Source organism: Heterodontus francisci, chromosome 40, assembly GCF_036365525.1.
Source record: "Heterodontus francisci isolate sHetFra1 chromosome 40, sHetFra1.hap1, whole genome shotgun sequence".
Lineage (NCBI taxonomy): Eukaryota > Metazoa > Chordata > Chondrichthyes > Heterodontiformes > Heterodontidae > Heterodontus > Heterodontus francisci.
In genome coordinates, this window is record NC_090410.1 from 210,859 (window position 1) to 282,947 (window position 72,089).

Consider the following 72,089-nt stretch of genomic DNA (forward strand, 5'->3'; position numbering starts at 1 on the left):
GCACGGAATACTTTATTCTGGAACATTATTCGATGGAAACCACCTCCCAGAGAAATGATGCATTCAGTAAGGCTCCTGCATGTATCCGTAGTTTTACGACATACCTACACGATATATAGAAACTGTATAAGTGACTGTTCATCATTGTATCTCAATCCAAACATTCTATGTAGCGGTATTTTAACACAGTTTGAATTCTGATTGTGATTTTTCCATAGAATTTGCTGCACGTAAACAGGCCATTTGGTCAGAATATGGGTATGGTAGCCTACTGCTGAAAGTAACCCAGAATGCCTGGACTAATGATTGGAAATTGTCAGTTCAAATCCCACCGTAACCACAGGGGAGTTCAAAATTCTGTTAATTAAATACATTTTGAATTGTCAGCAATAGTGACTATGATTGTCACAAAAAAAACCATCTGGTTCACTCATGCCCTTTCGACAAGAAAGTCTACCGTTCTTACTCAGTCTGGTCTCTCTGTGACTCCAGAACCAAAGCTATGTGATTGACTCTTCAATGTCTTCTGAATTAGCCTCACAAACCTCTCAGCTGTATTCAGGAAGTTGGCTCGCCACCAGCTTCTCGAGGGCACTTCGGGATGGGTAATAAATACTGGCCTTGCCAGTGATGCTCAATGAATGATATTTTAAAATAACAATCCATGCCAGTATTTATGCTCCACATGAGCCTCCTCCCACCCTTCTTCATCCAATCACCCTTCTTCATCCAATCCTGTCAGCATAGCTTTCTTTTCTTTTCCACTGCTAATATGATAATGAGTTCTACATTTTCACCATTCCCCAGGTAAAGGAGTTTCTCTTGAATTCCTTATTGGATTTATTGGTTACTATCTTATAGTGATAGCCCCAAGTCCTGGTTTCCCCCAATGAGTGGTTTGTACATGATTTACATTAACCTGCTGTTAGTGTCATGTGGAGCACAATTTTCATCAAATCATCCAATATTTTTGCACTTTATTTTAATGTCAGCTGTGGCTCAGTTGATCACGCTCTCACAGCCGGAGGTTGTGGTGATGTTAAACCCCGACACAAAAAGATTCCTCAGACATATCAAGTCCAATTTCCTGAGGGAAATGGAGAACCCACAGCCACGGGATCGGTACAAGACTACCACTTGTTACAACGTACGGCGCAACAACTCAACAGATAAATAGGGTAGTGAGAAACCATTTTGAAAAGTTAAAAGGGGATGTTAGCTCACTGAGCCAATATAGTATATCAGCTTTTAAAAGAGGCAAAAACCTAAAAGACCTATTGGTCACTGGCAGCGTAAAGGCACAAGCTGTACCAAATTGCGGTGACAGACAATGTGGAACATATAAACACCTAAAGGTCTTAAAAATCTTGCAAAACGAGAACACAGGAAAAACCGCTTTAATAAAGCAAAGAATTACATGCGAGCAACAAAATGTAGTCTATGCAATTCGATATAAACAGTGCCACATTTTATATATCGGGGAAACAGGGAACACTAAGAATTAGATTTACTGGACACCTTAGTTCCATCCGGACAGGGAAGGAAGACAATGAGATAACCAAACATTTTATGCAACATGGAATTCAGTCCCCGGAAATCATGGGGCTTGAAACTAACTTGAATTGGACACCGATACAAAGGAAAAGGAAAGAGAGATGGTGGATCTTAACATTACAAACCCAGTTACCAAAGGGTCTGAACCAAATGTAGGACAGCAAACATTTTTTTTTTAGATTAGAGATACAGCACTGAAACAGGCCCTTCGGCCCACCGAGTCTGTGCCGAACATCAACCACCCATTTATACTAATCCTACACTAATCCCATATTCCTACCAAACATCCCTTCCTGTCCCTATATTTCCCTACCACCTACCTACACTAGTGACAATTTATAATAGCCAATTTACCTATCAACCTGCAAGTCTTTTGGCTTGTGGGAGGAAACCGGAGCACCCGGAGAAAACCCACGCAGACACAGGGAGAACTTGCAAACTCCACACAGGCAGTACCTGGAATCGAACCCGGGTCCCTGGAGCTGTGAGGCTGCGGTGCTAACCACTGCGCCACTGTGCCGCCCCAACTTAATTTCTTCACCCATACTTAAAACGTAACACATCCAAAACAATGCTGAACTCCACATACCCCTAATCCATGGGAACACAGCACACCATCCACAACCATCACGGACAATAACACCAGCCTTAGAAGTAACCCATCTACCCAAAGAAAACTGGTGCACCGGGGAACCCAATTAAACAATATTAATAATCTAAAACCCAAAAGTCCAAATGGACTAGGCCGAAAATGACAAAAGTCATAATCAGTTACACATACTATGGCAGAACCCTAGACAAGCCCCTGTTGCCCAAATACCCTAATGCTAACCTAGAACTTAATGTAACCAAACCCTGAGGCTGGCCCGGATTCCTGACCCGCGTCTGCGACCGTGACTGGCCCGCTGTGACGCTCGCTGCCTAGACCCAGCCCTAACCTTAACGCCCCCGAACCCTAAACCCAAAGACCTAAACTTAAGGCCTAGGCCCAAGGCCCCGACCCCAGCCCTAACCCCAGTCCCCACAACACTCATGTAACCCCCGCCCCAGACCCATCCAGGACCCTAAAATCTAACCCCAAAACCAACGGCCCGATCCCAGCCCCAACCCTTGCCCAACCCCCCATATCAATGTAACTCCTACCCCTGGATCAAGACCCAACCCTAAGGCTTAAGTCCAAAGCCTAACACCCCGACCACAGCTCTAACTCCAACACGTAACCCCAGCCCTAACCCCAACGCCTAACCCCCCCAATTCGTAGCCTAAAACCCCCCCAGCCCAAAACCCTAAACCCAAGCTAAGCCTAATCCTAACCGACCAAACTTCCCCCCCCCCCCCCCCCCACCTATTCCTAACCTACCCAAAACACCCCCACCCAGATGCGGACCCTGACCGAACCTCTGAATCTGCTTGATGGCCCCCGCCCTAAAATCCAAACTTTGTCCAGCCCTTAGACACGACTGATCCTTCAGTTAGATATACTCATTGCAAAATTAATAGCACATGCTATCCATTGCAATCCCAATGATAATCCGAGCTGGAAAGGCAAGCGGACATGGATGGACACGAACTTAAGACGTGAGCCGAATAAAAATGGCAGCTGCTCGTGAAATTAAACTCAAGAAATGAGTATATAAACACAAGAGGGGAGGCTTTCCCACCCCTACTGCCCATTCACCCTACCCTAACTTTAAAGTGACACGCCTTCTGTTGTGCCTGGTCCAAGTGCTGCCATAACGCAGTTCCCCTGATGAAGCTATAGTTGATAGCGAAACGTTGGGAAGCATCCGTAGTCCCAGTTGGCAAGGCAAGCGGACAGACACCAACTTAAGGCGTGGGCCAAATATAAGTGGCAGCTGCTAGTGAAATTAATCAAGAATTGAGTATATAAACACAAACCTGCCCAATTACCTAACCCTTGGACCCCAACCCAAAAGATTCCTAACCGTCTCTCTGGATCATACAAATTTGTTTACTATCGTAGATGGTCCAGACTCTCACCTGTCTCTTGACGGCAGCTATCAGAGGAGGGCGTTGGGATAAGGCTCCAGTCAGCATCTCCAAGCCCCGGCTCAGCTGAAGTTCACTTTCAATAGCATTGTGCAGCCGAACAATTCCCACGTACTCTTGCCAGCACTCTGCTGGGATTTGACTAATCGTGTTACTATTTCTATACAAACGATTAGACACCCTGTTACTTTAGGATCCAGGGTTCCACTGTGACCAGTCTTTTCGACCCATAGAATCCTTTGTATCCATGCCACCACTTCATGAGAGGACGGGTTTGCTGGCTTATCAAGGTTAATGAATCCTGACCTTATATAGTCAGCAATTTCCCTCGAGAGGTGAACAGCCATTCGGAACTGACTCAAACCAACTTAAAAGTGACACGCCTTCCGTTGTGCCTGGTCCAAGTGCTGCCAGAACACAGTTCCCCTGATGAAGCTGTACTTGACAGCAAAACGTTGGGAAGCATCCGTAATCCTAGTTGGCAAGGCAAGCGGATAGACACCAACTCAAGGCGTGGGCAAATAAAAGTGGCAGCTGCTAGTGAAATTAATCAAGAAATGACTATATAAACACAAGAGGGGAGGCTTTCCCACCCCTACTGCCCTTTCACCCTAACCCCTAACCCCCCAATCCTAAGCCTAAACCCCTCCCCCAGCCAAGCTAAGCCCTAATAGACCAAACTTCCCCCCTTCCCCACCTATTCCTAACCTACCCAAAACACCCCCACCCCAAATGCAGACCCTGACCTAACCTCTGAATCTTCTTGATGGCCCCCACCCTAAAATCCAAACTTTGTCCAGCCCTTAGGCACAACTGATCCTTCAATTCGATATACTCATTGCAAAATTAATAGCACATGCTATTCATTGCAATCCCACGGATAATCCGAGCTGGAAAGGCAAGCGGACATGGATGGACACTAACTTAAGGCATGAGCCGAATAAAAGTGGCAGCTGCTAGTGAAATTAAACTCAAGAAATGAGTATATAAACTCAAGAGGGGAGGCTTTCCCACCCCTACTGCCCGTTCTCCCTCACCCTGTTACTGCTTTTCCACTCTTTCCCCCCGCCCCCATATCCCTTGATCCCATTAGCCTCGAGAACTATATCTAATTCTTTCTTGAATACATTTAATGCTTTGGCCTCAACTGCTTTCCATGATAGAGAATTCCACAGGTTCACCACTCTCTAGTGGAAGAAATCTCATCTCAATCTTAAATGGCTTACCCCTTATCCTTAGACTGTGACCCCCTGGTCCTGGACTCACCCACCATCACAAACATCTTTCCTGCATCTAATCTGTCCACAGTCCTGTTAGAATTCTCTAGGTTTCTGAGATCCCCTCTCATTCTTCTAAACTCTAGAAAATACAAGCCTAATCGGCCCAATCTCTCTTCATCCAAGAGTCCAGGAAATCAGTCTGGTGAACCTGCGCTGCACTCCCTCCATAGCAAGAACATCCTTCCTCAGATAACAAGACCAAAACTGCACAGTACTCCAGATGTGGTCTCACCAAGGCCTTGTATTATAGCAAGACATCCTTGCTCCTGTACCCAAATCCTCTTGCTATGAAGGCCAACATACCATTTTCTTTCTCAACTACCTACCTGCTGCACCTGCATGCTTACTTTCAGCAACTGGTGCACAAGGACATCCAGGTCTCACTGCACCTTCCCCAATCTGTCACCATTCTAATAATCTGCCTTTCTGTTTTTGCCAAAGTGGATAACCTCATTTATCCACATTATACTGCATCTGCTATGTATTTGCCCACTCACTCAACCTATCCAAATCACACTGGAGCTTCTCTTCATCCTCCTCACAGCTCTCTCCCACCCAGTTTTGGGTCATCTGCAAACTTGGATACATTTAAACAGGGGACCTAGCACTGATCCCTGTGGTACCTCACTAGTCACTGCCTGCCACTTGGAAAAAGACCCATTTATTCCTACTGTTTGTCTGCCAGCCAACCAGTTCTCTATCCATGTCAGTACCTTACCCCCAATCCCTGTGCTTTAATTTTGGACACTAATCTCTTGTGGGACCTTATTGAAAGCCTTCTGAAAATCCAAATACACCACATCCACTGGTTTTCCCTCATCTATTCAACTACTTAAAATCCTCAAAAAATTCCTTTAGATTTGTCAAGCATGATTTCCCTTTCGTAAATCCATATGGACTTCGTTTGATCATGTCATTGTTTTCCAAGTTCTCTATTACATCTTTTATAATGGACTCAAACATTTTCCCAACTGATGTCAGGCTAACCTGTCTACAATTCACTGTTTTCTAATACATAGAACATACTATGATACTTGAGATTCTATGCTGTGTAGTTTAATATCGTGCAATTGAGCGAATACTTGATTATACTAACTAATTGAATCATCAGATCATACAACTGAAGTCTGGATCACAGCCTCCATACAATGTTTTTCCTTGACCAGGTAGGCTGTGTTAAGCACACTGGCAACTAAGTACCAATTCTAATTAACAGGAATTATGGGCAATTACAAAAGGCTTAGAAAATTATAGCAACTACAGTCCAAACTTTAATAGTTGTAGTGCTAGAGGTTAAACAAGCACAAAGCTTAACTGTACCTATTCTGAACAAAACAAGCATTCCAACACTGGCACAAGTACCATTACAAAGATATAGATTTACACTGCGATTGGAACTCATAGCGTAGTTGCTGACATAGCTTACTCGCCACAAATACATTATAAAAGCACATACTTGACCACAAATGCTTTTCTGTAATGGCTTGGCCATGTGAGCCGCATGGAAGATGGCAGGATCCCCAAAGACACATTGTACAGCGAGCTCGCCACTGGTATCAGACCCACCGGCCGTCCATGTCTCCGTTATAAAGACGTCTGCAAACGTGACATGAAATCGTGTGACATTGATCACAAGTCGTGGGAGTCAGTTGCCAGCATTCGCCAGAGCTGGCGGGCAGCCATAAAGACAGGGCTAAATTGTGGCGAGTCGAAGAGACTTAGTAGTTGGCAGGAAAAAAGACAGAGGCGCAAGGGGAGAGCCAACTGTGCAACAGCCCCAACAAACAAATTTCTCTGCAGCACCTGTGGAAGAGCCTGTCACTCCAGAATTGGCCTTTATAGCCACTCCAGGCGCTGCTTCACAAACCACTGACCACCTCCAGGCGCTTATCCATTGTCTCTCGAGATAAGGAGGCCCAAAAGAAAGAAGAAGAAATCAGAAAATCTGTTTATACAACGTAGCCCCAGATAAAGAGACGGTTCTGATTTTTTTTTAATCAGAAAACTCACCCTGCGCAACAAAACCGCAGTTACATGGCGACTACTCCTGTTTGTACAAAAAACTTAAAATTTAATTTCTAAATTGGAAGTCACAATTTGCCAATGTGGAAGTGAGCAGAAAGGCATGGCACTATGCTTAATGGGAAATATAGACAAGTTAGGAATAGTAGCTTTGCTAAGCTTTGATTTTAAGTGGCAGAAACCACAATGAAATAGTTAAAAGTAAAAGCAGAGAGTGTGAGATTGTAAAGACTAGCAGACACTGGTAATTGCAAGGACATCGGTTCTTTTATGGCCTGATTGTGTGACTCCCTGTGGTTTGAAACAAATGGACTCCTGTGAAACATGCTGTCCATCCCTGTGTGAGTGATGATAAGGAATATAGGGCCCCTCGTATATGATACGACTACTGCTTGGTGTTACTGCAGGCTGCAACTTGATAAAGATAACAGGATCACAGGACTCATGACAATTGTGGGAAGCAAAACCAGAATGTTGTTTCTCATACCTCTGCTTTTGCTAATTATCTTGCTTGTCTGTTTTCTTTTATCTTGCTGATGCAAAACAATATTATGTTAGTAACAAGTATGTATTGAGAATAGAGGGTATTGTTAACCTCAGTAACAAGTGTACTCCACATTATCACCTGGTTGAAATTTAAATTGTACTGCACTGATTGGTTAAACAAGGGGGTGTAGCATGAATCTTAATATATAAACAGTAGTATCTATCACGAACAACACTTACTCTGGTGGACCACACAGACTGTGGGTGGAGTCAGTGTCGTTGTATTAGAGTAAGTCAGCCGGCTAAATGCACAAATAAAGTAATTGATTTTACCTACACATCCGACTCGGTATATTTACTGAACCAGACTGAAGGAAAAAAGAACTCAGATTTACACCATCATGTACTTATCCATGTCAGACTAAAAAAGTTGCAGTTCAAGTCCTGTGACAAGTATTGAATAGAAAATTCAGAATTAAATAGAACTATGATCCATTAGACAAAATAGCACATACATTTCCCCAACCTTGTTATCGGATAAGTGTCACAAGCTAATGTTTTCCGAAATCATATGCCCCCATAAAATGTACCATCAGGTACTTAAAGGCTTTTATAGTCAGACATAACTTTTCTATCGCATCCTTATCGAATTCAATATTCTAGTCATTAATCGCGCTATACCGACACAATACTGAAAAAAAGCAGGTCAGCTTCAATCACTTGTAAAAATTAGACAAACCTGAGCCACGGAAAAGCTACAGGAATATTATTAATTGGAAAAAAAAAGTGCGCAATGGCCCAGCAAAGCAATCACTTCATTAAAGTCACCTGGAACAGGTGGATCCGAAACAAATCACCACATCAGTGATAAATCAAAGATAGAACATTCAGCCTCAACCTTACCCGCCATGTCACCTCAACAAAACGCAGTGTAAAACCATCACTAGATATTTGATGATAAAATGACTTCAGTCTCTGGAAATGTATAAACTGGAGATTTGTTTTTACTCAGTTTCAATATTACTTTTGCATTTTAGTTCGTCTCACAATCAACAGCCAGAAAATCCAGTCAATAAGAAACAGCAAATCACCGAGTTTCTGCCGCAGATCCCGCTTTCTCACTCACTTCAATCACAGAACTCCCCGGGCACGAGACTCTCTCTCTTCCCGCTTTAAAAGTCCCGCGACCTGTCAATCATCCCGCCCCACCCACCGGAACTGATGTCACCGCCGGCACGTCAGAACAAAACTTTTGTATCGTTATATCTTATTGATCTAAGAACAAAATAACATCAACACCGTCTGTTTATAATAGAGAGAATATTGACATCATATCTGAGAATATTTCACAGCTCCAATATCTGATTGGCGGAAAGACAGATCGCACCATCCCGCCCCCTACGGGGATGCCTGGAACTGTCATTACATTGGTTATATTACATTCAATAGTTTAATGTGAAACGAATAGTGTAATTAATGTAATGTAATGTTACATTGCACAATTATGCTTATCAATTTAAGGTGGTTACTTTTATTGTGTATAATTTGAATAATTGATGAGTTACTCCAATTTTGCATAAAACCAAGTAATTTTATCAATATAATGTGCTTAATCTTAGTTCCCCTTGTAATGTGATGCATCTTTGTTAATTTAATTTGTTTCTTTATTTAATTCAAGGTGATTTAACTATTTTATAACTGTTATTAACTGACTCAAGTATTTAATTTAATTTAATGATGTAATTGTATTCATATTGATTTAATGTTATTTGTTAATTTTCAGTTAAATTATATTAACTTGGTGATATAATATTATTTATTAATTGGATGTTGAGTATATTAATTTAATGTGATTTACCTTCCAGGAGAGCTCCGGAGAGGAGCAGACCTGCGGGAAGAAGATGGAGTGAGGAGCGGATAAATAGAGCCCAAGGATCATGACCTAGAACACTTACCCTCCGAGAGAGCAGCGGAGAGGAGCAGACCTGCGGGAAGAACACGGAGCAAGGAGCGGATAAATAGAGCCCGAGGATCGTGGCCTAGAGCACTTACCCTCCAGGATAGCAGCAGAAAGGAGTCCATGCATGCCTGAGTTTGAAAAAAAAGTGAGCAGTGACATCACAAGAAAGTTGCAAGGTGATTGGTTGGTGAGTAACTGCTGTTAGGGAATAACTCTAAATAGCTGAGTTTGTACACTAATGTTAGGGTGTGTGTCTGTGTAAATCGCTTAATAATATGGAAGAAGTGGTATTTTTTGAGTAAGGTTTATTTTAACTATTGAACTGTATTGATTTTTAGTAGGGCTATTCAGTAATAGTAAGGTTTTATTAATACTTCTATGCTGTTGTATTACTGATAAGGATTTTTTTTAGCTATAGCAACGTGTCAACTAATAAACAAAGGAATGGCAGGGTTGCTTCAACCTCGAGAATGCAGCTCTTGTGCTATGTGGGAGCTCCAGGATGCTTCCCGTATCCTGGAGAACCATTTGTGCAGGAAGTGTTGTCAATTGAAGCAGCTTAAGCTCCGGGTTTTGGAACTAGAGCAGCAGCTGGCAGCGGTGCATTCATGAGGATGAGAGCTACATGGATAGCATGTTTATAGATGTGGTCACCCCACAACTGAAGAGAATGCAGGGAAAGAGGAAATGGGTGACCACCAGACAGTCAAAAAGAATCAGACAGGTAGTGCAGGAGACCCCTGAGCGCATCTCACTCTCCAACAGGTATTCAGTTCTGAATACTGAGGAAAGTGATGCTTCACCTGGGGAGTGCAGCCAGAGCCAAGTCCATGGCACCATGGGTGGCTGAGCTGCACAATGGGCTACAGGGAAGACTGGAAGAGTCATTGTGATAGGTGATTCAAGAGTCAAGAGAACAGACAGGCTTTTCTGTGGCTGTGGATGTGAATCCAGGATGGTGTGTTGCTTCCCTGGTGCCAGGGTCAAGGATGTCATTGAGCGGCTGCAGAGCATCCTGAAGCAAAAGGCAGCAGTTGTCGACCCAACGACATAGGTAGAAAGAGGGAGGTCTTGCGGTCAAAATTTAGGGAGCTGGGTAAGACGTTAGCAAGCAGGACCTCAAAAGTACTAATCTCTGTATTAGTCCCAGTGCCACGCGCAGGTGAGTATAGAAATAGAAGGATAAGACAGATGAATGCGTGGCTGGAAAGACGGTGCAGGAGGGAGGGCTTCAGACTCCTGGGACATTGCCACCGGCTCTGGGGGAGATGGGACCTGTACAGACTGGACGGGTTGCACCTGAACAGAGCCAGAACTGAATTCCTTGTGGCATGTTTTGCTAGTGCTGTTGGGGAGGGTTTAAACTAGTTTGGCAGTGGTATGGGGACATGAGGGAAGACTCAGCTGGGACAAAATCAGAAATTAAAATGGAAGACAGAGGAAACGAGGGTTTAAAAAAAATAAGAGTTTGGCAGTTCTCAAGGGTATCTATTTCAATGCAAGGAGTATAGCAAATAAAGCAGATGAGCTGAGGGCACAGATCGACACATGGCAGTATGATATCATAGCTATTGCAGACACATGGCTTAAGGAGGGACAGGAATGACAGCTCAGCATTCCTGGTTACAGGGTTTTCAAACGCGATAGGGAGGGGGATGCAAAAGGAGGGGGAATGGCAATTTTGATGAAGGAAACTGTTACAGCTGTGAGGAGGGATGATATGTTGGAAGGTTCATCAAATGAGGCCTTATGGATTGAGCTCAGGAGCAAAAAAGGGGCAATCACATGCTGGGCGTGTACTATAGACCCCCAAATAGTCAGAGAGAGATCGAAGAGCAGATATGTAAGCAAATATGAGATGTGCAGGAACAATAGGACAGTAATAGTAGCGGATTTTAACTACCCCAATATTAACTTGAATAGTTTTAATGTGACAGGAATTGACAAAGCAGAATTCTTGAGGTGCATTCAGGAGAATTGTTGTGCCCAGTATGTAGCAAGTCCAACAAGAGAGGACGCAGTTTTAGACCTAGTTGTAGGAAATGAAGATGGGCAGGTGGAGGGAGTGGCATTGGGAGAGCATTTTGGTGGTAGTGATCATAATTTAGTCAGTTTTAACATTATTATGGAAAAGGACAGAGATAGAAAGGAATTAGAGTTCTCAATTGGGGCAAGGCCAATTTTACTAAACTGAGGAGTGATTTAGCGAAAGTGGACTGGAAACAGCTACTTGATGGTAAATCAGTGTCAGAGCAGTGGGAGGCATTCAACAGGGAGATTCAAGGGGTTCCGCGTAAACATGTTCCCACAAAGAAAAAAGGTGAAGCAGCCAAATCTAGAGCCTCATGGATGTCAAGGAGCTTGCAGGGTAAGATAAGTCACTACCGGAAAGCTTGTGTCCGACAGTGAGAACTCAATACTACAGAAAGCTGAGAGGAGTATGGAAAGTGGAGGGGTGAAATCAATAAGGAAATTAGGGAAGCAAAGAGAGGGCATGAAAGAATATTGGCAAACAAAATCAAGGTGAACACAAAGATGTTTTATCAATACATTAGGAGTAAGAGGATAACTAAGGAGAGAGTAGGGCCCATAAAAGACCAAAAAGGTCCTTAAAAGTTGATAAATCACCAGGACCAGATGAAATGTATCCTAGGCTGTTAAAATAAGCAAGAGAGAAAATAGCAGAGGGTCTGACCATCAGTTTCCAGTCCTCACTGGATACAGATATGGTGCCAAAGGATTGGAGAATTGCTAACGTTGTCCTCTGTTTAAAAAGGGAGCAAAGGATAGACCAAATATTTACAGGCCAGTCAGTCTAACCTCAGTAGTGGGCAAATTATTGGAATCTATTCTGGGAGACAGGATAAACTGTCACTTAGAAAGGTACAGGTTAATCTGGGATAGTCAGCATGGATTTGTTAAGGGAAGATCTTGTTTGACCAACTTGATCAAATTTTTTGAAGTAACAAGTAAGATAGATGAAGGTAGTATAGTTCATGTGGTCTACATGGATTTTAGCAAGGCTTTTGACAAGGTCCCACATGGCAGACTGGTGAAAATAATAAAATCCCATGGGATCCAGGGAAATGCAACAAGGTGGATACAAAATTGGCTCAGTGGCTGGAAACTAAGGGTAATTGTTGACGGATGTTTTAGCGACTGGAGGGCTGTTTCCGGTGGCGTTCCGCAGGGCTCAGTACTGGGTCCCTGCTTTGTTGTGCTATAAACGGTTTGGATGTAAATGTAGGGGGCATGATCAAGACGTTTGCAAACGACACAAAGATTGGCCGTGTGGTAGATAACGAGGGGGATAGCTGTAGGCTGCAGGAAGATATTGATGGTCTGGTCAGCTGGACAGAAAAGTGGCAAATGGAATTCAACCCCGCGAAGTGTGAGGTGATGCATTTGGGGAGGTCAACCAAGGCAAAGGAACACGCGATAAATGGGAAAATACTAAGAAGTGTAGAGGAAATGAGGGACGTTGGAGTGAATGTCCACAGATCGCTGAATTTGGCAGGACAGGTCAATCAGGAGGTTAAGAAGGCATATGGAATCCTTTCCTTTATTAGCCGAGGTATAGAATATAAGAGCAGGGAGGTTATGCTGGAACTGTATAACTCATTGGTTAGGCCACAACTTGAGTACTGTGTCACCTCATTACAGAAAGGATGTAATTGCACTGGAGAGGGTATTGAGGAGATTTATGAGGATGTTGCCAGGACTGGAAAATTGCAGCTATGAGGAAAGATTGGATCAGCTGGGGTTGTTCTCCTTGGAACAGAGAAGGCTGAGGGGAGATCTGATTGAAATGTACAAAATTTTGAGTGGCCTGGATAGAGTGGAGGTGAAGGATCTATTCACCTTCGCAGAGAGGTTGTTGACGAGGGGGCATAGATTTAAAGTGATTGGTATAACAATTAGAGGGGTGATGAGGAAAACCTTTTTCACCCAGAGGGTGGTGATAAAGAAGAAAGGACAAAGAACAGTACAGCCCAGGAACAGGCCATTCGGCCCTGCAAGCCTGCGCTGATCTTGATGCCTGTCTAAACTAAAACCTTCTGCACTTCCGGGGTCCGTATCCCTGTATTCCCACCCTATTCATGTATTTGTCAAGATGCCTCTTAAACGTCGCTATCGTACCTGCTTCCACCACCTCCCCCGGTAGCATGTTCCAGGCACTCACCACCCTCTGTGTAAAAAAAAAAACTTGCCTTGCACATCCTCTCTAAACTTTGCCCCTCACACCTTAAACCTATGACCCCTAATAACTGACTCTTCCACCCTGGGAAAAAGCTTCTGACTATCCACTCTGTCCATGCCACTCACAACTTTGTAAACCTCTAACATGTCGCCCCTCCACCTCCGTCGTTCCAGTGAAAAAAATCCGAGTTTATCCAACCTCTCCTCATAGCTAATGCCCTCCAGACCAGGCAATATCCTGGTAAACCTCTACTGTACCCTCTCCAAAGCCTCCACATCCTTCTGGTAGTGTGGCGACCAGAATTGTATGCAATATTCCAAGTGTGGCCTAACTAAAGTTCTGTACAGCTGCAGCATGACTTGCCAATTTATATACTCTATGCCCCGACCGATGAAGGCAAGCATGCCGTATGCCTTCTTGACTACCTTATCCACCTGTGTTGCCACTTTCAGTGATCTGTGGACCTGTGCGCCCAGATCTCTCTGCCTGTCAATACTCCTAAGGGTTCTGCCATTTACTGTATACCTCCCACCTGTATTAGACCTTCCAAAATGCATTACCTCACATTTGTCCGGATTAAACCCCACCTGCCATTTCTCCGCCCAAGTCTCCAACCGATCTATATCCTGCTGTAACCTCTGACAATCCTCATCACTATCCGCAACTCCACCAACCTTTGTGTCGTCTGCAAACTTACGAATCAGACCAGCTACATTTTTCTCCAAATCATTTATATATACTACAAACAGCAAAGGTCCCAGCACTGATCCCTGTGGAACACCACTAGTCACAGCCCTCCATTCAGAAAAGCACCCTTGCACTGCTACCCTCTGTCTTCTATAACAGAGCCAGTTCTGTATCCATCTTGCCAGCTCACCTCTGATCCCATGTGACTTCACCTTTTGTCTGCCATGAGGGACCTTGTCAAAGGCTTTACTGAAGTCCATGTAGACAACATCCACTGCCCTTCCTTCATCAATCATCTTCATCACTTCCTCAAAAAACTCGATCAAGTTAATGAGACACGACCTCCCCTTCACAAAACCATGCTGCCTCTCGCTAATAAGTTCATTTGTTTCCAAATGGGAGTAAATCCTGTCCAGAAGAATCGTCTCTAATAATTTCCCTACCACTGATGTAAGGCTCACCGGTCTATTATTTCCTGGATTATTCTTGCTACCCTTCTTAAACAAAGGAACAACATTGGCTATTCTCTAGTCCTCTGGGACCTCACCTGTAGCCAATGAGAATACAAAGATTTCTGTCAAGGCCCCAGCAATTTCCTCCCTTGCCTCCCTCAGTATTCTGGGGTAGATCCCATCAGGCCCTGGGGACTTATCTACCTTAATGTTTTTCAAGACACCCAACACCTCCTCCTTTTTGATAACAACATGACCCAGACTACTTACACTCCCTTCCCGAGACTCACCATCCACCAAGTCCTTCTCTTTGGTGAATACTGATGCAAAGTATTCATTTAGTACCTCGCCCATTTCCTTTGGATCCATGCATAGATTCCCTCCTCTGTCCTTGAGTGGGCCAACCCTTTCCCTGGCTACCCTCTTGCTCTTTATATATGTATAAAAAGCCTTGGGATTCTCCTTAACCCTGTTTGCCAATGACTTTTCATGACCCCTTTTAGCCCTCCTGACTCCTTGCTTAAGTTCCTTCCTACTTTCTTTATATTCCTCAAGGGCTTGTCTTTTCCCAGCCTTCTAGCCCTTACAAATGCTTCCTTTTTCTTTTTAACTAGGCTCACAATATCCCTCGTTATCCAAGGTTCCTGAAACTTGCCAAACTTATCCTTCATCCTCACAGGAACATGCCGGTCCTGGATTCTAATCTGCTGACGTTTGAAAGACTCCCACATGTCCGATGTTGATTTACCCTCAAACAGCCGCCCCCAATCTCAATTCTTTCAGTTCCTGCCTAATATTGTTATAATTAGCCTTCCCCCAATTTAGCACCTTCACCCGAGGACTACTCTTATCCTTATCCACAAGTACCTTAAAACTTACGGAATTATGGTCACTGTTCCCAAAATGCTCCCCTACTGAAACTTCGACCACCTGGCCGGGCTCATTCCCCAATACCAGGTCCAGTACGGCCCCTTCCCTAGTTGGACTATCTACATATTGTGTCAAGAAGCCCTCCTGGATGCTCCTTACAAATTCTGTCCCTAGTGGCACTAGCAAACCTCGCAGCCAGGATATTTGTACCCCCACAGTTTCGATGCAACCCGTCTTTCTTGTGCAGGTCCCATCTGTCCCAGAAGAGAGCCCAATGGTCCAGATATCTGAAACCCTCCCTTCTACACCTGCTGTTTAGCCACATGTTTAGCTGCACTATCTTCCTATTTCTAGCCTCACTGGCACGTGGCACAGGGAGTAATCCCGAGATTACAACCCTAGAAGTCCTGTTTTTTAACTTACTACCTAACTCCCTGAACTCCCCCTGCAGGACCTCGTCACTCTTCCTGCCTATGTCATTAGTACCAATGTGTAGCAGAACCTCTGGCTGTTCACCCTCCCCCTTCAGAATGCCCCCTGTCCGTTCAGAGACATCGTTGACCCTGGCACCAGGGAGGCGACATACCATCCTGGAGTCTCTTTCACGTCCACAGAAGCGCCTATCTGTGCCCCTGACTATAGAGTCCCCTATAACTATTGCTCTTCTGCGCTTTGTCCCTCCCTGCTGAACAACAAAGCCAGCCGTGGTGCCACTGCTCTGGCTGCTGCTGTTGTTTTCCCCGATAGGCCATCCCCCCCAACAGTATCCAAAACAGTATACTTGTTAGAGAGGGGGAGAGCCACAGGGCATTCCTGCACTGACTGCCTGCCCCTTCTAGTGGTCACCATCTATCTGCCTGCACCTTGGGTGTAACCACTTCTCTAAAACTCCTGTCTTGATGGTTTCCGCCACCTGCATGCTCCTAAGTGCATCCAATTGCTGCTCCAACTGGTCCATGTGGTCTGTGAGGAGCTGCAATTGGGTACACTTCCTGCAGATGTAGTTGTCCGGAATGCTGGAAGCGTCACAGACCTCCCACATCTCCTGGAATATTTCCCCTTCTCCCTTATCCAGGGGTCACTGCACAGTGATCACAAGCAGGAACCCTTTTTGATTTCCCCCCTCTCTTCTCGCTCTCTTTTTCTCTGAAGTCACTGGATAGTGATCAGGAACAGGAACCCGGGCTGATTTCCCCCTCTCTGTAACTCAGTCGTCACTGGACAGTGATCAGGAGCAGGAATCCTGGCTGATTTACCCTTCTCTCTAACCCAGGGGACACCGGGCATTGGTCAGGAGCAGAATCCCTGACTGGTTTCCCCGTCTCTCTACCCAGTGGTCACTGGACAGTGATCAGGAGCAGGAACCCTGGAATATTTCCCTTCTCTCTAACCCAGGATTCACTGGATAATAATAAGGAGTTGAAACCCTGGCTCATTTCCCCCTCTGTCTTCTCTCTCTCTCTAACCCAGGGGTCACTGGACAGTGATCAGAAGCAGGAACCCTGGCTGATTTACCCTTCTGTCTAACCCAGGGGTCACTGGGCAATGGTCAGGAGCAGGAACCCTGGCTGATTTCCCCCTCCCTCATATCTCTCTCTCTATCTCCGATGTCACTGGACAGTGATCAGGAGCACGAACCCTGGCTGATTTCCCCTTCTCTCTACCCAATGGTCACTGGACAGTGATTAGGAGCAGGAGCTCTGGCTGATTTCCCCTTCTCTCTAACCCAGTGGTCACTGGACAGTGATCAGGAGCAGGAACCCTGGCTGACTCCACTAGCTATCAAACCGAGCAGAAGGGAATTTTCTGGTGAAAGAATTGATGGCATTTTTACAATTAAATCAACAGTATGTCCTTTTCGACACAAATCACATTTATTGAGAGATTGAGTCCAGACTGCTTCAGCATCAATTGTTGGCTTCCCGTTTATATAATTACACCTCAAGCTGCTGTCTCAGAGCAGGCTAGCAGCAAAGACATGCATTCAATTAATTTATCAATAACATTCTCTTCGTCATCCGATTAATTTAGGAACATTAAGAACAGGAGGAGGCCATTTACCTCCTCAAGCCTGTTCTGCCATTCAGTTAGATTGTGGCTGATCTGTATCTTAAATTCAGTTATCTGTCTTGGTTCTGTAACCCTTACCCAACAAAATTCTACCAATCTCCATTGTGCAATTTTGAATTATTCCCATCCTCAACAGTTTTTTTGGGAAAGAGAATTCCAAATTTTCAGTACCCTTTTTGTGAAGAACTGCTTCCTGATTACACTCCTGAATGGCCTGGCTCTAATTTAAGATTAAATTCTTGAGTCCCCACCTGAGGAATGAGTTTCTTTTCATTTACCCTCTCGAATCCTTTTATCATTTTAAATACATCAATTAGAATCTTCTAAACTCAAGAGAATATAAGCAAAGACTACGCAACCTGTTCTCATAATTTAACCCTTGAAGCCCTGGTATAATTCTGGTAAATCTGTTTTCCAACCCCTCAAAAGACCATATATCTTTCCTGTACTCCAGATAGGGTTTGACGAAGGCTCTCTATAACTGGAGCATAACTTCCTACTTTTGTTATCCAGCCCCCTCGAGATAAAAGCCAACATTCCATCGGCTTTTTGATAGCTTTTTGAACCCGTCCACCAACTTTTAATGATTTGTGTCCGAAATCTCTTTGGTCCTCCACAGTTCAACAGCAACAACGTGTGTAAATACAGCACCTTTAACGTAATAATATGTCCCAAGGTGCTTCAAGCGGCATAACAAAACTGACACTGAGCTACATAAGGAGATATAAGGGCAGATGACCAAAAGCTTGGTCAAAGAGGTAGGTTTTAAGGAGTGTCTTAAAGGAGGAAAGTGAGGTAGAGAGGCAAACAGGTGTAGGGAGGGGAATTCCAGAGTTTGGGACCTTGGCAGCTGAAGGCACGGCTGTCAATGATGGAATGATTAAAATCAGAGATGCTCACAAGGTCAGGATTAGATGAGTGCAGAGATCTTGGAGGGTTGTGGGACTGGAGGAGATTACAGAAGTAGAGAGGTGAGAGGCCATGGAGGGATTTGAAAACAAGAATGAGAATTTTAAAATCAAGGTGTTGCCCAGGAGCCGATGTTGGTCACTAAAATAAAAGCAAAATACTGCGGATGCTGGAAATCTGAAATAAAAACAAGAAATGCTGGAATCACTCAGCAGGTCTGGCAACATCTGTGGAAAGAGAAGCAGAGTTAACGTTTCGGGTCAGTAACCCTTCTTCGGAACTGATGTTGGTCAGTGAGCACAGGGGTGATGGGCGAATGGAATTTAGCACGAGTTAGGGCGTGGGCAGCAGAATTTTTGATGATCTCAAATTTACGGAGGGTAGAATGTGGGAGGCCGGCTAGGAGTGTGTTAAAATAGTCAAGTCTTGAGGTAACAAGGGCACGGATGAGGGTTTCAGCAGCAGGTGAGCTGAGGCAAGGGTGGAGACGGGCAATGTTAGAGGTGGAAATAGGTGATCTTAGTGACCGCACGGATATCTGGTCAGAAGCTCATCTCGAGGTTAAATATGACACCAAGGCTGCAAACAGTCTGGTTTAGCCTCAAACAGTTACCAGGGAGAGGCATGGAGTCGGTCGCTAGGGAACGGAATTTGTAGCAGGGACCGAAAACAATGGCTTCAGTCTTCCCAACATTTAATTGGATGAAATTTCTGCTTATTCAGATGTCAGACAAGTAGTCTTATTTAGAGACAGTGGGAGAGTTGAGAGAGGTGGAGGTGAGTGTTGTCAGCATACATGTGAAAACTAATGCCGTCCTTTCGGATGATGTCACTGAGGGGCAGAATGTGGATGACAAATAGGAAGGGACAAGGAAAGATCTTTGGGGGACACCAGAGGTAATGGTATGGGAGCAGGAAGAGAAGCCATTGCAAATGATTCTCTGGCTATAATTAAGTAGATACGAATAGAACCAAGTGAGAGCAGTCCCACCCAGCTGGATGACAGTGGAGAGACTCATGAACAAGATGAGCTCGGAAAGGACATGAGGGGAGATGGGAGAGAAACTAGAGAAAGATACAAGTTCAGGGCTAAGGCAGGAGGGATCTTTAGAGGAGTTTTGGCCTAGTGGGGTAGGGGAAGGGAGGGTTGCAGCAGAGGCATCCGATCGATGATCCCAATCTTAGTGACAAAGAATTCCATGAGCTCCTCACACTAAGTTAGGGAGGACATAAAGTAATGTTGATGGGAGCAGAAAATTGCAAAGGGAAATAAATGTATAAATATGATGAAAAGTTGAGGCCCCAGAAAAGATTATTGGGAAACATTACTTGTCACATTCCATAAATCTGAGTATTTATTTATTTAGAGATACGGCACTGAAGCAGGCCCTTCGGCCCACCGAGTCTGTGCTGACCAACAACCACCCATTTATACTAATCCTACATTAATTCCATATTCTCTACCACAACCCCACCATTCTCCTACCACTTACCTACACCACCACTAACCCTAACCCTAACCCTAACCCTAACCCTAACCCTAACCCTAACCCTAACTCTCCTATCCTTTTTAAATAGTGGAGTTCCATTGGCAATTATCTGATCCTGGATCAACTCCTGAATCGAGAGAGTTCTGGAAGGTCACAATTTCCACATCGACAATTTCCTCACCTACTTGTTTGAATACCCTGGGGTGGAAACCATCAGGTTCTGGAGATTTGATCTTTAGTCTCATTATTTTCTCCATCACCATGTTTTTACTCCTATTGACTCGGTTAATTTCTCCCCTTGATTTATTTTTAGTTTTCCTGGTATCCCTGACACTTTATCCTCATCCTACACTGTGAAGACCAATATAAAATAAGTATTTAATAAGTCTGCTGTTACAGCCAGGTGAGGAGGAATCACAGGGCTCCCTTCTTGTCCTTCTTCTTTGACTGAAGTCGGTTTTAATCCTTTTTAAATAGTGGATATACTTATCATTTCAGTGAGTGTTTCACCTTTTACTTTTGTGATCATAAAAGAACCAATTGGACAGGTTTTCTTAAGTTTAAACAAGAAAAAGGTGAGTTTATTATACTTAACAATCTAAATCCAATCTAAATAAAAATAATAAAATTATACTACAAATTCATGCACACAGACACGAGAATCACACACACAAAAATAGATGACAGAGTGATGAGGAATAGATTTATGGTTGGATTAAAGTTCAGAACAAATAAAAATTAATAAACAGTCTGGGGTCGGGTGATTCCGTTGTCTTCTGGATGAAGTTGTGTCCTTGAAGTCTTTGGCTTGATAGCTGTCCTTGGAGACAATTGAGCAGCGGTTGTCCTTCCTTGGGTCTTTGTCTTGGATCTAGCAACTGGCAGCTAGGCTTCGCATGCTTCACCAGGCCTTCTGGAAAGAGAGAGAGAGAGAGAGAGAGAGAGGGGGTGGGGGTGGTGTGGGGGCAGGAAGCGAGGAGCGTGGAACAATTGGCCGAGGGGAGTGGGGGGAGCAGTGGCGAAGTCTGGAGCGAGTGGCTAAGGGGGGATAGCGGCCAGTGAGGCAGGAGAGAGTAGCTGAGTGGCGGAAAGCGGGCGAGGGGAACGAATAGCTGATGATTTTTTCCCACGCATGCGCCAATTAGTCCTGGCAAGACGTAGGCTGCACATGTGCAGCATCTCACTGAGAGAAGGAGACTGTTTGCACATGTGCGCAGCTTGGAGTGCTCTGAGAATGTTGGCGGGCCACTGCGTTGTCAGGAGTCACTTTGTCAGTGTTCTCACCTGTAGGGGTTCACCCTATCAATGTTAATGTGGATGGCTCTGAATGTCTTGCTAATGAAAGCAATCTCCGGCAGTTCAATCAATAGAGCAAGCCATTGTTTGGGTACAGATTGATCAGACATGTGTCTCTGCTTTGATGCCTTGGAATGTGAAAAGTATTTAAATTCAAATGGTGACGGCCATTTTTAGCTGTGGCCAAGTCTTTGTAAAAGTTATCTGTAATATTCCAGCTTTCCTTTGTTCAAGTTTAATATAAGTTTCCAACTGAAAAATTAATATTCCTCATTTTGTATAGCATATTTTCTTGTCACTGCCATTTCCTGATTTATTTATTTATTTTGTTGAGAGATACAGCACTGAAACAGGCCCTTCAACCCACCAAGTCTGTGCCAACCAACAACCACCCATTTATACTTCTTCTCTTCTTTGGCCTCCTTGTCTCGAGAGACAATGGGTAAGCGTCTGGAGATGGTCAGTGGTTTGTGGAGCAGCGCCTGGAGTGGCTACAAAGGCCAATATTAGAGTGACAGACTCTTCCACAGGTATTGCAGAAAAAATTGTTTGTCGGGGCTGTTACACAGTTGGCTCGCCCCTTGCGCTTCTGTCTTTTTTCCTGCCAACTGCTGAGTCTCTTCGACTCGCCACACTTTAGCCCCGCCTTTATGGCTGCCCGCCAGCTCTGGCGATCGCTGGCAACTGACTCCCACGACTTGTGATCAATGTCACAGGACTTCATGTCGTGTTTGCAGACGTCTTTAAAGCGGAGACATGGACGGCCGGTGGGTCTGATACCAGTGGCGAGCTCGCTGTACAATGTGTCTTTGGGGATCCTGCCATCTTCCATGCGGCTCATGTGGCCAAGCCATCTCAAGCGCCGCTGACTCAGTAGTGTGTATAAGCTGGGGATGTTGGCCGCCTCGAGGACTTCTGTGTTTAAGATACGGTCCTGCCACCTGATGCCAAAGATTCTCCGGAGGCAGCGAAGATGGAATGAATTGAGACGTCGCTCTTGGCTGACATATGTTGTCCAGGCCTCGCTGCCATAGAGCAAGGTACTGAGGACACAGGCTTGATACACTCAGACTTTTGTGTTCCTTGTCAGTGCGCCATTTTCCCACACTCTCTTGGCCAGTCTGGACATAGCAGTGGAAGCCTTTCCCATGCGCTTGTTGATTTCTGCATCGAGAGACAGGTTACTGGTGATAGTTGAGCCTGGAGATTTGGGTGTTCAGGTCCATTGTTCCCTGAAGGTGGCAACGTAGGTCAATAGAGTGGTTAAGAAGGCAAACGGCATGCTTTCCTTCATCGGACGGGGTATTGAGTACAAGGGTTGGCAGGTCATGTTACAGTTGTATAAGACTTTGGTTCGGCCACATTTGGAATACTGTGTGCAGTTCTGGTCGCCACATTACCAAAAGGATGTAGATGCTTTGGAGAGGGTGCAGAGGAGGTTCACCAGGATGTTGCCTGGTATGGAGGGCGCTAGCTATGAAGAGAGGTTGAGTAGATTAGGATTATTTTCATTAGAAAGACGGAGGTTGAGGGGGGACCTGATTGAGGTGGACAAAATCATGAGAGGTATAGACAGGGTGGATAGCAAGAAGCTTTTTCCCAGAGTTGGGGATTCAATTACTAGGGGTCACGAGTTCAAAGTGAGAGGGGAAAAGTTTAGGGAGGATATGCGTGGAAAGTTCTTTCCGCAGAGGGTGGTGGGTGCCTGGAACGCGTTGCCAGCGGAGGTGGTAGACGCGGGCACGATAGCATCTTTTAAGATGTATCTAGACAGATACATGAATGGGCAGGAAGCAAAGAGATACAGACCCTTAGAAAATAGGCGACATGTTTAGATAGAGGATCTGGATCGGCGCAGGCTTGGAGGGCCGAAGGGCCTGTTCCTGTGCTGTAATTTTCTTTGTTCTAGGTAGATGAACTCTTGAACCACTTCCAGAGCATGGTCGCCGATATTGGTGGATGGAGCATTTCTGACGTCCTGTCCCATGATGTTCATTTTCTTGAGGCTGATGGTTAGGCCAAATTCGTTGCAGGCAGCCGCAAACCTGTCGATGAAACTCTGCAGACACTCTTCAGTGTGAAATGTTAAAGCAGCATCGTCAGCAAAGAGGAGTTCCCTGATGAGGACTTTCCGTACTTTGGTCTTCGCTCTTAGACGGGCAAGGTTGAACAACCTGCCCCCTGATCTTGTGTGGAGGAAAATTCCTTCTTCTGAAGACTTGAACGCATGTGAGAGCAGCAGGGAGAAGAAGATCCCAAACAGTGTGGGTGTGAGAACACAGCCCTGTTTCACGCCACTCAGGATAGGAAAGGGGTCTGATGAGGTGCCGCTATGCTGAATTGTGCCTTTCATATTGTCATGGAATGAGGTGATGATACTTAGTAGCTTTGGTGGACATCGGATCTTTTCTAGTAGTCTGAAGAGACTACGTCTGCTGACGAGGTCAAAGGCTTTGGTGAGATCAATGAAAGCAACGTAAAGGGGCATCTGTTGTTCGCGGCATTTGACCTCTGCTCCATTTATACTAATCCTACATTAATCCCATATTCCTACCACATCCCCACAATTCCCCTACCACCTACCTACACTAGGGGCAATTTATAATGGCCAATTTACCTATCAACCTGCAAGTCTTTGGCTGTGGGAGGAAACCGGAGCACCCAGCGGAAACCCACACAGTCACAGGGAGAACTTTCAAACTTCGCACAGGCAGTACCCAGAACCGGACCCGGGGTATTGGAGCTGTGAGGTTGCGGTGCTAACCACTGCGCCACTGTGTCCTTTCTAAATACAACATCAGCTGTGGCTGTCTTTAAGGGGCCCACAGTACTCTCAGTCACCCATATTCTCTTAATATGTTTGTTGTCCTAGATATCCCTCACAAGTTTTTACTCATATTACCTTTTTGCAACTCTCGCTACTTTCTCTGCCTTGATTTTCTGTTCTTTATATTTCTCCCAGTCTGCGGGAGCTCTTTTAATTACACAGGTAGAGTTCTTGCCCTTTAGGGGTGTAGTGTTGTCGTGTTTGAAATAACAATTGCTTTGTGTAGTCTAGTCGCTGCTGTAGAACACATGCTAGCAAAGTAAAAGAGAAACTAAAACAAACAGGATAAAAGTGAAGCCTTTATGTGCAGCTGTTGCAGTCTTTGTCTCATGACCTATAGAAAACTTGGCTACACCTCACTCAAGTCCCAAGGACATTACAAGAGATTTGTACAAGTCATGTATTCTGTCAAAAACACCTCATACTGTTCATCTGTAGTTTTATCCATTAATATTTCTGCCCCATCAACTGTGGTCAATTTCTGCCTCATCCCAAAGTCGGAATTATCTAAATTTGAAATTTTAGTTTGTGGCTCAGCCTCTCCATCTCAAAGTTAATAGTCACTGTTTGCTGATGTTCACTGACTGTCAGATTGTTCAGTCTCATTACTCATCATAAAATTGAAGATGAAAACAAAATACTGTGGCGCTGGAAAACTGAAATAAAAATAGACAGTGCTGGAAATACTCAGCAGGTCTGGCAGCAGCTGTGGAGGGAGAAACAGAGTTAACATGATGTAAGGTCACAGACCTGAAATGTTAACTCTGTTTCTCTCCAGTAAATCTAAGATGGTTTGTTCTCTTGTTTCAAGAACATATTGTTTCTGAAAGTGGCCATGAATACCTTCGCGAAATTTGCTGCCTTTGGAACTCGAGTTGTTTCCTTTTCCCAGATTTTTGCAGTAATTTTTCAGTGTCCTGTCACTTTAAGAAGTGCTGCCAGATCAGGGGAGCTGTGTCTTTAAAAAGCTGCAAAACTTTGCTGCTGGTGCAAAGTGCACTGGGAATAAGGAAGAGGTTTGAATGGCACCAAATCTGACCAATCAAGTAATAGCTTGAATGACAGGGACAACTTCAAGCCAATCAAATGAGGGCAAAGGGGTGGGAATTAAATACACCCAAAGTTTGCTGAACTTGTTTGAAGGCAAGGTTTGAGGAAGTTAGATAAGTAGCTCCAATTGGAGCAGTTTGTGGGGATGGTGTAAAGATGGCAAATTCAGTGCAACCTGGAGAAATTATACATCTGAATGTGGGAGGAAAGAGGTGGGTGAACAACACAGGCGAGTAACAATGTGCTGTACTAATTCTGTGAGTATTGTTGGGCATTACAAGCCGCTGTAATATCAGGCTGTCACTAGTGTGGATTCTGAGTGGGGTGTCTGCAGTTATTTAAATGTCAGTTGCTTCTAAACATTTGTGTTTAGGAGCCTGTTCTTTCCGTTTGCTGATAAACAGCAGAGTTTGTGGTTTTGCTTTGACTGAGTTCTGGTGCTGGGATTCTGCTGGAGGAAGTTACATTTCGCGCTGTTTCTCAGCAAACCACGAAAATGGCAAAAGAAAGACTTGCGTTTCAATAGCACCTTTCACAACCTCAGGGCATCCCAAAGTGCTTTATAGCTAATCAATTATCTTTAAAGTCTAGTCACTGTTGTGATGTTTCCTGCAATGTACACACAGCAAGATCCCACAAATTTATCACAAGTGTGATAAATGACCAGTTAATCTGCTTTAGTAATGATGGTTGAGGGCTGGATTTCCCTCTCTAAGCCTCACTGTCTTGCTGTTTTTCTCTCCTCCTTTGCGAAACTCTTTTAAAAGCTACCTCTGACCAAGCTTTTGATTATCTGCCCTAATATCTCCTTACACGGCTTGGTGTGATAGTTGATTTATAATGCCCCTGTGAAGTGCTTTGGGATCTTCTATTCTGTTAAGATGCTTTATAATTGTAAGTTGTGTGATAATAATTGGCCAGGATGCCAGGAAGACACCCCCACCACTCTTCCTTGATATAGTGCCATTGAAATTTGACATTCACCTACAGGGGCAACTAGTGCCTCCATTTAACATCTCATCCCAAAGATGGCACTTTTGACAGTGCAGCACTCCCTACCCCACCTCCCCAGATGATAAATTATGCTGACTCTGGCCCTCTGCTGTTTCATCCAAGTGGCCATTTTCCATCTGTGACCCCAGATGGTGATTGCCAGCAGGCTGTTCAACCACAGAAAGCATCGTCTCCAAGATCCTAATCCTCATTCAACCCCTACCTAGTTTTTTTTATTTGTTCATGGGATGTGGGTGTCGCTGGTCAGGCCAGCATTTATTGCCCATCCCTAATAGCCCTCGAGAAGGTGGTGTTGAGCTGCCTTCTTGAACCGCTGCAGTCCATGTGTGGTAGGTGCACCGACAGTACTGTTAGGAAGGGGGTTCCAGGATTTTGATCCAGCGACAGTGAAGGAATGGCGATATAGTTCCAAGTGAGGATGGTGTGTGAGGCTTGGAGGGGAACTTGCAGGTGGTGGTGTTCCCACGTATCTGCTACCCTTGTCCTTCTCGGTGGTAGAGGTCGTGGGTTTGGAAGGTGCTGTTGAAGGAGGTTTGGCGAGTTGCTGCAGTGCATCTTGTAGATGGTATACACTGCAGCCACTGTGCGTCAGTGGGGAAGGGAGTGAATGTTGAAGTTGATGGATGGGGTGCCAATCAATTGGACTGCTTTGTCCTGGATGGTGTCGAGCTTCTTGAGTGTTGTTGGAGCTGCACCCATCTAGTCTCAAAAACAGGGCTCATTGGGTTGTGAGCAAGAGCAGGAATACAAAGGTAAAATACTGCAGCTGTTGGAAATCTGAAATACAAACAGAAAATGCTGGAAATACTTGGCAGGACTGGCAGCTTCTGTGGCGAGAGAAACAGAGTTAATTTGTTGTGAAGGGGGAGGACTCCTGGCCAAAGAAGTGAGCGCACAGGTGAAGGTGGTGAAGAGCAGCTCAGTGTTGTGTCGAACTCTCAATTCAGAGTTTCAGGTCTGTGACCTTTCATCAGAACTGCACAATGTTAGAGATGGAACAGGTCTTAATGAGTAAAGAGGCAGGGAAAAAGGAGGAAAGGACAAGAGAGAAGGTCTGTGATAGGGTGGAGGCAGGAGAGATTAAATAACAAAAGAGATGATGGTGTAAAGTGAAAGATGAAACAGTCAAGAAATATCAGATGCATTTGGAGGACGTCTAAGTGTGAAAATGCAAAACCATTACAAGCAACTGCCGTCTGAAAAATTGAGAGCAGAGGTTACTGTCTGAAATTGTTGAACTCTATGTTGAATCCTAAGGCTGTCAGGTGCCTGATCGAAAGGTGAGGTGCTATTCCTCAAGCTTGTGCTGAGCTTTGCTGGAACACAGTAGGAAGCAGAGGCCAGAGAGTGGGGCAGGGATTTAAAACAACAGGCAACTGGAAACTTGGGGTCAAGCTTGTGAATTGAATGGAGGTGTTTTGCAAAGCAGTCACCCAATCTGCATTGGAGAGGCCAAATGTAAAGGAGACTGCATTGTGAGCAGTGAATACAGCATAATAAATCGGAAAAAGTACAAGTAAACAGCTGTTTCACTCGGGAAGGGTAGTTGGGCCCTTGGATGGTGAGGAGGTAAAAGGGCAGGTGTTGCATCTCCTGCACTTGCATGGAAAGGTGCTGTGGGAAGGAGAGTGGGTGTTAGTGGGTAGATGGAAGAGTGACTGGATATCCTGGTGGGGGATGGAGGTGTAGAGGGACTCGATGTATTGTTGAAAAGAGACTGTTCAGGCCAGGAGACTATTAGTGGCTGAGGGTGCAAAAGAATTGCAGATGGAGCTGAGAAGCGACTGGACAAGGAGCGATTAAAACAGTCGAGATGAAAAAAAAATCAGTTCCCTAGGTAGAGGTTATTTCGCCAGACAACACCAGCACCCTTGTTAGCAGGTTTAATGACCATGATGGTGTTGAAGCTGAGAGAATGCAGTTAAGCAAGTTCAGAGGGAGATAGATTCGAGTGAGTGAGGGGAGCTGAGAAATTGAGATAAAAGCAAAATACTACGGATGCTGGAAATCTGAAATAAAAACTAGAAATGCTGGAAATACTCAGCAGGTCTGGCAGCATCTGTGAAGAGAGAAGCAGAGTTAACGTTTCGGGTCAGTGACCCTTCTTCGGAACTCAGAGAAATTGAGATGGCTGATATCATGCTGACAGTTCTCAATAAAAAGGGACCTAGACAGGGTAAGAGGCCAGAGGGAGGGGGAAGGAAAAGTCTGAAGGAGAGAAAGGATTTGTTGTGAAGGGGGGGGACTCCTGACCAAAGAAGTGAGCGCAGAGGTGTAGGTGGTGAAGAGCAGCTCAGTGTTGTGTCGAGCTCTCAGAGGGGACAGTGAAAACACCACAAGCGATGAGATTGGAAGGAGAAATGGCGTCAGACAAAAGTGAAGGGGAAGAAAAAGCCAGAGGGAGGTTGGTACCATGAGTTGTTGAAGCTTGCGATCTTTCACACCTGAAAGAAAGAAAAGTTTTTTGTTAAAGCACCAGACGAGACAAAGGATGAAATGAAACTGCAGACCAGGACAGCTTTGAGAGAGAGTGAGTCAGTGCTGCTGAAGAGAAAGGTCGCGGGTGTATATGCAGTGGCACTTGGCGTTGAGAGTGAATCTCAGGTTGCCGCGAGAGCAGTGGTAGAAGGAATGCTGAATAGTTTGGAGATGTCTGTAATTGTGGATGGATCTGAAAAGTGAAGGGTGGAATTTCAGTTGGAATCTACATGGAATAATTCTGAACTGGAGATAGTTGCTGAGGAAGGGGATGTGGCTTTGAATGCGAGTTAGAGTGAAGTGAGCAGGAATCCTCTCCAGTGGGCACTGTGGTCCCTTCTTCTCCTGGGCTGAGAACAGCACAACAGTCCTGGGATCTTCCGACTCTGTGTGTTTGCAGTCTTCTTTTGTTGGCTGTTTGTCACCTGGATCTGAGGAAGGGGAAATTAAGCTTCAATCCACAATCCCAATGATTTGCTTCTACCTCGATCATTCAAGAGTTCCTCAGGGTAGTGTCCTAGGCCCAACCATCTTCAGCTGCTTCATCAATGACCTAACTTCAATCATAAGGTCAGAAGTGGGGACGTTTGCTGATGATTGCACAATGTTCAGTACCATTTGCGACTCCTCAAATACTGAGCAGTCCGTGTAGAAATGCAGCAAGACCTGGACAATATCCAGGCTTGGACTGATAAGTGGCAAGTAACATTCGCGCCACACAAGTGCCAGGCAATGACCATCTCCAACAAGAGAGAATCTAACCATCTCCCCTTGACATTCAATGGCATTACCATCGTTCAATCCCCCACTATCAACATCCTAGGGGCTACCATTGACCAGAAAATGAACTGGAGTAGCCATATAAATACCGTGGCTACAAGAGCAGGTCAGAGGCTAGGAATCCTGCGGCGAGTAACTCACCTCCTGACTCCCCAAAGCCTGTCCACTATCTACAAGGCACAAGTCAGGAGTGTGATGGAATACTCTCCACTTGCCTGGATGGGCGCAGCTCCAACAACACTCAAGAAGCTCGACACCATCCAGGACAAAGCAGCCTGCTTGATTGGCACCCCATCCACAAACATTCACTCCCTCTACCACCGACGCACTGTGGCAGCAGTGTGTACCATCTACAAGATGCACTGCAGCAACACACCAAGGCTCCTTAGACAGCACCTTCCAAACCCGAAACCTCTACCACCTCGCAGGACAAGAGCAGCAAATACATGGGAACATCACCACCTGCAAGTTCCCCTCCAAGTCACACACCATTCTGACTTGGAACTATATTGCCGTTCCTTCACTGTCATTGGGTCAAAATCCTGGAACTCCCTTTCTAACAGCACTGTGAGTGTACCTACCCCACATGGACTGCAGCGGTTCAAGAAGGCAGCTCATCACCACCTTCTCAAAGGCAATTAGGGATGGGCAATAAATGCTGGCCTGGCCAGTGATGCCCATATCCCATGAATGAATAAAAAAAAAAACAGCTCGTTAGAATCCTCTAGGTCCCTAAAATATAATAACCTAAAAAGAAACAGTGGCACCAATTGATCAGAATTTGCAGGCTTTCGAGGGTTAAATTGTGAAGGTCTGTGACCTCCAGGGCACAATTTTGGACACCTGGGCTAGTTGGAGATGGGGAGAGTGTGTTGCATACAGACCCCTACCCTTAGCCTGGTTCAGAGGTTGTTGCATGCAGACCCCTGCTCCACCCCCCCCCCCACCCCCCACTTGGTCTGGGCCGGCGAGTGCTGGATGCAGTGTTTGACTTTTTTTTTCTGTGTTGTTCCCTTGAATACTTTCTTTAGGTTCAGTTCCTCACGACAGACTCTCACCTGGATCCCCGACTCATTTTTCTCGAGGTAAGACACTCTTGCTGGTCTAAACTGTGATTTATGGCATCACATTTGCAGTTTCTGAGATAGAAACCGAGCTCCAAGACAGGATTTCCTGATATTGGTGATTTATTTTGACAATTGTGTCAAAATCTTGCGATGTGGAGAATTTTACTGACCCTGGTTTGCAGTAAATTTTTATCAGCAGCAAAGCAAGTCTTGGAGCACAGGCCCCACCCTACCCAGGATTCCTTTGTGGGTTAAGGTGAGGAGTGTGTGGGCTGTGCGAGACACTCGGTGGTCTCCAGCTGAACCTGCATTATTGATCTGAACCCATTGTGTTTGTTGTGTTTCAGCTTGTTGAGTGGAAGAATCTCCACTCTGAAGGATGAAACAGGAGCAGTGAGTAAAACCCACAACACGTTTTTCATCAATACTTGGTTAATATTGATTCGGAAATATCTATCGATGGCACAGAATAGGCTGAGCCTCCTCCCCAGCAATCACCAACTTCATTCTCTATTATTCGCTTTAGATTTTTATCGATCGGGATCCGACTGTCTTTACCTCCATCTTGAATTTTCTCCGCACTAAGGAACTGGATGCCAGGTATGTCCACAACAGTTGACAAAGTCACTGTTTGCAGAAAGGGTTAAAAGCTTGAGGACCACAGCTTATCATCTGTTTTCCTGGGTAGCAGCGTCACTGCATTAATGACGTGTGAGTGGAAGTTAAACAGTAGCGAGTGCCCCCTTTATTAAGAGCACAACCAATAAACTAACTTCAACAGTCATTTTAAAGGAAATTTAACAAATCAAATTCTGGTTGTTGATGAAGCCCGCCATCCCCTGGTGCCCACTGGCTGCAGAAGGCCTCAAGCATAAAGGCAATACTGCAAGCTCCATCTCCAGGGACACCCAGGCACATGCATAGCCTTGGAAGGGAGGCAGGCACTCAGGCCAAACAACCCTCTCAACCTCCTGCTGCCTGGACATGTTGATGGCCACTTTGGCCAGGCCCAGGAGGTTCCCCAATCTGCCTGCTCTGGGTATAGCTGGTGTCCACAGAAAGTGGCAGTGCAGAGGGACTGTTTGGGGGAGTGTAGAGGGAGCTTTACTCTGTATATAACCCCATGCTGTACCTGTCCTGGGAGTGTTTGATGGGGACAGTGTCAAGGGAGCTTTACTCTGTGTACCTCACCTGTGTCCTGGGGTTGAGCAGAGTAAGAAGGGAGGAGATGTTCCATTTTCTGAACTAACAAACACCTTGTCAATAACAGCACACACTTTCTTCAGCCTTGAGTATTGTGGACAGTTTTAAGAAGGAGGTTTTGGTGATAATTGGCAGGCAGAGGGGTAGCAATCATTTGGCACCATGTTGATGGTGGTTTATTGCTATCTTTATATCACTGTAAGAAGCTGTGGGATTCTCTGGAATTGAAGGATTGAATTTATTTTTCCCCCAGCGATATCAACATTGCAACCCTTCGGCATGAAGCAGAGTTCTATGGAATTTCCCCGCTGGGTGAGTGAAGAATATTGTGGCTTAGTATACAAGCGGAATAACACAATTAACATTCTCATTCACCCCTAATTCTGTAACCCATATTCCAAAATCCCAAAATAATTCCGGATGCTGGCACCTGAATCCTGCCAGATCCTGAAATCTCTCTTCCCAATTGTCTTGGATTCTTGTAACCTCTTTTCAACTTCCTCCTTGCACCCTTAGGATCCTTTCCAATACTCTTAACCCGTTAAAGCCATCCTGCCAATTCCTTGCTTCCTCCAACCTCATGATCCTTTGTGCGTTAAGGTGAGGTGTGGGGGTTGTGCAAGATACACTCAAATCCAAGACCTCCTTGTCCACATCTTCCACATGCAGGGCAAGATCCCACAAACAGCAATAAATTAAAGATTCAGTTAATCTGTTTCAGAATTTTGGCTGAGGGATAAATATTGGCCAGTGCTCCGGAGACAGCTTCCCTGCTCTTCAGGCGACCAGGTTGCAAGTGGGGCCTCAATTAAATGTCTCATCCAAAAGACTCACCTTGGTGCTCCCTCACTGCTGCACAGTGAGTGCAGTATGAATTATCGGTTCAAGTCTCACTGACTCTCAGACTCTGAGGTGAGTGAACTACCACTGAAACTGACTGACAGAGATACAAATATATAATGGCACACAAATGCCAGACAATAACTGTCATCTAGAGTGTCAAACCACCTCCCCTTGATTTTCAGTGGCCTCACCAAATTCCCCACCAGTAACATTCTGGGGATTGCCATTAACCAAAATCTCAATGGGTTCGATCACATCAGTGCTGTGGATACAAGAGCATCTCAGAGACTGTGTCCTGCATTGTACTTACTGCTTTAACATCGCATGGAACCATTTTGCTCCCCCCACTTTCCCCCCCCCCCCCCACCCCCGGCAGTGCCCACAAGCTGACACTGTGGCAGAGTTTCACATTTTGTTTCCTCCTTTTCCTAGTTCGCCGCCTGGAGCTGTGTGAGGACTTGGAACGCTCATCTTGTGGGAACGTCCTGTTTCATGGCTACCTGCCTCCTCCGGGTAAGTAGCGGGGTGGGTAGCCGGTGTAATGGGGTGGGCAGTGAGGATCCATCACGAGCTCTGGTTTCTCGACCTTTTGATTCTGATGTGTTTTGTGTCCTCAGTGATCCCGACAATGAGGCAGAATCGACACAGCCTTGCTGGGCCACAGTTTGTGGGGTCTCGGCAGGAGGCCACAGATCGTATCCCCGTGCGAAGGAGTAATACCATGCCACCCAACCTGGGCAATGCTGGGATTCTCGGGAAGCTCCTGGAGCAACGAGGGAATGGTTTGTACAATGTTGCCGCTAAATTGTTGAATTCTCCGTATCAGAAGTCAGTCAATGGTTTTTCAGTTCACCTTCCCCTAGTGTTGGTCCTGAGGCACACAGGCCAAGAAAGCCCAGTTTTGATCCCTGGTCCATTGTGACTGTTGATTTCAGCTAATGTAGCCGGACCAGGTTCTGGAATTGGGCTCAGCACCCTGAATTCTGGGGATCAGAAACTAGGCCAGGATTCCTCCTGTGATGACCATCTGATATCGTTTGGAAATTGTGGAAACATGTGGGGTGGGGTTGGTGAGGATTGGGGTCCGGCACTGCTATAATGACCTGCATGGTTAAATACCCAGAAGCCATTTGTAGTCCAACCTTGAGGGTAAAGAAACATCAACTCTGCAAAGCACCAGAAGCTACCTCCAGGAGCGGCCATCCCTCTGGGAGAAGAGTGCATAAAATGGAGATGAAGTATGACTGAAAGTACTGGTGCATGCTTTCTTTTTATTTATTCATTCTTGAGACATGGGTGTCACTGGGAAGGCCGACATTATTGCCTGTCCTCTTGAACCGCTGCAGTCCTTGGCGAGTAGGTACACCCACAGTGCTGTTAGGAAGGGAGTTCCAGGATTTTGATCCAGAGACAGTGAAGGAACGGTGATATAGTTCCAAGTCAGGATGGTGTGTGGCTTGGAGGGCAACTTGCAGGTGGTGGTGTTCCCATGCATCTGCTGCGCTTGTCCTTCTACGTGGTGGAAGTTGTGGGTATTGGAAGGTGCTATCGAAGGCTTTGGTGAGTTGCTGCAGTGCATCTTGTAGTTGATACACACTGCTGCCACTGTGCATCGGTGATGAAGGTGGCAGATGGGGGCTATTCCAGTCAGAGGGCATTAAAATTGGGTTTGAGTCTTTGGGGAGCACTGGTAACGTAGCCTGCTCAGGGCTTGCCCAGTGGTTGCCCAGAAGCACTGTGGCCAGTTGAAATTCTCTCACATCTGATGAGATGGAGATGGGTTGAGCTTAGCACAGGCCAGTGATGGGAGCAGAAGTTCTCCCAGTCTGTGGATCAGCTGCTCACATCCCTAAATCAACATTTAGGGGGGGGTTGCTTTGTTGAGTTGACAGGACCGTAATGAATCTGTCTTGGGATTACGAGGAACGTTTGGTCAGTGAAAAATGTGGGTATTCGGTGGGTCTGTAAAGCTGGATAGTGAGTTCACTTGTGTGACCCAACTGCTTCCCTCTCCTTACGTAGGGTCGACGGCCCATCCTGGAATGGTACGGATTGTTCGAGGACATCACAACTGGATTGCGGTGGCTTATACACACTTTGTGGTGTGTTACAGGTGAGTGTGTAAAACCCAAACATAATGTCACTTCACCCCTATTTCCTGATTCACCTCATCTTTCCTCCTCCCTTTTTTGACAGCCTGTCCCACTCCCAGGGCCAGAGCCTGGGACTGTGCATCCAAGGACAGGAGTTTATAGACATTCATTTCTCTTATTGGTCCCTCACCTGATTGCTCTGTTTCTCCTCTCACACAGGCTGAAGGAGGCGTCTGGCTGGCAGCAGGTGTTCTCCAGCCCCCGTCTAGACTGGGTCATCGAGCGCGTGGCACTCAATGCCAAGGTCATGGGCAGTTCCCTGGGGGACAATGAGAAGATGGTGGCTGTAGCTTCTTGCAGTGAGATTATCCTGTGGGCCATTCATGAAGGTGGCAGTGGGAATGAGATCGGTATGATGGCTTTGCTCTAATTTGATGCTTCACAAGGAAAGAGGATTTGAAATGGGTTCTGGTATCCTGTGTGTTACTGTCTGTGCCAACTCAGTTACAGTTACCCGCACCCAACCCAACTGGAAAACCATCAGCAGAACTCCATCCGGTCTGATACTGAGCCAGACACAGCAGCTCGAGTCGCCACTTTTGATCCCTGTCCAGCCACTCCTGTTGACAGGGTTCCATGGGCACTTGGTGAAGGGAGGGTCCAATTAGCCTCATTGACTGTCAACAAGCAGTCATTGTTTAAGCTCACAAGTGAACAATGGTGATTTGGGACCCGTGCCCCAGTGAGAGTTGGTGCCCCTGGGACATGAACCTTCAGCCTTCTGTAAAAATGTTTTTTGTTTATTCTATTGTGTTCACACTTCACCTGAACTGTAAAATAGCAAACACAAGAAAGCAGAGACAATACTGGAAATACTCAGCAGGTCAGGCAGCTTCTATGCAGAGAGAAACAGAGTTAATGTTTCACATTGATGACCTTTCGTCAGGCAATGAAAGTTGCCGATATCCTGTGTTCTGGTTTGTGGCCTAACTCTCTTTCCTCCACACAGGAATCTTTAACCTCGGTGTCCCAGTGGAATCTTTGTTCTTTGTGGGTAATCAGCTGATCGCAACAAGCCACACCGGCAAAGTGGGAGTGTGGAATGCAGTCACCAAACACTGGCAGGTAGAACCCCTCCAAGTCTCGCTCCATCAGTCTTCCCTTCGCTGCTCAGTCCTTCTTCTCTCACTCTTGGTTTCTCCCACAGATTCAGGATGTAGTTCCAATAAACAGTTATGACACAGCCGGTTCCTTACTCATCCTGGGGTGTAATAATGGATCCATTTACTACATCGGTAAGTGTGTTAACTCGACCCAGCTCCAGGTCTCTGTGTGACTCCCTCCAGGCTTCCCTCCTGTATGTGAAATGGTTGATCTTTCAGAGATCCAGCAACACCAGAGAATTGTGTTGTGTGGGGTAGGGGCTGAAAAACAGCTACTGAGTGTCTACGTCTTCTCCATGGAAATGCAGCAGTGAGAGGCAGCCTCTTCAGGGAGGAGAGCGCGAAGAAAAGCAGCATCTCCTCCTTCAACACCAGTGTCTGAGGGGGAAGGAGGTGCTGTTTTTCATTTCTGTTGTAGGTCAACATTTTAATGTAACTAGATCAAGTAATTAGTTAAGACTAAAAACTATAGGCCAAGTATAAAGAGAGCAGGAGCTTGATCAGCAGCTGGTGTCACTGTGGTGCATCTGTGAGACTGACCTACATGGATAGCACGTTTCTGGATGTGGTCACTCTGCAGCTTAAAGGTAAGCAGGTAGAGATAGAATGGGTGACTGCCAGGTAGTCGAGAAAGACCAGGCAGATAGTGCAGGAGTCCCCTATGCAACTTGCTCTCCAACTGGTATTCAGTTCTGAACACTAGTGAGAGTGATGCTTCCTCTGGGGAGTGCAGCCAGAGCCAAGTCTACAGCACCACAGGTGCCTCAGCTGTATAGGAGGGAAGAGGAAGATTGCAAAAGCAATAGTGATAGGGGATTTGATATTTAGGGAACATACAGGTGTTTCTGTGGCAGCAGATATGACTCTAGGATGGTAAGTTGCCTCCCTGTTGCCAGGGTCAAGGATGTCACTGAACGGCTGCAGAACATTGTGGGGGGAGGGTGAACAGCCAGAATTCATGGTCCATATCGGTACCAATGACATAAGGAGAAAGAGGGATGAGATCCTGCAGGCAGATTTTAGGGAGATAGGAAAGAAATTTAAAAAGTAGGACCTCAAAGGTAGTAATTGCTGGAGTGCTGCTGGTGCCATGTGCTGCTTCTTACAGAAATAGGAAGATAAAGCTGCTGAATGAATAGCTGGAGAGATGTGCAAAGGCTTTGCATTCCTCGGGCATTGGGAGCAGTTTTGGGGGAGGTGAGACTTGTACAAGCTGGATGGGTTGTACCTCAACAGGATTGAGACCAATATTGTGGTGGGGAGATTTGCTCATGCTGTTGGAGAGGGTTTACCTCGTTTGGCAGGGGGGTGGGAACCTGAGTGTAGTTTCAGAAGAAAAAGAAACAAAACTTGAAATGGAAGGCAGAAATTTAGTAAGGCGGCATGGAGGCCCGTAGAGATAAAGGCTACAAAAAAGAGCCGTTCAGTGATTTATTTTTGTTGTTGTCATGCTTTGTTTTATAATGCTCATGTGAAATGCTTTCAGAATGTTTTATTGTGGTAAAGGTGCTGTATAAATATAAGTTGTTGATTAATGGTATATCATTAAATGCAAGGAGTCAGGTGAATAAAGATAGATAAGCTGAGGGCACAGATACACACTTGGAAATAAGTGAGAAAAAGGAGGGTGAGTTGCAATATTAGTTAAAGAAACAATCACAGCTGTGAAGAAGATATGATAGACACATAATCAAATGAGGCAATTTTCGTTGAACTGAGGAACAAAAAAGGGGCAATCACACTGCTGGGAGTGTCCTGTGGACTCCCAAACAGCCAGAGGGAGATAGAAGAGCAGATATGTAGGCAAATCTCTGAGAAGTACAGAAACAATGAGGCAGTAATAGTGGGGAATTTCAACTACCCTAATAATAACTGGGATAAAATCAGTGTTAAAGGTATAGAGGGGAGCAGAATTCTTAAAAATGCACTCGGGAGAAATTTTTTAGCCAGTACATAGCAAACCGCGTAAGAGAGGGGACAGTTCAGTATCACGTTTTCGGGAATGAAGCTGGACAGGTGGAAGGGGTATTAGTGCAAGAGTATTTTGGTGGAGTGATCATAATTCAATTTAGTATAAGGATGGAAAAGGATAAAGATAGACCAAGAGTAAAAGTTTTAAATTGAGGAAAGGCCAGTCTTACTAAGTTGGGATGTGATTTAGCAATAATAAACTGGAAACCATGTCAGAGCAGTGAGAGGTATTCAAGGAAAAGATAGAGAGGGTTCAGAACAAATATGTTCTCTAAGAAAAGAGGGTGGGACTCCCAAATCTGGATGTGAAAGACGGAAAGCTCAATACTGTAAATGCCTAGAGGAGTATAGGAAATGCAGCAGTGAAATTAAAAAGGAAATTAGGGAAGCTAAGAGAAACCGTGGCAAATTATTGGCAAGTAAAATCAAGGAAAACCCAAAAATGTTTTTTTTTTTAAATATATAGAAGAGATGGAGGGTAATGAAGGAGAGTCAGGCTGATTAGAGACCAAAAAGGTAACCTGTGTGTGGAGGCGGAAGACATTGGCATTGTTCTTTAATACTTTGTGTCTGTCTTTGCAGAAGAGGGGGACGATGCAGATATTATTCTGGAGAAGGAGTGTGAAATTAGATGGGATGAACGTAGTGAGAGGAAATATTGAGGGGTTTAGCATCTTTGAAAGTAGATAAATTGACTGGATGAAATGTATCCCAGGCTGTTGAGAGAAGTAAGGGAGGAAATAGTGGAGGTTCTGACCAATTTTTAAAACCTCTCTCGCTACAGGTTTGGTACTGGGGGGCTGCTATTGGACTATTCCTTAAAAAAGGAGGAAGGCATAGACCGAGTAATTACAGGCCAGTTGGCCTAACCTCAGTGGTGGGCAAATTATCAGAAAAAAATTCTGATGGACAGTCTAAATCATCATTTAGAAATACACATTAATCAAGGAGAGTCAGCATGGATTTGTTGAGGAAAAATCTTGTCTGACTAACTTGAATGAAATTTTTGATCAGGTAACAAGGAAGGTCAGTTGAGGGTAGTGCAGTGGATGTGGTCTACATGGATTTTAGCAAGGCTTTTGACAAGGTCCCACATGACAGACTGGTCAAAAAAGTAAAAGTAAAAAAGACGATGGGATCCAAGGCAAAGTGGCAAGTTGGATCCAAAATTAGCTCAGAAGCAGGAAGCAAAAGTCAGGTCGTCAGGTGTTTTTGTGACTGAGGCCGTTTCCACTGGAGTTCCGCAGGGCTTAGTACTGGGTCCTTCATTCATGTTATGTATCTATGATTTAGACTTAAATGTAGAGAGCATGATTAAGAAGTTTGCAGATGCAAAAATTGACTGTGGTTAATGGTTAGGAAGAAAGCTGTAGACTGCTGGAATATATCAAGAACAAAGAACAGCACAGGAAGAGGCCATTCAGCCCTCCAAGCCTGCGCCGATCTTGATGCCTGCCTAAACTAACACCACCTGCACTTCCGGGGCCCATATGCCTATTCATATATTTGTCAAGATGTCTCTTAAACGTCGCTGTCGTATCTGCTTCCACCACCTCCCCTGGCAGCAAGTTCCAGGCACTCACCACCCTCTGTGTAAAAAAAAAAAACAACTTGCCTCGCACATCCCCTCTAAACTTTGCCCCACGCACCTTATATCAATAGACTGAACAAGGTGGAAGAAAAATGGCAAATGGAATTCAATCCGGAGAAGTGTGAGGTAATGCATTTGGGGAGGGCAAACAAGGCAAGAGAATACACAAATCATAGGATACGAAGAAGTGTGGAGGAACAAAGGGACCTTGGAGTGCACGTCCACAGATTACTAAAGGTAGCAGGACAAGTAGATAAAGTGGTTAAGAAGGCAAACGGGATACTTTATTAGCTGAGGTGCAGTAGGGAGTTTATACTAGAACTCCATTTAAAACACTAGTTAGGCCACAGCTAGCATATTGTGTACAGTTCTTGTCAGTACATTACAGAAAAGATGTGAGCGTACTAGAGAGGGTACAGAAGAGATTAATGAGGATGTTGGCAGGAATGGAGAATTTTACCTAATAAGGAAAGATTGGAGAGGCTCAGGTTATTTTCTTTGGAACAGAGGAGGCTGAGGGGAGATTAAAGCAAGGTGTATAAAATTATGAGGGGCCTAGATGGTGGATAGGAAGGACCTTTTCCCTTTAGAGAGGTCAATGACTGGGGACACTGATTTTAAAGTAATTGGCAGAAGAGTTAGAGGGGAGCTTGGGTGAAAAAAATTCTGAGTGGTGGCAAGTTTTTTACACAGAGGGTGGTGAGTGCCTGGAACTTGCTGCCAGGGGAGGTGGTGGAAGCAGATACGACAGCGACGTTTAAGAGACATCTTGACAAATATATGAATAGGAAGGGAATAGAGGGATATGGGCCCCGGAAGTGCAGAAGGTGTTAGTTTAGACAGGCATCAAGATCGGTGTAGGCTTGGAGGGCCGAATGGCCTGTTCCTGTGCTGTTCTTTGTTCTTTGTCTGAAACTCACTGCCTGAAAAGGTGGTAGAGGCAGAAACCCTCATCATATTTAAAAATACTTGGATTTGCAGTTGAAGTGCCATAACTGCAGGGATTAGGCTGGATGGGTCGTTTGGCTGGCATTGGCATGATGGGCCAAATGGCCGTCTCCTTGCTGTAAATTTTCTATGAAAGGGATCCAGTGACGATCTCTCCTTCAATGTTTTGGCATTCTCAAATTGGAGTGATGTTTGTTTTGCAGATGTACAGAAGTTTCCCCTGCGAATGAAGGACAATGACTTGCTTGTTACAGAGCTTTACTGTGATCCCTATGAAGATGCAATAACAGCCCTTAGTGTCTATCTAACCCCAAAAACCAGTGAGTAATGATCTGTCCTGCTGTTCAATGCTATTTTACAATGACTCAATCTCCCATTTTAACTTGAAAGTGTCTGCTTGGTTCATTGGTAGAACCCCATGCCAGCACAGCCTGACCAAAGGAATGCTGAGCAGTCGGAGGTGCTTTTCTTAACTAAAACCCTGCCTGCCAAATCCAAATGTCACTGTTCAAAGAGCAGAGATTCTTCGAGTCCAGACCAACACTTCCAATAATCCATCTTTGTTTGAGGGGTTTTTCTGTGTGCAAAAAGCCTTGCCAAGTTTTCTGAGATGACTGATTGATTTACAATATAATTCAATGTGAGATTTCTGAGTGAATTGATTATTTTGTCTAATTGCAAATTGCTGTCTTTAAATTGAGGTATTTTTCTCAAGTGGATGCTGTTATTGCAGTAAGTCAGTTCACCAGCTGGTGGCAGTGTTGACCAGCGATCAGGAACAAGGTGCCGATAAATAGAATCCGGAGATGCCTCACTGTCGAAAATAGCAACGAATCACAAACCAGTCATTTCCAACACCTTCAGGTCACCTGAAGAGATCATTGAGATGATAAAAGATCAACATCCTGGGGGTTACCATTGATCAGCCTTATAAATGCTGTGGCTACAAGAGCAGGTCAGAGGCTGGGAATTCTATTGCGCGTAACTCCCATCCTGGCTCCCACAGCCTGTCCACCATCTCCAAGGCACAAGTCAGGAGTGTGATGGAATACTCTCCACTTGCCTGGATGGGTGCAGCTCCAACAACGCTCAGGAAGGGCGACACCATCCAGGACAAAGCAGTCCACTTGATTGACACCCCATCCACCACCTTCAACATTCATTCCCTCCCTCACTGACGCACAGCGGCAGCAGTGTGAACCATCTACAAGATGCACTGCAGCAACTCACCAAGGCTCCTTCGACAGCACCTTCCAAACCCGTGACCTCTACCAACTAGAAGGACAAGGGCAGAAAATACATGGGAACACCACCACCTGCAAGTTCCCCTCCAAGTCATACGCAATCCTGACTTGGAAATATATCGCCGTTCCTTCACTGTCACTGGGCCAAAATCCTGGAACTCCCTCCCCAACAGCACTGTTGGTGTACCTACACCCCAAGGCAACGGTTCAAGAAGGCAGCTCACCACCACCTTCTTGAGGACAATTAGAGATGGGCAATAAATGCTGGCATAGCCAGCGACGCCCACATCCCATGAAACAAATTTTAAAAAAAAACCCAACAAATTAGATAACCCAGAGGGACAGGAGAAAAAGTTTGTGTTTTTAAGCCAGTGTTTTTCTTTTGTTCATGGGATGTGGGCGTCACTGGCCAGGCCAGCATTTATTGCCCATCCCTAATTGCCCTTGAGAAGGTGGTGGTGAGCTGCCTTCTTGAACCGCTGCAGTCCATGTGGGGTAGGTACACCCACAGTGCTGTTAGGAAGGGAGTTCCAGGATTTTGACCCAGCGACAGTGAAGGAACGGCGATATAGTTCCAGGTCGGGATGGTGGCTTGGAGGGGAACTTGCAGATGATGGTGTTCTCATGTATTTGCTGCCCTTGTCCTTCTAGGTGGTAGAGGTCGCGGGTTTGGGGGTTGCTGTCGAGGGAGGCTTGGTGGGTTGCTGCAGTGCATCTTGTGGATGGTGCGCACTGCTGCCACTGTGCGTCGGTGGTGGAGGGAGTGAATGGCACCCCATCCACAAACAATCAAGTGGGCTGCTTTGTCCTGGATGGTGTTGAGCTTCTTGGGTGTTGTTGGAGCTGCACCCATCCGGACAAGTGGAGAGTATTCCATCACACTCCTGACTTGCATAAGAAACAAGAGCCAGGAGTAGGCCATTTGGCCCCTCGAGCCTGTTCCGCCATTCAGTAAGATCATAGCTGATTGGATTGTGGTCTTAACTCCACTTTCCTGCCTGATCCCATAACCCTCGACTCCCTGGTAGATCAAAAATCTGTGTAACTCAGCCTTGAATATATTCAATGACCCAGCCTCCATTGCTCTCTGGGGAAGAGAATTCCACAGATTAACCACTCTCTGAGAAGAAATTCCTCCTCAACCCCGTCTTAAATGGGAAACCCCTTATTCTGAAACAATGTCCCCCCCCCCCCCCCCCCCCTCCCAGTTCTAGATTTCCGTCACGAGGGGAAACATCCGAAGAAGGGTCGCTGACCCGAAACGTTAACTCTGCTTCTCTTTCCACAGATGCTGCCAGACCTGCTGAGTGATTCCAGCATTTCTTGTTTTTGTTTCAGATTTCCAGCATCCGCAGTATTTTGCTTTTATTATCCTCTCAATATCTACCTTGTTAAGCCTCTCATTCTTCTAACCTCCAGTGAGTATAGGCCCAGTCTGCTCAACCTTTCCTCATAAGACAACCCCTTCATCCCAGGAATTAGCCTAGTGAACCTTCTCTGAATTGCCTCCAATGCAAGTATATCTCTCCTGAACACAGTACTCCTAGATGCAGTCTCACCAACGCCCTGTACAGTTGTAGCAAAACTTCCCTCCTTTTATATTCCAACCCCTTGCAATAAATGCCAACATTCCATTTGCCTTGCTAATTTCTTGCTGTACCTGCATGCTAACCTTCGGGATTCATGTACAGGGACACCCAGATCCCTCTGTACTGCAGAGTGTATTTTTGCCTTGTAGATGGTGGACAGGCTTTGGGATGTCAGGAGGTGTGTTACTCGCTGCAGTGTTCCCGGCCTCTGACCTGCCCATGTAGTCACAGCCCTTGTGGCTGGTCCAGTTAGGTTTCTGGTCAGTGGTAACCCCCGGATGTTGATAGTGGGGGATTCAGCGACAGTAATACCATAGAATGTCAAGGGGAGATGGTCATTGCCTGGCACTTGTATGGTGTGAATGTTATTTGCCACTTATTATCCCAAGTCTGAATGTTTACAAAGGTTTACAAAGTTATGAGCGGCATGGACAGAGTGGATAGTCAGAAGCTTTTTCCCAGGGTGGAAGTCAGTTACTAGGGGACATAGGTTTAAGGTGAGAGGGGCAAAGTTTAGAGGGGATGTGCGAGACAAGTTCTTTACACAGAGGGTGGTGAGTGCCTGGAACTTGCTGCCGGGGGAGGTGGTGGAAGCAGGTACGATAGCGACGTTTAAGAGGCATCTTGACAAATACATGAATAGGATGGGAATAGAGGGATATGGTCCCCGGAAGTGCAGAAGGTGTTAGTTTCGGCAGGCATCCAGATCGGCGCAGTCTTGGAGGGCCGAATGGCCTGTTCCTGTGCTGTACTGTTCTTTGTTCTTTGTTGTCCTGCTTTTCCTGCATATGGACATGGGCTGCTTCAGTATCTGAGGAGTTGTGAATGGTGCTGAACATTGTGCAATCATCAGTGAACATTCCCACTTCTGACCTTACGATGGAGGGAAGGCCATTGATGAAGCAGCTGAAGATGGTTGGGCCAAGGACACTACCCTGAGGAACTCCTGCAGTGATGTCCTGGGGCTGAGATGATTGACCTCCAACAACCACAACCATCTTCCTTTTTGCTAGGTATGACCCTCATTGTTGGGTAGATACCAGCGTTGTAGCTGTACTGGAACAGCTTGGCTGAGGGCACGGCTAGTTCTGAAGCACAGTGTTCAGCATTACAGTCGGAATGTTGTCGGGGCTCATAGTCTTTGCTGTTAAGTTTACAGCTTGCATACACAGTTTACATATGCAGTTTAAGTGTAAGTATAGTTTAATTGTATCAATTGGGTGTTAATTGTATTCAGGTAGTGGGTATTATTAGGGGACTCTCCTGTTTGAGCAGACTGAAAGAGGGGTTATTGGTTGAAGGTGCACAATATGTAATGTGTGTCACTGTAAATAAATACCTTGTAAATGTAAATTAGGCTCCAGAGTTCTGTCCTTCAGCCTTGCTACTGGAATTGAAACAGTCAGAGCTTCAGTAATGTTTTTGCCATCGTTTCAAACAGGCGACAGTGGGAACTGGATCGAGATTGCGTATGGGACAAGTTCCGGAATGGTCCGTGTAATTGTGCAGCATCCAGAGACAGTGGGATCTGGTCCACAGCTCTTTCAAACATTTAGTGTTCATCGGAGCCCAATAACAAAGATCACACTGTCCGAGAAAAACCTCATCTCGGGTAGGAAGCCATTATTAAACTTCTTGCCACCATTTCATCGGTTACTCCTCTTTCTCCTGTCAGCCCAACTTGGCACTCATGTATATTCTGTGGCCTCACTCCGTCCCTGGCCTTCACTGCAGGAAGGGGGAGGGAGGACTCTGAGTCTGGGGAGAGATGGTGAGTCTCAGGAGACTGTTGGGTTCAGAGCCGGATACATGGTGTGTACAGCCAGTCGTCTCCTCCCCAGTCTATGGCTGTAGGGGCAGAAATTAGTCTATTTCTGCTCTCGAGTGCTGTCCAGTCACCCAGCACCCGCCCAACTGTGTAATACATTTGTCTGCATGTCACTGCCAATGGGATTAGGCTCAGCTGTGAAGCCTTTTAAGGTGAATAGTATGGGGCTTGTGAGGCATGTGGCCACTTCAACCAAATGGCATTCGGCACTTCCAGGAGATGTTGTGACTTTTTCCTTGTTCAGTCTGTGCAGATAATAATCACGTGCGGACATGGACTGTGACTAGATTCCGCGGGATGATTTCTACACAGCCTGGATCAACTCCACTAGCATCGTTTAAAATCCTTGCTCTGGAAGACTTGGATGGACACGGAGGATGCTCAGTCGGATTGGAGATTGGTAAGAGGTAGTAAGCCTGTTATGTGTGTAACTGACACACTATTGCAGGGATTGGATTCTCTAATTTACCAGCATGTGCGTGCACGTGTGTACCTCTGTTTCTGTTTCTCAGATGCGTCTACGACAGGTAGATTGGTGAGACCGAGGTCAGGTAGGTTTTTCCTCCTTTGTTGGTTCCCTCACCAGCTGCTGCAGGACCAGTCTGGCAGCAATGTCCTTCAGGACTCTGCCAGCTCGGTCAGTACTGAGTCACTCTTGGTGATGGACGTTGAAGTCCCCCACCCAGAGTACATTCTGTGCCCTTGTTACTCTCAGTGCTTCTTCCAAGTGGTGTTCAATATGGAGGAGTACTGATTCATCTGCTGAAGGGGGGTGATAGGTGGTGATCAGCAGGAAGTTTCTTTGACCATGTTTGACCTGATGCCATGATGCTTTTTCATGGGGTTTCGAGTTAATGTTGAGGACTCCCAGGCAACTCCCTCCTGACTGTATACCATTGTGTCACCACCTCTGGTGAGTCTTTCCTGCTGGTGGGACAGGACATACCCAGGGATGGTGATGGAGAAATCTGGGACATTGTCTGTAAGGTATGACTTGGTGAGTATTACTATGTCATTCTGTTGCTTGACTAGTGTGTTTTAAAAAATCATTTCATGGGATGTGGGCGTCGCTGGCCAGGCCAGCATTTATTGCCCATCCCTAATTGCCCATGAGAAGGTGGTGGTGAGCTGCCTTCTTGAACCGCTGCAGTCCATGTGAGGTAGGTACACCAACGGTACTGTTAGGAAGGGAGTTCCAGGATTTTGACCCAGCGACAGTGAAGGAACGGTGATATAGTTCCAAGTGAGGATGGTGTATGGCTTGGAGGAGAACTTGCAGGTGATGGTGTTCCCATGCATTTCCTGTCCTTGTCCTTCTAGGTGGTAGAGGTCATGGGTTTGGAAGGTGCTGTCGAAGGAGCCTTGGTGCATTGCTGCAGTGCATCTTATCGATGGTACACACTGCTGCCACTGTGCGTCGGTGGTGGAGGGAGTGAATGTTTGTGGATGGGATGCCAATCAAGTGGGCTGCTTTGTCCTGGATGGTGTTGAGCTTCTTGAGTGTTGTTGGAGCTGCACCCATCCAGGCAAGTGGAGAGTATTCCATCACACTCCTGACTTGTGCCTTGTAGATGATGGACAGGCTTTGGGGTGTCAGGAGGTGAGTTGCTCCCCGTGGGATTCCTAGCCTCTGACCTGCTCTTGTAGCTACGGTTTTTATATGGCTACTCCAGTTCAGTTTCTGGTCAATGGTAGTCCCCAGGATGATAGTGGGGGATTGAGTGATTGTAATGCCATTGAATGCCAAGGGGAGATGGTTCGATTCTCTCGTTTGAGATGGTAATTGCCTGTGGGACAGCTCTCCCAACTTTGCAACAAGTCGTCCGATGTTAGTAAGGAGGACTTTGCAGGGTCGACAAGACTGGGTTTGCTGTTGGTGTTTCCAGTGCCAGGTCGATGCCGGGTGGTCCATCCGGTTTTATTATTCTTCAACTTGTCTGTAGCGGTTTGATACAACTGAGTGGCTTGCTAGGCCATTTCAGAGGGTCATTTAAGAGTCCACAACATTGCTGTGGGTCTGGAGACACTTGTAGGCCAGACCATGTAAGGACAGCAGATTTCCTTCCCGAAAGGACATAAGTGAACCAGATGGGTTTTTACAATAATCCTGTAGTTTCATGTGTCTCTGATTTGCCACCCTGTGTCTCTTACAGGCCCGTTTGGAGAGAGAGACGATGATCAGGTGTTCATCCAGAAAGTTGTTCCTGACACAAATCAGGTCTTTGTGCGTCTATCCTCAACGGGCAAGAGGTAATGGAGCACTCTGAACCCCAAAGCTGTCCCAGTTTCTCACTGTGGATTTTGTGGATAGCACAGGGAAGGTCAAATACTTTCCAAAGCTTGGTCAAGCCGTAGGTTCTAAGAAGCATTTTAAAGGAGGAGAGAGGCAGAGAGGTTTAAAGGAGGGAATTCTAGAGCTTAGGACCCAGGCAGCTGAAGGCAAGGCCGCTAGTGGGGGAGCGATTAAAATCTGGATGCAGAGGAGTGCAGCTATCTTTTTTTATTCATTTCATGGGATGTGGGTGTCACTGGCCAGGCCAGCATTTATTGCCCATCCCTAATTGCCCTTGAGAAGGTGGGGGTGAGCTGCCTTCTTGAACCGCTGCAGTCCATGTGAGGTTGACTGCGTAGCGGTTAGGTACAACTGAGTGTCTTGCTAGGCCATTTCAGAGGGCATGTAAGATTTAACCACATTGCTGTGGGTCTGGAGTCACATGTTGGCCAGACCGGGTAAGGACGGCAGATTTCCTTCCCTAAAGGACATTAGTGAACCAGATGGGTTTTTACAACAATCGACAATGGTCTCATGGCCATCAATAGACTAACTTTTAATTCCAGATTTATTAATTAAATTCAAATTCCACCTTCTGCTGTGGTGGGATTCGAACCCAGTCTCCAGAGCAATACCCTGGGTCTCTGGGTTACTAGTCCAGTGATAATACCACTACGCCACTGCCTCCCTCTATCTCGGAGGGTTGTAGGGCAGGAGGAGGTTACAGAGATAGGGAGGGGTGAGGCCATGGAGTGATTTGAAAACCAGGATGAGAATTTTAAAATTGAGGTGATATTTAACTGGGAGCCAGTGTAGGTCAGTGAGCACAGTGGGTAATGGGTGAACAGGACTCCGTGTGAGTTAGGACACGGGCTGCAGGGTTTTGGATGGACCTCCTGTTTATGGAGAGTAGAAGGTGGGAGGTTGCCAGGAGAGCATTGGAATTACCTAATCTGGAAATAACACCGGAATGGAGGATGATTTTGACAGCAGGTGAGCTGAGACGGGTCAAGTTGAGCACCACATGTCAGAGTAATCTAATTTAGACTTGCAGAAACTTCAGATCTTTACATATGATCCCAACACAACAAGCAGGGAAGTGTTGGGAGGTTGTATGAGCAAGCGGGTGTACAATCTAATGCAGCACCAAGGGAGTGCTGCACAGCAAGAGTTCCCTCCTTTCAGATGAGACGTTAAACTGAGATCCCCTCTGCCCTCTCAGGTGGACATAAAATATCCCATGAAACTTTCGAAGAAGAGCAGCAGAGTTCTCCCCGGTGACCTGGCCAATCTTTATCCGTCAATCAACATTGCAAAAACAGATTATCTGGTCATTATCACGTTGGTATTTGTGGGATCTTTCTGTGCACAATTTGGCTGTTGTGTTTCCTACATTACAATAGTGACTATACTTTAAAAAGTGCTTCATTGGCTGTAAAGCACTTTGGGATTGCCCTGACGTTCTGAAAGGCGCCAGATAAATGCAATTCTTTCTTTCTTCACAAGAAGAGAAGCCATTAGCCACCCAGTGGACCAGTCGTTTAACCAGTAGGACTGGCTGCAAAGTGAGGTCAGGTTCAGGCCCCGCAACCCCCTGGTTGAATATCCTGTCGTCACCAGACTGAACAATTGGGTAAGATTCAGGAGGATCTTAGCAGAAATTGACATCAGTAGATGTGGGGCAAATCCCTTTCAAATTACAGAGCAAGATCGTACCTTTTAAGGCCCTTTCTGTCGTGCCCTAACCCCCCCACCCCCATCTTGTTCACCCACAGGATCAGCGAGATTCACTCAGTGGACGGCACTGCAATCACCGCTTTCACTGTACACGAGTGTGAGGGCTCAAGCCGGATCAGTTCCCGTGCGCGACGGTACCTGTTCACTGGACACACTGATGGCAGCATCCAGATGTGGGACCTCACCACAGCAATGGAGGCGACTGGCAAGGCAGCAAACAGAGGTCAGGACGAGTAGGGGTCGAGTGCAAAGCAGCTTGTGGGGGAGGCGAGGGCGGTGAGGCCAGAGATCACTGGGTGCCTATCTGGGAACTGGGGGTTAAAGGATAGTTACAGCCCCTCAATTCCTGTTACACTCCAAGCACAAGAAACCACCATGCCCTCGGCTCCACCCTTGGCCCCCGCTCACCGCCTCGCCTGTGTAATGGTGGCAGTGAGTGGTGCAGAATGTTCCATGTTTGGTCCTTGCTCTGATGGTTTGTTACAATTGGCCTGCTCATCATGAGCTATGGGTGGGACCATTCAGCTAATACTTTGTTGCCCCACACTGCTTTGTTTGTGAGGACAAGATTGAGCTTGTGATCTGATGCCTACTGCAGTCAGTTAGCTGACACTTGGCTCATAGGAGGAATGGTAGAATTGGGGCAGAAGGGGGAATTTGGAACGGGGAAAGAAGATCCTTTTTTAATCCTTTTAGTTTTGTTTTTAATGTTCTCAGACTCTGCTGGCCCCACCGAGCAGGAGCTCCTACAACAGCTGGAACAGTGCGATCTGGCACTGACACGAACACCAGATGCGAGTCGTCCAGAATCGCTGGCCCATCCGATCATGCTGCGGGTATCATCATCTAGGTAATTCCTGGGTCATTAAGTTAATTGATGAAATATAAAGAATGACCTTGCAGTGTAGACAGCTACTGAACCTCTGGGACCAGAATTCAGACCCAGGCCCGAATGAAACCGTAAACATCAATGCATCCGATGCTGTATGGGATGAGTTTGGCCATTCGCAGTCTAGCCAGAATGCCATCTCTGTCTAATTCTTGGGCACAGGTCAAGTTTGATTCTGGCACCAAGTTGATCATCTCACTCAAGATGCCAGTAGAATCAGGGAATAAGCTACTTTTATAACCAGAATATTAGAAGCAAAGTGTTACAGGAAGTAAGTGTGATATAAGTGCATGACCTACACCAGACTTGGTATTGCTCAGGCACTAGTGGATGCACAGTATTTTCATGTTCAGATGAAGACTGTTTTGTTGCAATTCTTTTCTTTTTGTTGAAACAGCCAGTTTCAAATGGTCGATGGATCCTGTGAGAGGCTGATGCGGAGTGGGACACCAGGCACTTGGAGAGACAGTTCCACAGTGGTCAGACAGCGGGAACGATTTCCCAGTTTGTGCAGTCTACAGTCACACATTGCCAGTCGAACCTCATTGGATAAAAATGATATTCCCAGTGGAAGCCCTTGGCTGGTGAGATTACACCAATCATCTCTCCGGGCAGAAAGTCCGAGTGGTGAAAATAGCACCAGTGACAGTGAGGGTAGGGCAGGGCACCGGGGAGGCTTTGTGGAGCGTTGCCAGGAGTTGGCACGTTGCTCTGAATTCAGTGCCATGGATCTTCGCCGGCTTAGCTATGAGTCTGATGGCAGAATAATAAAAAATAGCCACCTGGCTCGGTCTGGTTCGGTGCAGGGATTGAAAGCTGTGTCGCCGAGTCCGACACTATCCATCAGAACTCTCCCTCCCAATGTACCATTAACAAGTACCACAGTGGAGGGTCAGTCATCAGTAACAAGACCCCTCAGCCCAGGCACTGAATCAACTGCCTCCACCAGACCCAGAATGAATGAGACCTCATTCTGAGTATCATTTGACCAACAGCCAGCATCCAGTGACCTTCCAGCAAAACCCAAGTGATGGACTTTTCGAGCTCCTGTGAAATATTGAGGTTTTGTCGGCTAGGTGCTTTGCAACAGATAATTCATGAAACTTCTTCAGGCCCCTCATCCTGTTGGATTCTGACTTCTGACTGAATCTTTGCATCTGAACTCCTCCCCCCACCCCCGGCCGTCCCACTTTAAATCCTGACATTAAGCAGCAGAGACATCAACCAACCCAAATCGACTGGGGGACTGAATTCCAGCCCAAAAACTGATCCTGATTGCTCCTTTCAATGCTGCTTGAGAGTTATTGACCTGCAGAATCCAGAGTTATCGCCAGTTCATTCATATTTTTACCTGCTGAAGACTCCTGCTTTTAGCAGTTCACATTTTAAAAGGCTGAAGCATCAGTTTTTAAAGGATTTAAAAAGCAGGAACCCAGATAGTTCTGGGTCAGAAATCTAAAGTGGCTGCTCGTGATTTGCTGTATTTTTAAGTTAGTTTAATGTTCCATGCTGATGGGATTTCGAGAGTGAAATAAACAATGAAAGATTTCTTACATTTCCTCATTCTGCCCCTGACGCTATTCACGATATTTACTTCTGAGCTGTTGATCGTGCACATCTGTTCGGCTAATGGCCCAAACCCTTTCCCTTTCGCTCCACACTGTGATTGGATGGATGTGTACGGACCAAGTTCTTCATGGAATGCGATGATCCCAAAGGGATGGGGAGGGGTTTGGATGTTTTCGGAAGCGGGGGAGATTAGAGAACTCATTAGATAAATTCAGTTGAGGGAGTTCATTTGGCTTATCTTGACACATTATTCCAGAACTTAAAATAAAATGTACTTCTTTCCCCCATTCAGCTCACCAAGCTGTTGAGGGTTTTCATTTAAAATAAAAGCAAAATACTGCGGATGCTGGAAATCTGAAATAAAAACAAGAAATACTCAGCAGGTCTGGCAGCATCTGTGGAGAGAGAAGCAGAGTTAACGTTTCGGGTCAGTGACCAAAGAAGGGTTAGTGACCCGAAACGTTAACTCTGCTTCTCTCTCCACAGATGCTGCCAGACCTGCTGAGTAGTTCCAGCATTTCTTGTTTTTATTTGAGGGTTTTCATCTTCCTGATTGACCATTCTAAGCATAACCTTTTTCATGAAGGGTCAGGAAGAATCTCCATCAGTTTTAACCATATCTTGAAGTGATGCCCTGGATTAAATTTATCCGCACAATATAAATCTTGTACATCTTTGTAGGGTCCCCTCTCCGTCATCTCCTTTCAACAGTAACAACTTCTATTTGTATAACACCTTCACTGTAATAAAATGGCCCAAGACCATTATCGAACAAAACTTGACACTGAGCCGCATAGAGATATCTGGTCAGATGACCAAAATCTCCGTCAAAGAGGCAGGTTTTAAGGAACGTTTTAAAGGAGGAAAGAGAGGTGGAGAGAGGGAATTCTAGAATTTAGAGCCCGGGCAAGTTGGGGAGTGGCCACCATGGAGTGATCAAAATCGTAGATGCTCAAGAGGCCATAATTGGAGGATTGTGGGGCTGGAGGAGATTACGGAGATAGGGAGGGGCGAGGCCATGGAGGGATTTTGTGACCATTTCTTGTAAATCAATCCTTTTTGAGTTGTAGAAGATGGATAAATGGGTGGAAAGAACAACAACTTGTATTTACGTAGTGCTTTTAAGGTAATAAAACATTCTAAGGCGGTTCACAGGAGCCATTATCAAACAAACATTTGACCCCCAAATATATTAGGCAATATTAGGGCAGATGACCAAAAGCTTGGTCAAAAAGGTAACTTTTAAGAAATGTCTTAAAGGAGGAAAGTAATGTAGAGAGGTGTCGGGAGGGAATTCCAGAGCTTGGGGCCTTGGCAGCTGTAGGCATAACCACCAATGGTGGAGCAATTAAAATCAGAGATGGTCAAGCAGCCAGAATTGGAGGAGCACAAGAGATTTTGGAGGGTTGTGGGGCTGGTGGAGATTACAGAAATGGGAAGGGGTGAGACCATGGAGGGATTTGAAAACAAGGATGAGAATTTTGAAATCAAGATGTTGCTTTACTGGAAGCCAATGTAGGTCAGCAAGCACAAGGGTGATAGGGGAACGGGAGTTGGTGTGAGTTAAGACATGGGCAGCAGAATTTTGGATAATTTCGGAGTTTACAGAGAATAGGATGTGGGAGACCAGCCAGGGGTGCATTGGAATAGCCATGTCTAGAGGTAACGAGGCATCAATTAGGTTTTCAACAGGAGATAAGCTGAGACGGGCAAAGTTGGGTGATGTAGAGATGGAAATAGGTTGTCTTGATGATGGTGTGAATGTGTGATAGGAAACTCATCTCCGGGTCAAATGTGATACCAAGGTTGTGAACAGACTGCGTTAATCTCATACTTTTTTTGTATTTATTCATTCATGGGATGTGGGCGTCACTGGCCAGGCCAGCATTTATTGCCCATCCCTAATTGCCCTTGAGAAGGTGGTGGTGAGCTGCCTTCTTGAACCGCTGCAGTCCATGTGGGGTAGGTACACCCACAGTGCTGTTAGGAAGGGAGTTCCAGGATTTTGACCCAGCGACAGTGAAGGAACAGCGATATAGTTCCAAGTCAGGATGGTGTGTGACTTGGAGGGGAACTTGCAGGTGGCGGTGTTCCCTTTTATTTGCTGCCCTTGTCCTTCTAATTGGTAGAGGTCGCGTGTTTGGAAGGTGCTGTCTAAGGAGCCTTGGTGCATTGCTGCAGTGCATCTTGTAGATGGTACACACTGCTGCCACTGTGCGTCGGTGGTGGAGGGAGTGAATGTTTGTGGATGGGGTGCCAATCAAGCGGGCTGCTTTGTCCTGGATGGTGTTGAGCTTCTTGAGTGTTGTTGGAGCTGCATCCATCCAGGCAAGTGGAGAGTATTTCATTACACTCCTGACTTGTGCCTTGTAGATAGTGGACAGGCTTTGGGGAGTCAGGAGGTGAGTTACTCGCCGCAGGATTCCTAGCCTCTGACCTGCTCTTGTAGCCACGGTATTTATATGGCTACTCCAGTTCAGTTTCTGGTCAATTGTAGCCCCTAGGATGTTGACAGTGGGGGATTCAGCGATGGTAATGCCGTTGAATGTCAAGGGGAGATGGTTAGATTCTCTCTTGTTGGAGATGGTCATTGTCTGGCACTTGTGTGGCACGAATGTTACTTGCCACTTATCAGCCCAAGCCTGGATATTGTCCAGGTCTTGCTGCATTTCTGCACTGACTGCTTCAGTATCTGAGGAGTCACGAATGGCGCTGAACATTGTGCAATCATCTGCGAACATCCCTACTTCTGTTCTTCTGATTGAAGGAAGGTCATTGATGAAGCAGCTGAAGATGGTTGGGCCCAAGACACTACCCTGAGGAACTCCTGCAGTGATGTCCTGGAGCTCAGATGATTGACCTCCAACAACCACAACCATCTTCCCTTGCGCTAGGTATGACTCCAGCCAGCGGAGAATTTTCCCCCTGATTCCCATTGACTCCAGTTTTGCTAGGGCTCATTGATGCCATACTCTGTTAAATGCTGCCTTAATGTCAAGGGCAGTCACTCTCCCCTCACCTCTTGAGTTCATCTCTTTTGTCCATGTTTGAACCAAGGCTGTAATGAGGTCAGGAGCTGAGTGGCCCTGGCGGAACCCAAACTGAGCGTCACTGAGCAGGTTATTGCTAAACAAGTGTCGCTTGATGGCACTGTTGATGACACCTTCCATCACTTTACTGATTATTGAGAGTAGGCTGATGGGGCGGTAATTGGCCGGGTTGGACTTGTCCTGCTTTTTGTGTACAGGACATACCTGGGCAATTTTCCACATTGCAGGGGAGATAAAAGTTTTGTAGCTGTACTGGAACAGCTTGGCTAGGGGCGCGGCAAGTTCTGGAGCACAGGTCTTCAGCACTATTGCCGGAATATTGTCAGGACCCATAGCCTTTGCAGTATCCAGTGCCTTCAGTCGTTTATGGATATCACGCGGAGTGAATCGAATTGGCTGAAGTCTAGCATCTGTGATGCTGGGGACTTCAGGAGGAGGCCGAGATGGATCATCAACTCGGCACTTCTGGCTGAAGATTGTTGCAAATTCTTCAGCCTTATCTTTCACACTGATGTGCTGGGCTTCCCCATCATTGAGGATGGGGATATTTGTGGAGCCACTTCCTCCAGTTAGTTGTTGAATTGTCCACCACCATTCACGGCTGGATGTGGCAGGACTGCAGAGCTTAGATCTGATCCGTTGGTTATGGGATCGCTTAGCTCTGTCTATCGCATGCTACTTACGCAGTTTGGCATGCAAGTAGTCCTGGGTTGTAGCTTCACCAGGTTGACACCTGATTTTGAGGTCTGCCTGGTGGTGCTCCTGGCCTGCCCTCCTGCACAACCAGGGTTGGTCTCCTGGCTTGATGGTAATGGTAGAGTGGGGCATCTGCCGGGCCATAAGGTTACAGATTGTGGTTGAGTACAATTCTGCTGTTGCTGATGGCCCACGGCACCTCATGGATGCCCAGTTTTGCATTGCTATATCTGTTAGAAATCTATCCCATTTAGCACGGTGATAGTGCCAGACAACACGATGGAGGGTATCTTCAATGTGAAGGCGGGACTTCGTCTCCACAAGTTCTGAGCGGTGGTCACTCCTACCAATACTGTCATGGACAGATGTATCTGCGGCAGGCAGATTGGTGAGGACGAGGTCAAGTATGTTTTTCCCTCGTGTTGGTTCCCCCACCACCTGCCGCAGACCCAGTCTAGCAGCTATGTCCTTTAGGGCTCGGTCAGTAGTGGGGCTACCGAGCCACTCTTGGTGATGGACATTGAAGTCCCCCACCCAGAGTACATTTTGTGCCCTTGCCACCCTCAGTGCTTCCTCCAAGTGGTGTTCAACATGGAGGAGTACTGAGTCATCAGCTGAGGGTGGGCGGTAGGTGGTAATCAGTAGGAGGTTACCTTGCCCATGTTTGACCTGATGCCATGAGACTTCAGGGGTCCGGAGTCGATGTTGAGGACTCGTAGGGCAACTCCCTCCCTACTGTATACCACTGTGCCACCACCTCTGCTGGGTCTGTCCTGCCGGTGGGATAGGACATACCCAGGGATAGTGATTGCAGTGTCTGGGACATTGTCTGTAAGGTATGATTCCGTGAGTATGACTATGTCAGGCTGTTGCTTGACGAGTCTGTGGGGACAGCTCTCCCAACTTTGGCACAAGCCCCCAGATGTTAGTAAGGAGGACTTTGCAGGGTCGACAGGGCTGGGTTTGCCGTTGTCATTTCTGGTGCCTAGGTCGATGCCGGGCGGTCCGTCCGGTTTCATTCTTTTTTATAGACTTTGTAGTGGTTAGGTACAACTGAGTGGCTTGCTAGGCCATTTCAGAGGGCATGTAAGAGTTAACCACATTGCTGTGGGTCTGGAGTCACATGTAGGCCAGACCAGGTAAGGACAGCAGATTTCCTTCCCTAAAGGACATTAGTGAACCAGATGGGTTTTTACAACAATCGACAATGGTTTCATGGTCATCATTAGACTAGCTTTTTAATTCCAGATTTATTAATTAAATTCAAATTCCACCTTCTGCTGTGGTGGGATTCGAACCCATGTCCCCAGAGAAATACCCTAGGTCTCTGGGTTCCTAGTCCAGTGATAATAACACTGTCACCATCTCCCCTATACTGTTGCCAGGGAGAAGGATGGAGTTGGTAGCCAGTGAACAGAGTTTGGAGCAGGGACTAAAAACAATGGCTTCAGTCTTAATATTTAACACTACTCCTTCAAGTATTCACTTCCCTAATTTACTTATTCCTATGCCAATTTGCATATGGCTCTGGTAATAATCCAGAGATTATAACCTTGTGTTCCTATTCTTTAATTCAGCTCCTCGTTCCTAACATTGTCAACAGGACGTCTTGCCTACTCTTCCCTATGTTTTTAGTCCTGACATGGATCACAACGATTTGATCATACCCCTCCCTCTCTGATATTCTTCCATGCTGGCTCAAGATGTCCCTTGCTTTGGCACCAGGCAACCGACCCTGTAGGACTCTTGATCCTGCTTACAAAGGATGATATCTGTCGCCCTAATTACTGAATCCCCTGCAACTGCCACATTACATGTCCCCTTCTTCTCCTTCTCCCTCGTTCCTTTGAATAGCCTCTGCTCCAGCCTCGTCTGTATTCTGGCCACCTTTCTGTCCGTCTTTATCCTTATCCTCAGAGGTAACAAGTAACCTGTTGAATAGGATCAGTTTCTGCGGATCCTCATTCTCTATCGCACCCGGGATTCCCTTATTCTGCACCATATCAGTCACACTAACCTTGTTCTGAACCTGCATCTCTCTACAAGGTGACTGAAATCTGCAGCAAACTGTCCATGTACTGCTCCCCTTCCGTTACGTGCTGGAGCATCTCCAGTTCAATATTTCCAAGCCAGAGAGATGTGAGATAGAGATATCTACTGCGATGTGCTCAAAGAACAGGACAGCACAGGAACAGGCCATTCGGCCCTCCAAGCCTGCGCCGATCTTGATGCCTGCCTAAACTAAAACCTTCTGCACTTCCGGGGTCCGTATCCCTCTATTCCCATCCTATTTATGTATTTGTCAAGATGCCTCTTAAACGTCGCTATCATACCTGCTTCCACCACCTCCCCCAGCAGCAAGTTCCAGGCACTCACCACCCTCTGTGTAAAGAACTTGCCTCGCACATCCCCTCTAAACTTTGCCCCTCTCACCTTAAACCTATATCCCCTAGTAACTGATTCTCCCACCATGGGAAAAAGCTTCTGACTATCCACTCTGTCCATGCCGCTCATAACTTTGTAAACCTCTATCATGTCGCCCCTCCACCTCCGTCGTTCCAGTGAAAACAATCCGAGTTTTTCCAACCTCTCCTCATAGCTAATGCCCTCCAGACCAGGCAACATCCTGGTAAACCTCTTCTGTACCCTCTCCAAAGCCTCCACGTCCTTCTGGTAGTGTGGCTCATTTTGGAAAATCTCAGTCCACAAATTCCCATTACTGCAGAATGACACACACCCTGCTCTGCTATATCATGTTCTAGATTATTTGTTGTTTATACTTTTTTTAGTTTTAGTCTTTTCCTTTTTCTACACACACTAAAACACAATAAAAATGTTAAATATTTACTAACTCAAGTTTATACAAACCATGAGTTGGGGGTAAAAAGCAGCAGCTTCTTCCCAGCTTTTACACTCTGCTCACGATGCACTCCTTTTACAACAACCACTCTGTGCAGCGACTGTTTACTTTATAAATCCTATTGAGCCACACCCAAGATACAAGAGTTGACTCGGCTCCCTGCTCACAGTAACTAGCACCTATTCAGGCAGTCATTTACGCTGATTGACAGTTAATGCCCACTGACCGAGACCACTTGTTAACTCATTTGCAGTTTCTTTTACAGTTTTTAAAGTTCAGAGTTAAATTCAAAATGTTACGGTAAATTTCAGTTTGAAATATACTCTGCAATAATTATCAGAGAATTCCCACTCTTTCCAAATTCCCAACTTTTCCACTCCCTTTTGCTGCACTCCTTTTGTGACCACTTCACCACAATGGTGGAGCAATTAAAATCAGAGATGCACAAGAGGCCAAAATGGAGGAGCACAGATACCTGGGTTTAATAGGGCTGGAGAAGACTGCAGAGATGGGGAGAACGAGGTGACGGAGGGATTTGAGAACAGGAATAAGAATTTTAAAATTGAGATGTTGCTTAACCAGGAGCCAGTGTAGTTCAGTGTGTACAGGGGTGAGAGGGGAACAGGATTTGGTGCAAGAGGAAGCAGGCAGCAGAGTTTGGATAAATTCAAGGTTATGGAGGGTAGAATGTGGGAGGCTGGTCATGGTAGCATTGGAATAATCAAGTCTAGAGGAACAAAGGCCTGGATGAGGATTTCAGCTGCAGATGAGTGGAGGTAGGGACAGAGTTGAGCAATGTTACTTTAAGGAATGTAATAAGGGCCCACAGGTTCAAACTAGTAAACAGTAAGTTTCGGTCTGGCATCATACTGAACAAATTGTTGGAGCTGCGAGCTGACAAGTCCCCGGGTCCTGGACTTCATACTAGGGTGTTTTTTAAAAAAAAAAGTGGCTAGTGAGATAGTTGATGCGTTAGTTTTAATTTTCCAATATTCCCTATATTCAGGGAAGGTTCCTTTTAGATTGAAAAATAGTGAATATAACTTCTTTATTCAAAAAGGGAGGGAGACAGAAAGCAGGAAACTACAGGCCAGTTAGCTTAACATCTGTCTTAGGAAAAATGTTAGAAGCTATTATTAAAGACGTTATAGCAGGGCATTCAGAAAAAATCAAGGTAATCAGACAGAGTCAACATGGCTTTGTGAAAGGGAAATCATGTTTAACCAATTTATTGGAGTTATTTGAGGGAGTTACGTGTGCTGTGGATAAAGGGGAACCGGTGGATGTATTGTACTTAGATTTCTAGAAGGCATTTGATAAGGTGTCACATCAAAGGTTATTGCAGAAAATAAAAGCTCATGTTGTAGGGGTTAACATTTTGGCATGGATAGAAGATTGGTTAGCTAACAGGAAACAGAGAGTAGGCATAAATGTTCATTTTTCTGGTTGGCAAGATGTAACGAGTGGTGTGCCACAGGGATCTGTGCTGAGGCCTCGACTTTTTATCATTTATATAAATGACTTGGATGAAGGGACCGAAGATATGGTTGCTAAATTTGCTGTTGACAGAAAGATAGATAGGAAGGTAACTTGTGAAGAGGACATAAGGAATATTGCCTGGCAAATGGAGTATAATGTGGGAAAGTGGGAAATTGTCCACTTTGGCAGGAAGAATAAAAAAGAAGCATATTATCTAAATGGTGAGAGATTGCAGAGCTCTGAGATGCAGAGGGATCTGGGTGTCCTAGTGTATGAATTGCAAAAGGTTAGTATGCAGGTACAGAATATAATTAGGAAAGCTAATAGAATGGTATCGTTTATCATGAGTGGAATTGAATACAAAAGTAGGGAGGTTATGCTTCAGCTATACAGGGCATTGGTGAGACCACATCTGGAGTACTGTGTACAGTACTGGTCTCCTTATTTAAGGAAGGATGTAAATACGTTGGAGGCCGTACAGAGAAGGTTTACTAGACTAATACCTGAAATGGCTGGGTTGTCTTATGAGGACAGGCTAGGCTTGTATCCACTGGAATTTAGAAGAGTAAGAGGTGACTTGATTGAAACATATACGATCCTGAGGGGTCTTGACAGGGTGGATGTGGAAAGAATGTTTCCCCTTGTGGGGGAATTTCGAACTAGGGGTCACTGTTTAAAAATAAGGGGTCGCCCATTTCAGACAGAGATGAGGAGAAATTTTTTTCTCTGAGGGTTGTAAGTCTTTGGAATTCTCCTTCAAAAGGCGGTGGAAGCAGAGTCTTTGAATATTTTTACGGCAGAGGTAGATAGATTCTTGATAAGCAAGGGGTGGAAGGTTATCGGGGGTAGGCAGGAATGTGGAGTAATCAGTTCAGCCATGAACATATTGAATGGCGGAGCAGGTTCGAGATGGCGAGTGGCCGACTACCGCTCCTAATTCATATGTTTGTATCAGGAAACATCAATCAACACTCAGACTGGTCTAAGTATGGATGCAGCCCAAAAATCTGGAGTCATTAAACAATTAGTTTGGTGAAGAGAGGGGTTTCTTTTGCCTTCCTCATCTGTGACAATTTTGCAATGAAAGGACCAGCCTCCTTGGATTGGTGAGGATGGATGAATATTCTACAGTTATGGTAACCAGGGATTATTTATCTGGAATGTTCCCTCTGAAGATTAAATGGACGGGGAGCCATGATGGGTTAGATTTTAAAAACAACATTAATATTCTCCACAAGATGGCAGTGGAGTTCACAAACAGAAGAGAGATTCGAGCCCAGACTCGAATTTATTTTCCATGTGCATTTTTACAAGTTACTGTAGTATAAAGGGCCTTGTCGTCTTTTGGATTATATGTAAATGGAGGAATTATAGATCAGAAAACACGAGTGAGAATCAGCAAATCCATGTATTAAAAGTAGAATTTGATTGAATTGGAATAATTTCATAAGTACCTAGGACTGATTTTTGAGTGACCTGAGGGTGTGTTGGAGGCATAGCTAAAAGACTAATTCTCGATTCTTTAACCCAACTTTACTTAGTTACCCTAAACCAATAGCCCTAAAAAGACAGATGCAGAATGCAATCCCTGAAATACACGGAAAATACTTGGGGTTTTTGCTACACATTTCCTGCCTGTACCTTTAAGGTTCAGCCTCTGGCCTCACACTCTACTGTAGCCCTGCCATTTGCCCTGTCTCACCATCGAGTGATGCTCAAGAATTCACTTCACATCAGGGAAACTTGTGAATTTGATCCCAATAAATGTAATAGTTTGTGGGTTGAAATGGCTATACTAGCTGCCAGATTCCTGTAAAATGCCACAGATGCTTTTCAGTCAAGAGAAGCTGTCGCCCCCTGAGAGCCCACACGTGACCCCAGGCTCTCCCTGCACGGCCGACTTTGCTTCTCTCTGAAATCGCCTCAAAAATGGCTTAGTTGCAAAACCAATGACTGTCAATAAGGCCCATCTTCATCACATTCTTGCAACAACTAAGGATGGGCAATAAAATAAAGTAAAATGTGGCCTCACCAGCCTTGCCCACCTCCTGAACTGAGTTTTTTTCAGCAAAGCTCGTAATACATGATATCTGAGAACTAAACCTGCAGCAGTTCTCAACTGATGTGGACAAACTCATTCGCTTTACAACATGGAGGCATTAGGTCCTGACCAAGGCCAGAAACTTGCTTTACTTATTTTCCTCTCCTTGGCCCACATGCACCAAAGCAAGTTGAGAGTCCATAATCCAGGCTGATGTTCCAGTGCAGAACCAAGGGAGTGCTGCACTGTCTGAGGGTCAGTACTGAGGGTGTGCTGCACTGTCAGAGGGTCAGTACTGAGGGAGTGCTGCACTGTCAGAGGGTCAGTACTGAGGGAGTGCTGCACTGTCAGAGGGTCAGTACTGAGGGAGTGCTGCACTGTCAGATGGTCAGTACTGAGGGAGTGATGCACTGTCAGATGGTCCGTACTGAGGGAGTGCTGCACTGTCGGTCAGTTTTGAGGGAGTGCTGCACTGTCAGATGGTCAGTACTGAGGGAATGCTGCACTGTCGGTCAGTTTTGAGGGAGTGCTGCACTGTCAGATGGTCAGTACTGAGGGAGGGAGTGATGCACTGTCAGAGGGTCAGTACTGAGGGAATGCTGCACTGTCGGTCAGTTTTGAGGGAGTGATGCACTGTCAGAGGGTCAGTACTGAGGGAGTGCTGCACTGTCAGATGGTCAGTACTGAGGGAGTGCTGCACTGTCAGAGGGTCCGTACTGAGGGAGTGCTGCACTGTCAGAGGGTCAGTACTGAGGGAGTGCTGCACTGTCAGATGGTCAGTACTGAGGGAGTGCTGCACTGTCAGATGGTCAGTACTGAGGGAGTGCTGCACTGTCAGATGGTCAGTACTGAAGGAGTGATGCACTGTCAGAGGGGCAGGACTGAGGGGGTGCTGCACTGTCAGAGGGTCCGTACTGAGGGAGTGCTGCACTGTCAGATGGTCAGTACTGAGGGAGTGCTGCACTGTCAGATGGTCAGTACTGAGGGAGTGCTGCACTGTCAGATGGTCAGTACTGAGGGAGTGATGCACTTTCAGAGGGTCCGTACTGAGGGAGTGTCTGCACTGTCAGAGGGGCAGGACTGAGGGAGTGCTGCACTTTCAGAGGGTCCGTACTGAGGGAGTGTCTGCACTGTCAGAGGGGCAGGACTGAGGGGGTGCTGCACTGTCAGAGGGGCAGGACTGAGGGGGTGCTGCACTGTCAGAGGGGCAGGACTGAGGGAGTGCTGCACTGTCAGAGGGGCAGAACTGAGGGAGCGCTGCACTGTTGGGAGGACCAGTACTGAGGGCGCACTGCAGTGTCGGAGGGGCAATACTGAGGAATGCTGCACTGTCTGAGGGTCAGTACTGAGGGAGTGCTGCACTGTCAGAGGGTCAGTACTGAAGGAGTGATGCACTGTCAGATGGTCAGTACTGAGGGAGTGCTGCACTGTCAGAGGGTCCGTACTGAGGGAGTGCTGCACTGTCAGATGGTCAGTACTGAGGGAGTGCTGCACTGTCAGAGGGTCCGTACTGAGGGAGTGTCTGCACTGTCAGTGGGGCAGGACTGAGGGAGTGCTGCACTGTCAGTGGGGCAGGACTGAGGGAGTGCTGCACTGTCAGAGGGGCAGGACTGAGGGAGCGCTGCACTGTCAGAGGGGCAGGACTGAGGGAGCGCTGCACTGTTGGGAGGACCAGTACTGAGGGCGCATTGCAGTGTCGGAGGGGCAATACTGAGGAATGCTGCACTGTTAAAGGTGCAGTATTGAGGGCGTGCTGCATTGTCAGAGATGATGTCTTTGAGATGAGACATTAAACCAAGGCCCCATCTGCCCTCATCTCTAAAAGATCCCACAGAACTCAGATTGCGAAGGGTTAAATCTGATTTCAGTGGAAAGCCAGGTTTGGAGGAAGTGGGCCAACACAGAACAAATGACAGTTTCTTAATGAAGTATGGGATGTAGATAATTAATTCTAATAGATTCAAAGCGAAGTTAATTAAATATTGAAATTAAAATATTACACTATTAGCTGATGATCAGTCTTATATGGTCAGAAATAAATTAAACAGGGACCAAATCTCAAAGGATTTGCACACATGTTACCAACTGGAGAACTATGGGCCAGACAAGGATCAGAAAAACTCTGCACTTAGTCATTTTCTCCATCTTTCAAAACACCATCAGCTCAAGTTCATTTTGATTTTTCAGGAATAGCTTTAGAATATATATAATTTGCGTGTGTCTGTGCATGTATCTATCGATCTCTATATGTGTGTGTGTATTTATCCGTCTGTGTGTGTGTGTCTGCCTGTCTGAGAGGAGTTGCTGGGTATGCCACTATCCCCATGGGAACTAACATCTTCAGGAGAAGAGAGGAAATGAGAACAGGAGCAGAAATAAAGTGAACAGAGTTATTTTATTCTGAGCCCTGCTGTCCCAGCATGTCTGACTACAAACAGCATAACTGGAGTTTGGTGAAAACTGAGCAAATTGTTAGTGAAAATGCAGGGCCACCCTGATTTTTGAATCTCATTTTCTCCTGCGCCTGACTCAGTTTGCACCTGAACTGTGGGTTAAATTGTTGCTAAAACCCTTGGTTTTAAGTAGAGAATTCTGAGTATATACAGTCTGGCTCTGAAAGTTATGTAGCTCCCCAAACTCTGCAACTGTCCTCAGAATCACAGTCTCTGTGTCACAATTCCCGAAAGCATTCCTAGCCCCTTGTAGCAGGGATTGTCGCTTTAGGATGAGTGAAGTGACTCTATCCCTGATTAGGAATGATTCCCTTTGGGAATAGGATCCAACACTTTGACAGCAGATCCTTCACTGGCACAGTGCCCTGTGTATAGTCCGACTGAACGGGTACAGCAGCACTGGCAGATTGCTCCATGCAACTCACAGCTGAGTTTCTTGTACATTCAGCTCTTAAACAGGAAGGAAAATCTTTGCTAAGTCTCAATTAGGCTTTTACCTTTCACCTTTGAGATGTGATGAGAGCCCTGCATCTGTTCTGGCTGGATCGATGGCCCACAAAACTGGTCATTGGCCAAAAAGACCAGGACTGAGCTGGGAAAACAGATAAAATATCTCATTGATTCTCTGGAAGTTAGGGCACTGAGGGGGGAAAAAAGTCTTGATTTCTATAACGCCTTTCACAACCTCAGGACATTCCAAATTGCTTCACAGCCAAGAACATAAGAAATAAAAGCAGGAGGAGGCCATTCGGCCCCTCTAACCTGCTCCGCCATTCAATAAGATCATGGCTGATCTGCCCCAGACCTCAAATCCTCTTTCGTGCCAGCTCCTCATAGCCCTCAACTCCCCGATATTTCAAAAATCTATCTACCTCCTCTTTAAATACATTTAGTGATCTCGCCTCCACAACTCTCTGGGGTCGAGAATTCCAGACATTCACTACCCTCTGAGAGAAGAAATTTCTTCGCATTTCAGTTTTAAATGTGTATCCCCTTATTCTGTAACTATGTCCGTTAGTTTGAGATTCCCCCACCAGTGGAAACATCTTCTCAACATCTACCCTGTCAAACCCCCCTCAGAATCTTGTACATTTTAATAAGATCACCTCTCATTCTTCTAAACTCGAATGAATAAAGGCCTAACCTGTTTAGCCGTTCTTGATAAGTCAACCCCTTCATTCCAGGAATCAGCCTAGTGAATCTCTTTTGAACTTCCTCCAATGCTAGTATATCCTTTCTTAAATACGGAGACCAAAACTGTACACAGTACTCCAGGTGCAGCCTCACCAACACCCTGTACAGTTGTAACAATTTTTAAACTCTAACCCCCTAGCAATACAGGCCAAAATTCCATTTACCTTCTTAATTACTTGCTGCACCTTCATGCTAACTTTTTGTGTTTCATGCACAGGAACACCCAGATCCCCCTCTACTGCACTTTTTTTGGAGTTTCTCTCCATTTAAATAATAGTCTGCCTTTTGATTCTTCCTACCAAAGTGCATGACCTCACACTTTCCTACATTCAACTTCATCTGCCAAGATTTTGCCCACTCACTCAACCAATCTATGTCTCCTTGCAGATTCCTTATGTCCTCATCACAACATGCCCTCCTACCTATTTTTGTATCGTCAGCAAATTTGGATATATTACACTCTGCCCCCTCCTCCCAGTCATTCATATAGATTGTAAATAATTGAGGCCCTAGGACTGATCCTTGTGGCACTCCACTAATTACATCTTTCCAACTTGAAAAAGACCCATTAATCCCGACTCCCTGTCTTCTGTGAGTTAACCAATCCTCAATCCATTCTAATATATTATCCCCAATACCGTGAGCTCCTATCATCTGCAATAATCTTTTATGTGGCACCTTATCGAATGCCTTCTGGAAATCCAAATACACAACATCTACAGGTTCCCCTTTATCAACTCTGCTTGTTATATCCTAGCAAACACGAGGGGACATAGCTTTAAGTTGAGGGGTGAAAGATATAGGACAGATGTCAGAGGTAGTTTCTTTACGCAGAGAGTAGTAGGGGCGTGGAACGCCCTGCCTGCAACAGTAGTAGACTCGCCAACTTTAAGGGCATTTAAGTGGTCATTGGATAGACATATGGATGTAAATGGAATAGTGTAGGTCAGATGATCGGCGCAACATCGAGGGCCGAAGGGCCTGTACTGCGCTGTAATATTCTAATTCTAATTCTAAAAAAAAAGAGCTCTCGCAAATTTGTCAAACATTATTTCCCTTTCACAAAACCATGTTGACTCTGTTTGATTGCGTTAAGCTTTTCCAAATGTCCTGCTATTTCTTCCTTAATAATGGACTCTAGCATTTTCCCAACGACCGATGTTTGGCTGACTGGCCTATAGTTTCCTGCTTTTTGTCTCCCTCCCTTCTTGAACAGGGGCGTCACATTAGCGGTTTTCCAATCCACTGGGACCCTCCTGGAATCCAGTGAGTTCTGGAATATTTCGACCAATTCCTCCACTATCTCTGCAGCCACTTCCTTTAAAACCCTTTGGATGCAGGCCATCAGGTCCTGGTGACTTGTCTGCCTTTAGTCCCATTAGTCCTTTGTCCCTCGTGATAGAGACTGTGACAAGATCTTTCCTCCCATTACCTCCTTGTTTATCTGATTATCTGTGGGATGTTTGTAGTGTCCTCCACCGTGAAGACTGATGCAAAATATTGAGTTAAATTATCTGCCATTTCCCTGTTCCCCGTTATCAATTCTCCAGTCGCATACCAGTAGAAGGTCTTGCTGTTTGTTTTTGTATTTCTTGCCGATTTACTTTCTTAATCAATTTTCTCCCTCTTTATTAGCTTTTTAGTCATCCGCTGCTGGTTCCTAAAAAAAAATTCCCAATCCTCTGGCCTACCACTAGTTTTCGCCACTTTGTATGCCTTAGTTTTTGATTGGATACTCTCCTTGACCGCCTTTGTTAACCACGGGTGGTTCATCCTTCTCATCGAGTCCTTCTTTTTGACCGGGATAAATTTTTGCTGAACATTATGGAATATCTGCTTAAATTTCTGCCACTGCTCATCCACTGACCTTCCCCTTGGTCTATTTTCCCAGCCTGCTTTAGACAACTCTTTCTTCATACCTCCGTAATTGCCCTTGTTTTAAGTTGAGGACACTGGTTTGAGACCTGAGTTGCTCACCCTCAAATTGAATTTGAAATTCTACCATGTTGTGATTGCTACCCCTTGAGGATCCTTAACTACGATATCTCTTATTAATCCTACCTCATTACACATTACCAAATCTAAAATAGCCTGTTCCCGGGTAGGTTCTGCAACATATTGCCCTAAGTAACAATCCCTGATGTACAGTACAAACTCATCTTCATGGTACCTCTGCCAATCTGATTTGTTCAGTCAATATGCAGATTAAAATCACCCAAGACAATTATAGCGCCCTTCTTACATGCCTCCATTGTTTCCCGATTTATACTTTGTCCAACAGTGAGGTTACTCTTCTGTAGACGACCCCCACCCGTGACCTCTTCCCCTTGCTATTCCTTATTTCCACCAAACTGATTCCACATCACGATCTATTGCACCTATATCACTGCTTGCCACCACACTGATACCTTCCTTTATTAACAAAGCTACCCCACCTCCTTTTCCTTTTTGCCTATTTTTCTGGAACGTCGAATACCTTTGAATATTGAGTTCCCAGTCTTGGTCACCCTGTAACCACATCTCTGTAATAGCTATGAAGTCATATTAATTTATATCTATTTGTGACGTTAACTCATCTATCTTGTTCCAAATGCTGCATGCATTCAGATAAAGAGCCTTAAGCTTTGATTCATTCTTTTCTAATTTCTGCTGCACTCTTCTGCTTATATTTTCTGCCCCTTCCTGTCACACTTTGATTACCGTTTGCCTTTTCACTACCCTGCGCCTCTGCTCTCTGGTTTCTTCTTGATTTTTTAAACTTTAATTGAACCCTCCTGCCCACTAATTAGTTTAAAGTCCTGTCTACAACCCTAGTTATACGATTCGCCAGAACACTGGTCCCAGCATGGTTCAAATGGAGCCCGTCCCAATGGAATAGCTCTCTCTTTCCTCAGTATTGCTGCCAGTGTCCCATGAATCAGAACCCATTTCTCCCACACCAATCTTTGAGCCAAGCATTTACCTCTCTAATCTTATTTACCTTGCGCCAATTTGCACTTGGCTCAGGTAGTAATCCTGAGATTATTACCTTTTGTGGTTCTGCTTTTTAATTTATCCCTGAGCTGTTCATAGTCCCTCAGCAGAACCTCTTTCCTAGTCCTACCTATGTTGTTGGTACCTACGTGGACCACAACAACTGGATCCTCCCCCTCTCCAGCCCAGAAGAAATGTCCTTAACCTTGGCACCAGGTAGACAACACAGCCTTCGGGACGCCTTGTCATTTCTGCAGAGAACAGTATCTATTCCCCTAACTATGCTATCCCCTATTAGTACTACATTTCTCTTTTCTCCCCCCACTTGAATGGCGCTCTGAACCATGGTGCTGTGGTCAGTTCGCTCATCCTCCCTGCAGTCTGTGCCCTCATCCACAGCGGGAGCAAGAACCTCGTACCTATTGGATAATGCCAGTGGCTGACGCCCCTCCAAAGCTAAATTCTGGATCCCCATACTTGCCTAACTCGCAGTCACACCCTCCTGTTTCTGACCACAGTCCAAATTTGATGTAATTAATCTAAGGGGTGTGACTGTCTCCTGAACCACAGTGTCCAGCTGACTCTCCCCCTCCCAGATGTGTCGCAGTGTCCGCAGCTCGGACTCCAGCTCATCAACTCAGAGCCGAAGGTCCTCGAGCAGCCAAAGTACTTTTGAAGTGTAGTCACTGTTTTAGGAAACACGGCAATCAATTTGCTCACGGCACGATCACACATGCAGCAAAGTGATAATGACCAAAGCATCTGTTTTAGTGATGGTGGTTTCAGGATAAATATTGGCCCTAGGGATCCCTGCTTTTAAAGAAGAACAATGAACAGTACAGCACAGGAACAGGCCATTCGGCCCTCCAAGCCTGCGCCGATCTTGATGCCTGCCTAAACTAAAACCTTCTGCACTTCCGGGGACCGTATCCCTCTATTCCCATCCTATTCATGTATTTGTCAAGATGCTTCCAAATAGTTTTCATGGGATCTTTTACATCTACCTGAGAGAGCATTCAGGGCCGCAGTTTAACATCTCATCTGAAAGACTGCACCCCTGACAGTGCAGCACTCCTTCGATGCTGCACTGCAGTATTGGCCTGGATTATGGACTTTCTGGAGTGGGACTCAAACCCACAACCTACTGACTCTGAGGCAAGAGGGTTCCCCATTCAGCCATGCTGATTAAAAAAACCTTAATGTGTTATGTGTGAGAACTGAACTTATGATCATCACGTTATCAGACTGACGTACAACCTAGTATACTAACAAAGTAGTGAATACGTGGTATAGGCAGAGTTTTACTCTGTATCTAACCCCTGTTTTTTTTTAAGGTGTCCTTTATACCCCAGGTCCCTTTTATATATTTTATGTTGAGGGGGCCTTTATTCCTCAGGCCCCCTTTATATACATTTTAAAAATAACTTTATTAAAATCAAATAAATAAACCAAAACTCAAATTAAAATGCCATTCTCGGCGTCAATGATGCACTCCAGTCACTGCGGTGCCCTCCAGTTGCAAGGCCTCAAGCGTACCAGCGGACACCGCATGCTCCCTCTCCAGGGACACCCGCGCGCGAACGTAACTGTGGAAGAGGGGCAGGCAATCAGGGAGGACGGACCCCCCGACGGCCCGCAACCTGGGCCTGTGAATTGCCACCTTGGCCAGGCCCAGGAGCAGACCGACGAGGAGATCCCCCTCCTGGCCCACGCCCCTCCTTACCGGCTGCCCAAAGATCAGGAGCGTGGGACTAAAGAGCATCCAGAACTTGAGGAGCAGCACCTTCAAATACTCAAATAGGGGCTGCAAGCTCACATACTCCATTTATACATGGAACACTGACTCGTCCAGGCCGCAGAAAGTACAGGCGGCCTGGGAGTCCGTGAACCTACTTAAAAGTCTATTGCACGGGACTGCCCTGTGCAACACCCTCCACCCCAGGTCCCAGATGTAAAGGGGGAAGACTCCCGCATAGAGAGACCTCCATCAGGGTTTCCCCTCGCCGCCAGATGGCAACACGGACCGCTAGGGCGTGTCCGGCGGGCTGACAAGGGCGAAGAAGTGGAGAGTGTGCAGGAGTAGCCCGTACAGGAAACCCCTCCGCGCCGATTGGAATGGCACGGAGGGCATTTCCGAGAGGCGGCTCGGGTTGGGCAGGACCGGCTCCCGAGGAGGATTTCGGGCCCTGGGTCAAATGAGCAGTTCCGGCCAAGCAGGTGTCAGCTCGGCTGGGAGCGCTCCGCACTCCCGAGCCCCCTCGCCACCCGCAGTGAGGGGCATCCCGGGGGTTTCGGCTACACCTCTGCTCGCCGGACCGTCCCCGGAGTCAGCCCCCCGGACAGCCAAGGTGCTCACCTCCGCCGGCGGGGGAGCGCCCTGACTGGAGGCGACCATGTTCCAGACTCGGAATAGATCCCGGTAAAAGACAAGCAACTCCCTCAGAGAAGCGCGGCTAATGGTCTCAGCCGGGAGCTGCGTGTCGTCTTGCAGGCAGTGATACTGACAGAAACAATGCCTCGCCAGCACACACCATCTAGGAGGACGCTCGACGTACAGATATCTCTGCAGGTCCGAAGGCGGAGAGTCGCAGCCTGGGTGCGGACGCACACCAGCGACTGGCTGCCCTCCTTGATCGGGAGGCTCGGGACCACGGCAGAGACCCAGTGTTTCCTCTGGGTCAACGAGTTTCTTCTGGATCATTGTGGCCAATGCAGGGGGCGGGGCCAAAATGACCAACCGGTACCACAACATGGAGGCCACCAATTGGTTTATGACCAGCACTCGGCCTCTGTAGCAAAGCACTCTGAGCAGTCCTGTCCAGCGCCCCAGCCGAGTGGTGACTTTCACCTCCAATTCCTGCCAGTTTGCCAGCCAGGCTTCCTCTGTGGGGCTAAGGTGAACTCCCAGATAGATGAGGTGCGTGGTGCTCCACACAAAAGGTGCCAACTCCTCCGGCAGGGAGTCCACCCGCCACTGACCCGCCAGGAGTCCAGAATATTTCTCCCAATTGATCCTCGCGGAGGATGCATCAGAAAAGGTCTGCTGGCACTTGCGCATCCTCCGCATGTCAACAGGATCTGTGACTGCGAGGAGCACGTCATCGGTGTAAGCCGAGAGGACGACCCGCATGGCCTGCTCGCGCAGAGCCAATCCAGTCAACCTCCTGCGAAGCAGGCACAGGAATGGCTCCACGCAGATGGTATACAATTGGCCGGACATGGGGCATCCCTGACGCATTCCTCTCCCAAAGCGAAGGGGCTCCGTCAAGGACCCGTTAACTTTGACCAGACACTCTGTAGCAGCATATAAGGTTCGAACCCAGGCCACAAAATGTGGCCCGAGTCCGAAAGCGCACAGAGTCCCGAAAAGGTATTCGTGATTCACCCTGTTGAACGCCTTCTCCTGATCGAAGGACAGAAAGACGACTGACAGACCAGTCCTCTGGGAAAGATGGATCAGGTCCCAGATCAGGTGGATGTTGTCCTGGATGGACCGGCCCGGGACCGTGTAGGACTGGTTGGGGTGGATCATGTGGGACAGCACGGAGCCCAGGCGGGTAGACATAGCCCGGGCAAAGATCTTATAATCTGTGCTGAGGAGGGAGACTGGATGCCAGTTTTTAAGCAGGCAGAGATCGCCCCTCTTTGGCAGCAGGATGATGACCGCCCTGCGCCACGAGAGGGGCATCTCTCCGGTCGCCAGGCTTCCCCTAGGACCCGTGCGTAATCGTCCACCAGGACGTCCCAGAATGCCCTGAGGAACTACACGGTCAGCCCGTCCAGCCCCGGGGATTTGCCTCTCAATAACAGGTGGAGGGCACCGGTCAGCTCTGCCAACGTGAGGGGAGCCTCCAATCTTTCGGCACCCTCCAGGCTGACCTGCTGCAGGTCCTCCCACAA

General features: G+C 46.2%; 1 protein-coding gene across 1 annotated transcript; it reads left to right on the forward strand.

Moving 5' to 3' along the window:
• The first annotated feature begins 25,221 nt into the window (after positions 1-25,221).
• On the forward strand, positions 25,222-51,422 carry shkbp1 (SH3KBP1 binding protein 1). The gene is made up of 18 exons (XM_068018805.1): positions 25,222-25,376; positions 30,468-30,521; positions 30,851-30,896; positions 31,030-31,103; positions 31,960-32,018; positions 32,982-33,062; positions 33,167-33,331; positions 34,572-34,662; positions 34,862-35,052; positions 35,652-35,767; positions 35,850-35,937; positions 40,519-40,635; positions 44,590-44,760; positions 45,221-45,376; positions 47,130-47,226; positions 49,024-49,208; positions 49,703-49,835; positions 50,272-51,422. Exons 1-18 carry the CDS (start codon positions 25,321-25,323, stop codon positions 50,849-50,851), a joined length of 2,460 nt encoding a protein of 819 aa, XP_067874906.1. The 5' UTR covers positions 25,222-25,320; the 3' UTR covers positions 50,852-51,422.
• Positions 51,423-72,089: the final 20,667 nt, after the last annotated feature.

Excerpts from the sequence above, each read along its gene's own strand:
- shkbp1 (XM_068018805.1), top strand. The coding sequence starts at position 25,321 with ATGGCAAATTCAGTGCAACCTGGAGAAATTATACATCTGAATGTGGGA. Across the intron at positions 31,104-31,959 it reads ACTAAGGAACTGGATGCCAG|CGATATCAACATTGCAACCC; the intron begins GTATGTCCACAA and ends TTTTTCCCCCAG. Across the intron at positions 33,063-33,166 it reads TGGCTACCTGCCTCCTCCGG|TGATCCCGACAATGAGGCAG; the intron begins GTAAGTAGCGGG and ends TTGTGTCCTCAG.